Source organism: Mobula birostris, chromosome 7 (genome assembly GCF_030028105.1).
Source record: "Mobula birostris isolate sMobBir1 chromosome 7, sMobBir1.hap1, whole genome shotgun sequence".
Taxonomy (NCBI): Eukaryota; Metazoa; Chordata; class Chondrichthyes; order Myliobatiformes; family Myliobatidae; genus Mobula; species Mobula birostris.
Window position 1 is genome coordinate 120,933,753 of NC_092376.1, and position 72,089 is coordinate 121,005,841.

Sequence of the window (72,089 nt, forward strand, 5' to 3'; positions counted from 1 at the left end):
GAAGCATTAAGAATTCCACAAACGTCACAAAGCAATAACAATTCCACCCAACGTCACAAGGCACTAACAATTCCACCCAACATGACAAAGCATAAACAATTCCACCCAATATCACAATGAATTAAGAATACACACAACGTCACAAAGCGTTAACAACTCTACACAACATCACAAAACATTAACAATTCCACAAACATCACGAAGCATTAACAATTCCACCCAAGGTTACAAAGTGTTAACAATTCCCCCAACGTCACAAAGCATTAACAATTCCACCCAACGTCACAGAGCATTAACAATTCTACCTAACGTCACAAAGCATTAACAATTCCACAAATGTCACAAAGCTTTAACAATTCCACCCAACATCACAAAGCGTTAACAATTCCACCCAAGGTCACAAAACATTAACAATTCCACACAACGTTACAAAGCATTAACAATTTCACACAACGTCACAAAGCATTAACAATTCCACCCAACGTTACAAAGAATTAACAATTCCGCCCAAAGTTACAAAGCGTTAACAATTACAGCCAACGTCACAAAGTGTTAACAATTCCACCCAACGTCACACAGCGTTAACAACTCCACCCTAGATTTAAAAAGCATTAACAATTCCACCTAACGTCACAGAGCGTTAACAATTCCACCCAACGTCAAAAAGCGTTAACAATTCCAGCCAACGTCACACAACGTTAACAATTCCACCCAACATGACAAAGCACTAACAATCTCACCCAACGTCACACGTAGTTAACAATTCCACCCAACATCTAAAAGCATTAACAATTCCACCCAACATCACAAAGCGTTAATAATTCCACCCAACATCACACAGCGTTAACAATCCACCCAATGTCACGAAGCATTAACAATTCCACAAACGTCGCAAAGCGTTAACAATTCCATCCAACATCACAAAGCATTAACAATTCCACCAAACGTCACAAAGCAATAACAATTCCACCCAACATCACAAATCGTTAATAATTCCACCAAACGTCACAAAGCGTAAACAATTCCACACAGCGTCACAAAACATTAAAATTTCCACCCAACCTCACACAGCATTAACAATTCCACCCAACATCTCAAAGCATTAATAATTCCGCCCAACGTAACAAAGCGTTAACAATTCCACCCAATGTCGCAAAGCATTAACAATTCCACCCAACCTCACAAAGCATTAACAAATCCAACAAAGTCATACAGCGTTAACAATTCTACCCAAAGTCACAAAGCACTAACAATTTCACCCAACATGACACAACATTAACAATTCCACCCAACATCTCAAAGCATTAACAATTCCACCCATCGCACAGCGTTAACAATTCCACCCACATCACACAGCGTTAACAATTGCACAAAACATCACAAAGCATTAACAATTCCACCCAACATCACAAAGCATTGACAATTCCACCCAACGTTGCAAAGCATTAACAATTTCACACAACGTCACAAAGCATTATCAATTCCACCCAACGTTACAAAGCATTAACAATTCCGCCCAACGTTACAAAGTGTTAACAATTACAGCCAACGTCACAAAGTGTTAACAATTCCACTCAACGTCACACAGCGTTAACAACTCCACCCTACGTTACTAAACAATAACAATTCGACCTAATGTCACAGAGCGTTAACAATTCCACACAACGTCACCAAGCGTTAACAATTCCAGCCAACGTCACACAGCGTTAACAATTCCTCCCAACGTGACAAAGCACTAACAATCTCACGCAACGTCACACGTGATTAACAATTCCACCCAACATCTAAAAGCATTAACAATTCCACACAAACTCACAAAGTGTTAATAACTCCACCCAACATCACGCAGCGTTAACAATCCACCCAACGTCACAAAACATTAACAATTCAACCCAACGTCACACAGCATTAACAATTCCACCCAACATCACAAAGCATTAACAATTCCACCAAATGTCACAAAGCATTAACAATTCCACCCAACGTCACAAAGCATTAACAATTCCACAAACATCACAAAGCATTAACAATTCAACACAACTTCACAAAGCATTAACAATTCCACCCAACGTTACAAAGCATTAACAATTCCGCGCAACGTTACAAGGCGTTAACAATTCCACCCACGTCAGAAAGCATTAATAATTCCACCCAATGTCACAAAGCATTAACAATCCCACCAAATGAAACACAGCTTTAAAAATTCCACCCAACATACCAAAGCATTAACAATTCCACCCATCACACAGCGTTAACAATTCCACCTACATCACACTTCATTAACAATTCGACCCAAAATCTCAAAGCATTAATAATTCCGCCCAACGTAACAAAGTGTTAACAATTCCACCCAACGTCACAAATCATTAACAATTCCACCCAAAATCACATAGCATTAACAACTCCACAAACGTCACACAGCGTAAACAATTCCACGCAATGTCACAAAGCATTAACAATTCCAAAAACGTCACAAAGCATTAACAAATCCACCCAACATCACAAAGCACTAACAATTCCACCCAACGTTACAAAGCATTAACAATTTCACACAACGTAACACAGCGTTAACAACTCCACCCAACATCACAAAGCACTAACAATTCCACCCAACGTTACACAGCAGTACAATTCCACACAACGTCACAGAGCGTTAACAATTCCACCCGTCACAAAGTGAAATCAATTCCACCCATGACACACAACACTAACAATTCCACCCAACATCACAAAGCATTAACAACTCCACAAACGTAACACAGTGTTAACAATTCCACCAAACGTCACTAAGTATTAACAATTCCACAAACATCACAAAGTATTAACAATTCCATCCAACATCAGAAAGCATTAATAATTCCACCCAACGTCTCAAAACATTAACAATTCCACCCAAAATCCCAAAGCATTAATAATTCCACCCAATATCACAAAGCATTAGCAATCCCACCAAACGACACACAGCTTTAAAAATTCCACCCAACATCAGAAAGCATTAACAATTCCACCCATCACACAGCGTTAACAATTCCACCTACATCACACAGTATTAACAATTGCACCAAGCATCACAAAGCGTTAACAATTCCACCCAACATCACAAAGCATTAACAATTCCACCCAACGTTACAAAGCATTAACAATTCCACACAACGTCACAGAACGTTAACAATTCCACAAAACGTCACAAAGCCTTAACAATTCCACACAACGTCACAAATCATTAACAATTCCGCTGAAAGTCACACAGCGTTAACAATTCCACCCAACGTGACAAACCATTAACAAATCCACCAACGTCACACAGTGTTAACAATTCTACCCAACGTCACAAAGCACTAACAATTTCACCTAACGTCACACAGCATTAACAATTCCACCCAACATCTTGAAGCATTAACAATTCTGCCCAAAGTAACAAAGCGTTAACAATTCCACCCAATGTCGCAAAGCATTAGCAATTCCACCCAATGTCAAACAGCATTAACAATTCCACCTAACGTCACAAAGCATTAATAATTCCCCACAACGTCACAAAGCATTAACTACTCCACAAACGTCACACAGCATAAACAATTCCACCCAACGTCACAAAGCATTAACAATTCCACAAACGTCAGAAAGCATTAACAATTAAAGCCAAATTCACAAAGCATTAACAATTATACCCAACAGCACAAAGCATCAACAATTCCCCACAACGTCACAAAGCGTTAACAATCCCACCCAACATCAAACAGCATTAACAATTCCACGCAACGTCAAACAACATTAACAATTCCACCCAACATCACAAAGCATTAACAATTCCACGCAACCTCACAGAACGTTAACAACTCCACAAACGTCACACAGCATAAACAATTCCACCCAACGTCACAAAGCATTAACAATACCACAAACGTCAGAAAGCATTAACAATTAAAGCCAAATTCACAAAGCATTAACAATTATACCCAACAGCACAAAGCATCAACAATTCCCCACAACGTCACAAAGCGTTAACAATCCCACCCAACATCAAACAGCATTAACAATTCCACCCAACGTCAAACAACATTAACAATTCCACACAACGTCACAAATCATTAACAATTCCGCTGAAAGTCACACAGCGTTAACAATTCCACCCAACGTGACGAACCATTAACAAATCCACCAACGTCACACAGTGTTAACAATGCTACCCAACGTCACAAAGCACTAACAATTTCGCCTAACGTCACACAGCATTAACAATTCCACCCAACATCTTGAAGCATTAACAATTCCGCCCAAAGTAACAAATCGTTAACAATTCCACCCAATGTCGCAAAGCATTAACAATTCCATCCAACGTCACACAGCATTAACAATTCCACCTAACGTCACAAAGCATTAATAATTCCCCACAAGGTCACAAAGCATTAACAACTCCACAAACGTCACACAGCGTAAACAATTCCACCCAACGTCACAAAGCATTAACAATTCCACAAACGTCAGAAAGCATTAACAATTCAACCCAATTTCACAAAGCATTAACAATTCCACCCAACAGCACAAAGCATCAACAATTCCCCACAACGTCACAAAGCGTTAACAATCCCACCCAACTTCAAACAGCATTAACAATTCCACCCAACGTCAAACAGCATTAACAATTCCACCCAACATCACAAAGCATTAACAATTCCACCCAACGTCACACAGCGTTAACAATTCCACCCAACATCACAAAGCACTAACAATCTCACGCAACGTCACACGTGATTAACAATTCCACCCAACATCTAAAAGCATGAACAATTCCACACAACCTCACAAAGCGTTAATAACTCCACCCAACATCACACAGCGTTAACAATCCACCCAATGTCACAAAACATTAACAATTCCACCCAATGTCACACAGCATTAACAATTCCACCCAACATCTCAAAGCATTAACAATTCAACCCAACTTCACAAAGCATTAACAACTCCACCCAACGTTACAAAGCATTAACAATTCCGCCCAACGTTACAAGGCGTTAACAATTCCACCCACGTCAGAAAGCATTAATAATTCCACCTAATGTCACAAAGCATTAACAATCCCACCAAACGACACACAGCTTTAAAAACTCCACCCAACATACCAAAGCATTAACAATTCCACCCATCACACAGCGTTAACAATTTCACCTACATCACACAGCATGAACAATTCCACCCAAAATCTCAAAGCATTAATAATTCCGCCCAACGTAACAACACGTTAACAATTCCACCCAACGTCACAAATCATTAACAATTCCACCCAAAATCACAAAGCATTAACAACTCCACAAACGTCATACAGCGTAAACAATTCCACCCAAAGTCACAAAGCATTAACAATTCCAAAAACGTCACAAAGCTTTAACAAATCCACCCAACATCACAAAGCACTAACAATTCCACCCGTTACAAAGCATTAACAACTCCACAAACGTCACACAGCGTAAACAATTCCACCCAAAGTCACAAAGCATTAACAATTCCAAAAACGTCACAAAGCTTTAACAAATCCACCCAACATCACAAAGCACTAACAATTCCACCCAACGTTACAAAGCATTAACAATTTCACACAACGTAACACAGCGTTAACAACTCCACTCAACATCACAAAGCACTAACAATTCTACCCAACGTTACAAAGCATTAACAAATTCACACAACGCCACACAGCGTTAACAACTCCACCCAACGTTACACAGCATTACAATTCCACACAACGTCACAGAGCGTTAACAATTCCACCCGTCACAAAGCGAAATCAATTCCACCCATGACACACAACATTAACAATTCCACCTACATCACACAGCATTAACAATTGCACCCAACATTACAAAGCATTAACAATTCAACACAACGTCACAGAACGTTAACAATTCCACAAAACGTCAGAAGCGTTAACAATTCCACACAACGTCACAAATCATTAACAATTCCGCTGAAAGTCACACAGCGTTAACAATTCCACCCAACGTGACAAACCATTAAAAAATCCACCAACGTCACAGAGCGTTAACAATTCTACCCAACGTCACAAAGCACTAACAATTTCACCTAACGTCACACAGCATTAACAATTCCACCCAACGTCACAAAGCGTTAACAAATCCACACAGCGTCACAAAGCATTAACAATATCACCCAACGTCACACAGCATTAACAATTCCACCCAACATTTTGAAGCATTAACAATTCCGCCCAAAGAAACAAAGCGTTAACAATTCCACCCAATGTCGCAAAGCATTAACAATTCCACCCAACGTCACACAGCATTAACAATTCCACCTAACGTTGCAAAGCATTAATAATTCCCCACAACGTCACAAAGCATCAACAACTCCACAAACGTCACACAGCGTAAACAATTCCACAAAGGTCAGAAAGCATTAACAATTCAACCCTATTTCACAAAGCATTAACAATTCCACAAATGTCAGAAAGCATTAACAATTCAACCCAATTTCACAAAGCATTAACATTTCCACCCAACAGCACAAAGCATCAACAATTCCACCAAATGTCGAACAGCACTAACAATTCCACCCGACGTCACAAAGCACTAACAACTTCACAATCGTCATAGAGCGCTAACAATTCCACCCAACATCACAAAGCATTAACAATTCCACCCAACGTCACAAAGCATTAACAACTTTACACAATGTCACATAGCATTAACAATTCCACACAACGTGACAAAGCACTAACAATCTCACCCAACGTCACACGTGATTAACAATTCCACCCAACATCACAAAGCGTTAATAATTCCACCCAACATCACACAGCGTTAACAATCCACCCAACGTCACGAAGCATTAAGAATTCCACAAACATCACAAAGCAATAACAATTCCACCCAACATGACAAAGCATAAACAATTCCACCCAATATCACAATGAATTAACAATACACGCAACGTCACAAAGCGTTAACAACTCTACACAACATCACAAAACATTAACAATTCCACAAACATCACGAAGCATTAACAATTCCACCCAAGGTTACAAAGTGTTAACAATTCCCCCAACGTCACAAAGCATTAACAATTCCACACAACGTCACAGAGCATTAACAATTCTACCTAACGTCACAAAGCATTAACAATTCCACAAATGTCACAAAGCTTTAACAATTCCACCCAACATCACAAAGCGTTAACAATTCCACCCAAGGTCACAAAACATTAACAATTCCACACAACGTTACAAAGCATTAACAATTTCACACAACGTCACAAAGCATTAACAATTCTACCCAACGTTACAAAGAATTAACAATTCCGCCCAAAGTTACAAAGCGTTAACAATTACAGCCAACGTCACAAAGTGTTAACAATTCCACCCAACGTCACACAGCGTTAACAACTCCACCCTAGATTTAAAAAGCATTAACAATTCCACCTAACGTCACAGAGCGTTAACAATTCCGCCCAACGTAACAAAGCGTTAACAATTCAACCCAATGTCACAAAGCAATAACAATTCCATCCAACATCACAAAGCACTAACAATTCCACCCAACGTCACAAAGCACTAACAACTCCACAATCGTCACAGAGCGGTAAAAATTCCACCCAACATCACAAAGTGTAAACAATTCCACAAACGTCACAAAGCATTAACAATTCCACCCAACGTCACAAAGCGTTAACAATTACACCCAACGTCACAAAGCGTTAACAATTCCCCACAACGTCACAAAAATTTAGCAATTCTCCAACTTCACAAAGCATTTATAATTCCACCCAACATCAAATGTATTAACATTCCACCCAACGTCACAAAGCATTAACAACTCCACAAACATAACACGGTGTTAACAATTCCACCAAACGTCACAAAGCATTAACAACTCCACAAACATAACACGGTGTTAACAATTCCACCAAACGTCACAAAGCATTAACAATTCCACAAACATCACGAAGTATTATCAATTCCACCCAATATCAGAAAGCATTAATAATTCCACCCGTCACAAAGCATTAACAATTCCACACAAAATCACAAAGCATTAACAAATGCACAAACCTCACACCGCATTAAAAATTCCACCCAATGTCACAAAGCATTAACAATTCCAAAAACGTCACAATGCATTAACAAATCCACTCAACATCACAAATCACCAACAATTCCACCCAACGTTACAAAGCATTAACAATTTCACACAACGTCACACAGCGTTAACAACTCCACCCAACGTTACACAGCAATAACTATTCCACACAACATCACAGAGCGTTAAGAATTCCAGCCGTCACACAGCGAAATCAATTCCACCCATGACTCACAACATTAATAATTCCACCCAACATCACAAAGCGTTAACAAATCCACACAACTTCACAAAGCATTAACAACTCCACAAAGGTAACACAGTGTTAACAATTCCACCAAACGTCACAAAGCATTACCAATTCCATCCAACATCAGAAAGCATTAATAATTCCACCCAACGTCTCAAAACATTAACAATTCCACCCAAAATCCCAAAGTATTAACAACTGCACAAACGTCACACCGCATTAACAATTCCACCCAACGTCACTAAGCATTAACAATTCCACAAAGGTCACAAAGCATTAACAATTCCACCCAACTTCACAAAGCAATAACAAATCCACCTAACGTAACAAAGCATAATAATTCCACCCAACAGCACACAGCATTCACAATTCCACCCAACATCACAAAGCATTAACAATTCTGTCCAACGTTTCAAGGAATTAACAATTCCACCTAACGTCACAAACCATTAACAATTCAACACAACATCACAAAGCATTAATAATTCCACCCAACGTCACAAAGCATTAACAATTCTACCCAACGTCACACAGCATTAACAATTCCACCCAATGTCACAAAGCACTAACAACTCCACAATCGTCACAGAGCGTTAACAATTCCACCCAACATCACAAAGCATTAACAATTCCACAAACGTCACAAAGCATAAACAATTCCACCCAACGTCACAAAGCGTTAACAATTCTACCCAACGTCACAAAGTGTTAACAATTCCACCCAACATCACAAGTATTAACATTCCACCCAACGTCACAAAGCATTAACAACTCCACAAACGTAACACTGTGTTAACAATTCCACCAAATGTCACAAAGCATTAAGAATTCCACAAACATCACAAAGCATTAACAATTCCACCCAAAATCACAAAGCATTAACAACTGCACAAACCTCACACCGCATTAAAAATTCCACCCAATTTCACAAAGCATTAACAATTCCAAAAACGTCACAAAGCATTAACAAATCCACCCAACATCACAAAGCACTAACAATTCCACCGAACGTTACAAAGCATTAACAATTCCACACAACATCACAGAGCATTAACAATTCCACCCATCACACAGCGAAATCAATTCCACCCATGACTCACAACATTAATAATTCCACCCAACATCACAAAGCGTTAACAAATCCACCCAACATCACAAAGCACTAACAATTCCACCGAACGTTACAAAGCATTAACAATTCCACACAACTTCACAAAGCATTAACAACTCCACAAACGTAACACAGTTTTAACAATTCCACCAAACGTCACAAAATATTAACAATTCCACAAACATCACAAAGCATTAACAATTCCATGCAACATCAGAAAGCATTAATAATTCCACCCAACATCTCAAAACATTAACAATTCCACCAAAATCCCAAAGCATTAACAACAGCACAAACGTCACGCCGCATTAACAATTCCACCCAACGTCACTAAGCATTAACAATTCCACAAACGTCACAAAGCATTAACAACTCCACAAACGTCACACAGCGTAAACAATTCCACCCAACGTCACAAAGCATTAACAATTCCACAAACGTCACAGATCGTTAATAATTGCACCCATCACACAGCGAAAAGAATTCCACCCAAAGTCACAAAGCGTTAACAATTCCACTCCAGACACCGTCACAAATCATTCACTATTCCGTCGAAAGTCACACAGCATTAACAATTCCACCCAACGTGACAAAGCATTAATAATTCAACCGAACTTCACAAAGCATTAACAATTCCACCCAACGTCACAAAGCATGAACAATTCCACCCAACAGCACAAAGCATTAACAACTCCACAAACGTAACACAGTGTTAACAATTCCACCCAACGTCACAAAACAATAACAAATTCACACAACGTCACAAAGCATTAACAATTCCACCCGTCAGAAAGCTTTAACAATTCCACCCAACGCCACAAATCGTTAACAATTCCACCCAAAATCACAAAGCATTAATGATTCCGCCCAACGCTACAAATGTTAACAAATCCACACAACGTCACAAAGCATTACCAATTCCACCCAACGTCACAGAGCGTTAACAATTCTACCCAACGTCACCAAGCACTAACAATTCCACAAACGTCACAAAGCTTTAACAATTCCACTCAACATCACAAAGCAATAACAATTCCACCTAACGTAACAAAGCATAATAATTCCACCCAACAGCACACAGCATTCACAATTCCACCCAACATCACAAAGCATTAACAATTCTGTCCAACGTTTCAAAGAATTAACAATTCCACCTAACGTCACAAACCATTAACAATTCAACACAACATCACAAAGCATTAATAATTCCACCCAACGTCACAAAGCATTAACAATTCTACCCAACGTCACACAGAATTAACAATTCCACCCAACGTCACAAAGCATTAACAATTCCACAAACGTCACAAAGCATAAACAATTCCACCCAACGTCACAAAGCATTAACAATTCTACCCAAAGTCACAAAGTGTTAACAATTCCACCCAACATCACAAGTATTAACATTCCACCCAACGTCACAAAGCATTAACAACTCCACAAACGTAACACTGTGTTAACAATTCCACCAAATGTCACAAAGCATTAAGAATTCCACAAACATCACAAAGCATTAAAAATTCCACCCAATATCAGAAAGCATTAATAATTCCACCCAATGTCACAAAGCATTAACAATTCCACCCAAAATCACAAAGCATTAACAACTGCACAAACCTCACACCGCATTAAAAATTCCACCCAATGTCATAAAGCATTAACAATCCCAAAAACGTCACAAAGCATTAACAAATCCACCTAACATCACAAAGCACTAACAATTCCACCGAACGTTACAAAGCATTAACAATTTCACACAACGTCACACAGCGTTAATAACTCCACCCAACGTTACACAGCATTAACAATTCCACAAAACATCACAGAGCATTAACAATTCCACCCATCACACAGCGAAATCAATTCCACCCATGACTCACATTAATAATTCCACCCAACATCACAAAGCGTTAACAAATCCACACAACTTCACAAAGCATTAACAACTCCACAAACGTAACACAGTTTTAACAATTCCACCAAACGTCACAAAATATTAACAATTCCACAAACATCACAAAGCATTAACAATTCCATGCAACATCAGAAAGCATTAATAATTCCACCCAACATCTCAAAACATTAACAATTCCACCAAAATCCCAAAGCATTAACAATAGCACAAACGTCACACCACATTAACAATTCCACCCAACATCATAATGCATTAATAATTCCACGCAACGTCACACAGCATTAACAATTCCACTCAACGTCACAAAGCGTTAACAATTCCACCCAACATTTTGAAGCATTAACAATTCCGCCCAAAGTAACAAAGCGTTAACAATTCCACCCAACGTCACACAGCATTAACAATTCCACCTAACGTCACAAAGCATTAATAATTCCCCACAACGTCACAAAGCATTAACAACTCCACAAACGTCACACAGCGTAAACAATTCCACAAAGGTCAGAAAGCATTAACAATTCAACCCAATTTCACAAAGCATTAACAATTCCACAAACGTCAGAAAGCATTAACAATTCCACCCAACCGCACAAAGCATCAAAAATTCCACCAAATGTTGAACAGCACTAACAAATCCACCCAACGTCACAAAGCATTAACAATTCCACCCAACGCCACAAAGCATTAACAACTTCACCCAACGTCACACGTGATTAACAATTCCACCCAACATCACAAAGCGTTAACAATCCACCCAACGTCACGAAGCATAAACAATTCCACCCAATATCACAATGAATTAACAATATTCACAACGTCACAAAGCGTTAACAACTCTGCACAACATCACAAAACATTAACAATTCCACAAACATCACGAAGCATTAACAATTCCACCCAAGGTTACAAAGTGTTAACAATTCCCCGAACGTCACAAAGCATTAACAATTCCACCCAACGTCACAGAGCATTAACAATTCTACCTAACGTCACAAAGCATTAACAATTCCACAAATGTCACAAAGCTTTAACAATTCCACCCAACATCACAAAGCGTTAACAATTCCACCCAAGGTCACAAAACATTAACAATTCCACACAACGTTACAAAGCATTAACAATTTCACACAACGTCACAAAGCATTAACAATTCCACCCAACGTTACAAAGAATTAACAATTCCACCCAAAGTTACAAAGCGTTAACAATTACAGCCAACGTCACAAAGTGTTAACAATTCCACCCAACGTCACACAGCGTTAACAACTCCACCCTAGATTTAAAAAGCATTAACAATTCCACCTAACGTCACAGAGCGTTAACAATTCCACCCAACGTCAAAAAGCGTTAACAATTCCAGCCAACGTCACACAACGTTAACAATTCCACCCAACGTGACAAAGCACTAACAATCTCACCCAACGTCACACGTAGTTAACAATTCCACCCAACATCTAAAAGCATTAACAATTCCACCCAACATCACAAAGCGTTAATAATTCCACCCAACATCACACAGCGTTAACAATCCACCCAATGTCACGAAGCATTAACAATTCCACAAACGTCGCAAAGCGTTAACAATTCCATCCAACATCACAAAGCATGAACAATTCCACCAAACGTCACAAAACAATAACAATTCCACCCAACATCACAAATCGTTAATAATTCCACCAAACGTCACAAAGCGTAAACAATTCCACACAGCGTCACAAAACATTAAAATTTCCACCCAACCTCACACAGCATTAACAATTCCACCCAACATCTCAAAGCATTAATAATTCCGCCCAACGTAACAAAGCGTTAACAATTCCACCCAATGTCGCAAAGCATTAACAATTCCACCCAACCTCACAAAGCATTAACAAATCCAACAAAGTCATACAGCGTTAACAATTCTACCCAAAGTCACAAAGCACTAACAATTTCACCCAACATCTCAAAGCATTAACAATTCCACCCATCGCACAGCGTTAACAATTCCACCCACATCACACAGCGTTAACAATTGCACAAAACATCACAAAGCATTAACAATTCCACCCAACATCACAAAGCATTGACAATTCCACCCAACGTTGCAAAGCATTAACAATTTCACACAACGTCACAAAGCATTATCAATTCCACCCAACGTTACAAAGCATTAATAATTCCGCCCAACGTTACAAAGTGTTAACAATTACAGCCAACGTCACAAAGTGTTAACAATTCCACTCAACATCACACAGCGTTAACAACTCCACCCTACGTTACTAAACAATAACAATTCGACCTAATGTCACAGAGCGTTAACAATTCCACACAACGTCACCAAGCGTTAACAATTCCAGCCAACGTCACACAGCGTTAACAATTCCTCCCAACGTGACAAAGCACTAACAATCTCACGCAACGTCACACGTGATTAACAATTCCACCCAACATCTAAAAGCATTAACAATTCCACACAAACTCACAAAGTGTTAATAACTCCACCCAACATCACACAGCGTTAACAATCCACCCAACGTCACAAAACATTAACAATTCAACCCAACGTCACACAGCATTAACAATTCCACCCAACATCACAAAGCATTAACAATTCCACAAACATCACAAAGCATTAACAATTCAACACAACTTCACAAAGCATTAACAATTCCACCCAACGTTACAAAGCATTAACAATTCCGCGCAACGTTACAAGGCGTTAACAATTCCACCCACGTCAGAAAGCATTAATAATTCCACCCAATGTCACAAAGCATTAACAATCCCACCAAATGAAACACAGCTTTAAAAATTCCACCCAACATACCAAAGCATTAACAATTCCACCCATCACACAGCGTTAACAATTCCACCTACATCACACTTCATTAACAATTCCACCCAAAATCTCAAAGCATTAATAATTCCGCCCAACGTAACAAGGTGTTAACAATTCCACCCAACGTCACAAATCATTAACAATTCCACCCAAAATCACATAGCATTAACAACTCCACAAACGTCACACAGCGTAAACAATTTCACGCAATGTCACAAAGCATTAACAATTCCAAAAACGTCACAAAGCATTAACAATTCCACCCAACGTTACACAGCAGTACAATTCCACACAACGTCACAGAGCGTTAACAATTCCACCCGTCACAAAGTGAAATCAATTCCACCCATGACACACAACATTAACAATTCCACCCAACATCACAAAGCATTAACAACTCCACAAACGTAACACAGTGTTAACAATTCCACCAAACGTCACTAAGTATTAACAATTCCACAAACATCACAAAGTATTAACAATTCCATCCAACATCAGAAAGCATTAATAATTCCACCCAACGTCACAAAACATTAACAATTCCACCCAAAATCCCAAAGCATTAATAATTCCACTCAATATCACAAAGCATTAGCAATCCCACCAAACGACACACAGCTTTAAAAATTCCACCCAACATCAGAAAGCATTAACAATTCCACCCATCACACAGCGTTAACAATTCCACCTACATCACACAGTATTAACAATTGCACCAAGCATCACAAAGCGTTAACAATTCCACCCAACATCACAAAGCATTAACAATTCCACCCAACGTTACAAAGCATTAACAATTCCACACAACGTCACAGAACGTTAACAATTCCACAAAACGTCACAAAGCGTTAACAATTCCACACAACGTCACAAATCATTAACAATTCCGCTGAAAGTCACACAGCGTTAACAATTCCACCCAACGTGACGAACCATTAACAAATCCACCAACGTCACACAGTGTTAACAATGCTACCCAACGTCACAAAGCACTAACAATTTCACCTAACGTCACACAGCATTAACAATTCCACCCAACATCTTGAAGCATTAACAATTCCGCCCAAAGTAACAAATCGTTAACAATTCCACCCAATGTCGCAAAGCATTAACAATTCCATCCAACGTCACACAGCATTAACAATTCCACCTAACGTCACAAAGCATTAATAATTCCCCACAAGGTCACAAAGCATTAACAACTCCACAAACATCACACAGCGTAAACAATTCCACCCAACGTCACAAAGCATTAACAATTCCACAAACGTCAGAAAGCATTAACAATTCAACCCAATTTCACAAAGCATTAACAATTCCACCCAACAGCACAAAGTATCAACAATTCCCCACAACGTCACAAAGCGTTAACAATCCCACCCAACTTCAAACAGCATTAACAATTCCACCCAACGTCAAACAGCATTAACAATTCCACCCAACATCACAAAGCATTAACAATTCCACCCAACGTCACACAGCGTTAACAATTCCACCCAACGTGACAAAGCACTAACAATCTCACGCAACATCACACGTGATTAACAATTCCACCCAACATCTAAAAGCATTAACAATTCCACACAACCTCACAAAGCATTAATAACTCCACCCATCACACAGCGTTAACAATCCACCCAATGTCACAAAACATTAACAATTCCACCCAATGTCACACAGCATTAACAATTCCACCCAACATCTCAAAGCATTAATAATTCCACCAAATGTCACAAAGCATTAACAATTCCACCAAACGTCACAAAGCATTAACAATTCCACAAACATCACAAAGCATTAACAATTCAACCCAACTTCACAAAGCATTAACAATTCCGCCCAACGTTACAAGGCGTTAACAATTCCACCCACGTCAGAAAGCATTAATAATTCCACCTAATGTCACAAAGCATTAACAATCCCACCAAACGACACACAGCTTTAAAAACTCCACCCAACATACCAAAGCATTAACAATTCCACCCATCACACAGCGTTAACAATTCCACCCAACGTCACACAGCGTTAACAATTCCACCCAACATCACAAAGCACTAACAATCTCACGCAACGTCACACGTGATTAACAATTCCACCCAACATCTAAAAGCATGAACAATTCCACACAACCTCACAAAGCGTTAATAACTCCACCCAACATCACACAGCGTTAACAATCCACCCAATGTCACAAAACATTAACAATTCCACCCAATGTCACACAGCATTAACAATTCCACCCAACATCTCAAAGCATTAATAATTCCACCAAATGTCACAAAGCATTAACAATCCCACCAAACGACACACAGCTTTAAAAACTCCACCCAACATACCAAAGCATTAACAATTCCACCCATCACACAGCGTTAACAATTCCACCTACATCACACAGCATGAACAATTCCACCCAAAATCTCAAAGCATTAATAATTCCGCCCAACGTAACAACACGTTAACAATTCCACCCAACGTCACAAATCATTAACAATTCCACCCAAAATCACAAAGCATTAACAACTCCACAAACGTCATACAGCGTAAACAATTCCACCCAAAGTCACAAAGCATTAACAATTCCAAAAACGTCACAAAGCTTTAACAAATCCACCCAACATCACAAAGCACTAACAATTCCACCCAACGTTACAAAGCATTAACAACTCCACAAACGTCACACAGCGTAAACAATTCCACCCAAAGTCACAAAGCATTAACAATTCCAAAAACGTCACAAAGCTTTAACAAATCCACCCAACATCACAAAGTACTAACAATTCCACCCAACGTTACAAAGCATTAACAATTTCACACAACGTAACACAGCGTTAACAACTCCACCCAACGTTACACAGCATTACAATTTCACACAACGTCACAGAGCGTTAACAATTCCACCCGTCACAAAGCGAAATCAATTCCACCCATGACACACAACATTAACAATTCCACCCAACATCACAAAGCATTAACTATTCCACACAAACTCACAAAGTGTTAATAACTCCACCCAACATCACACAGCGTTAACAATCCACCCAACGTCACAAAACATTAACAATTCAACCCAACGTCACACAGCATTAACAATTCCACCCAACATCACAAAGCATTAACAATTCCACAAACATCACAAAGCATTAACAATTCAACACAACTTCACAAAGCATTAACAATTCCACCCAACGTTACAAAGCATTAACAATTCCGCGCAACGTTACAAGGCGTTAACAATTCCACCCACGTCAGAAAGCATTAATAATTCCACCCAATGTCACAAAGCATTAGCAATTCCACAAACATCACAAAGCATTAACAATTCAACACAACTTCACAAAGCATTAACAATTCCACCCAACGTTACAAAGCATTAACAATTCCGCGCAACGTTACAAGGCGTTAACAATTCCACCCACGTCAGAAAGCATTAATAATTCCACCCAATGTCACAAAGCATTAACAATCCCACCAAATGAAACACAGCTTTAAAAATTCCACCCAACATACCAAAGCATTAACAATTCCACCCATCACACAGCGTTAACAATTCCACCTACATCACACTTCATTAACAATTCCACCCAAAATCTCAAAGCATTAATAATTCCGCCCAACGTAACAAGGTGTTAACAATTCCACCCAACGTCACAAATCATTAACAATTCCACCCAAAATCACATAGCATTAACAACTCCACAAACGTCACATAGCGTAAACAATTCCACGCAATGTCACAAAGCATTAACAATTCCAAAAACGTCACAAAGCATTAACAATTCCACCCAACGTTACACAGCAGTACAATTCCACACAACGTCACAGAGCGTTAACAATTCCACCCGTCACAAAGTGAAATCAATTCCACCCATGACACACAACATTAACAATTCCACCCAACATCACAAAGCATTAACAACTCCACAAACGTAACACAGTGTTAACAATTCCACCAAACGTCACTAAGTATTAACAATTCCACAAACATCACAAAGTATTAACAATTCCATCCAACATCAGAAAGCATTAATAATTCCACCCAACGTCACAAAACATTAACAATTCCACCCAAAATCCCAAAGCATTAATAATTCCACCCAATATCACAAAGCATTAGCAATCCCACCAAACGACACACAGCTTTAAAAATTCCACCCAACATCAGAAAGCATTAACAATTCCACCCATCACACAGCGTTAACAATTCCACCTACATCACACAGTATTAACAATTGCACCAAGCATCACAAAGCGTTAACAATTCCACCCAACATCACAAAGCATTAACAATTCCACCCAACGTTACAAAGCATTAACAATTCCACACAACGTCACAGAACGTTAACAATTCCACAAAACGTCACAAAGCGTTAACAATTCCACACAACGTCACAAATCATTAACAATTCCGCTGAAAGTCACACAGCGTTAACAATTCCACCCAACGTGACGAACCATTAACAAATCCACCAACGTCACACAGTGTTAACAATGCTACCCAACGTCACAAAGCACTAACAATTTCACCTAACGTCACACAGCATTAACAATTCCACCCAACATCTTGAAGCATTAACAATTCCGCCCAAAGTAACAAATCGTTAACAATTCCACCCAATGTCGCAAAGCATTAACAATTCCATCCAACGTCACACAGCATTAACAATTCCACCTAACGTCACAAAGCATTAATAATTCCCCACAAGGTCACAAAGCATTAACAACTCCACAAACATCACACAGCGTAAACAATTCCACCCAACGTCACAAAGCATTAACAGTTCCACAAACGTCAGAAAGCATTAACAATTCAACCCAATTTCACAAAGCATTAACAATTCCACCCAACAGCACAAAGCATCAACAATTCCCCACAACGTCACAAAGCGTTAACAATCCCACCCAACTTCAAACAGCATTAACAATTCCACCCAACATCAAACAGCATTAACAATTCCACCCAACATCACAAAGCATTAACAATTCCACCCAACGTCACACAGCGTTAACAATTCCACCCAACGTGACAAAGCACTAACAATCTCACGCAACGTCACACGTGATTAACAATTCCACCCAACATCTAAAAGCATTAACAATTCCACACAACCTCACAAAGCATTAATAACTCCACCCATCACACAGCGTTAACAATCCACCCAATGTCACAAAACATTAACAATTCCACCCAATGTCACACAGCATTAACAATTCCACCCAACATCTCAAAGCATTAATAATTCCACCAAATGTCACAAAGCATTAACAATTCCACCAAACGTCACAAAGCATTAACAATTCCACAAACATCACAAAGCATTAACAATTCAACCCAACTTCACAAAGCATTAACAATTCCGCCCAACGTTACAAGGCGTTAACAATTCCACCCACGTCAGAAAGCATTAATAATTCCACCTAATGTCACAAAGCATTAACAATCCCACCAAACGACACACAGCTTTAAAAACTCCACCCAACATACCAAAGCATTAACAATTCCACCCATCACACAGCGTTAACAATTCCACCCAACGTCACACAGCGTTAACAATTCCACCCAACATCACAAAGCACTAACAATCTCACGCAACGTCACACGTGATTAACAATTCCACCCAACATCTAAAAGCATGAACAATTCCACACAACCTCACAAAGCGTTAATAACTCCACCCAACATCACACAGCGTTAACAATCCACCCAATGTCACAAAACATTAACAATTCCACCCAATGTCACACAGCATTAACAATTCCACCCAACATCTCAAAGCATTAATAATTCCACCAAATGTCACAAAGCATTAACAATCCCACCAAACGACACACAGCTTTAAAAACTCCACCCAACATACCAAAGCATTAACAATTCCACCCATCACACAGCGTTAACAATTCCACCTACATCACACAGCATGAACAATTCCACCCAAAATCTCAAAGCATTAATAATTCCGCCCAACGTAACAACACGTTAACAATTCCACCCAACGTCACAAATCATTAACAATTCCACCCAAAATCACAAAGCATTAACAACTCCACAAACGTCATACAGCGTAAACAATTCCACCCAAAGTCACAAAGCATTAACAATTCCAAAAACGTCACAAAGCTTTAACAAATCCACCCAACATCACAAAGCACTAACAATTCCACCCAACGTTACAAAGCATTAACAACTCCACAAACGTCACACAGCGTAAACAATTCCACCCAAAGTCACAAAGCATTAACAATTCCAAAAACGTCACAAAGCTTTAACAAATCCACCCAACATCACAAAGTACTAACAATTCCACCCAACGTTACAAAGCATTAACAATTTCACACAACGTAACACAGCGTTAACAACTCCACTCAACATCACAAAGCACTAACAATTCTACCCAACGTTACAAAGCATTAACAAATTCACACAACGCCACACAGCGTTAACAACTCCACCCAACGTTACACAGCATTACAATTCCACACAACGTCACAGAGCGTTAACAATTCCACCCGTCACAAAGCGAAATCAATTCCACCCATGACACACAACATTAACAATTCCACCCAACATCACAAAGCATTAACTATTCCACACAAACTCACAAAGTGTTAATAACTCCACCCAACATCACACAGCGTTAACAATCCACCCAACGTCACAAAACATTAACAATTCAACCCAACGTCACACAGCATTAACAATTCCACCCAACATCACAAAGCATTAACAATTCCACAAACATCACAAAGCATTAACAATTCAACACAACTTCACAAAGCATTAACAATTCCACCCAACGTTACAAAGCATTAACAATTCCGCGCAACGTTACAAGGCGTTAACAATTCCACCCACGTCAGAAAGCATTAATAATTCCACCCAATGTCACAAAGCATTAACAATCCCACCAAATGAAACACAGCTTTAAAAATTCCACCCAACATACCAAAGCATTAACAATTCCACCCATCACACAGCGTTAACAATTCCACCTACATCACACTTCATTAACAATTCCACCCAAAATCTCAAAGCATTAATAATTCCGCCCAACGTAACAAGGTGTTAACAATTCCACCCAACGTCACAAATCATTAACAATTCCACCCAAAATCACATAGCATTAACAACTCCACAAACGTCACACAGCGTAAACAATTTCACGCAATGTCACAAAGCATTAACAATTCCAAAAACGTCACAAAGCCTTAACAATTCCACCCAACGTTACACAGCAGTACAATTCCACACAACGTCACAGAGCGTTAACAATTCCACCCGTCACAAAGTGAAATCAATTCCACCCATGACACACAACATTAACAATTCCACCCAACATCACAAAGCATTAACAACTCCACAAACGTAACACAGTGTTAACAATTCCACCAAACGTCACTAAGTATTAACAATTCCACAAACATCACAAAGTATTAACAATTCCATCCAACATCAGAAAGCATTAATAATTCCACCCAACGTCACAAAACATTAACAATTCCACCCAAAATCCCAAAGCATTAATAATTCCACTCAATATCACAAAGCATTAGCAATCCCACCAAACGACACACAGCTTTAAAAATTCCACCCAACATCAGAAAGCATTAACAATTCCACCCATCACACAGCGTTAACAATTCCACCTACATCACACAGTATTAACAATTGCACCAAGCATCACAAAGCGTTAACAATTCCACCCAACATCACAAAGCATTAACAATTCCACCCAACGTTACAAAGCATTAACAATTCCACACAACGTCACAGAACGTTAACAATTCCACAAAACGTCACAAAGCGTTAACAATTCCACACAACGTCACAAATCATTAACAATTCCGCTGAAAGTCACACAGCGTTAACAATTCCACCCAACGTGACGAACCATTAACAAATCCACCAACGTCACACAGTGTTAACAATGCTACCCAACGTCACAAAGCACTAACAATTTCACCTAACGTCACACAGCATTAACAATTCCACCCAACATCTTGAAGCATTAACAATTCCGCCCAAAGTAACAAATCGTTAACAATTCCACCCAATGTCGCAAAGCATTAACAATTCCATCCAACGTCACACAGCATTAACAATTCCACCTAACGTCACAAAGCATTAATAATTCCCCACAAGGTCACAAAGCATTAACAACTCCACAAACATCACACAGCGTAAACAATTCCACCCAACGTCACAAAGCATTAACAATTCCACAAACGTCAGAAAGCATTAACAATTCAACCCAATTTCACAAAGCATTAACAATTCCACCCAACAGCACAAAGCATCAACAATTCCCCACAACGTCACAAAGCGTTAACAATCCCACCCAACTTCAAACAGCATTAACAATTCCACCCAACGTCAAACAGCATTAGCAATTCCACCCAACATCACAAAGCATTAACAATTCCACCCAACGTCACACAGCGTTAACAATTCCACCCAACGTGACAAAGCACTAACAATCTCACGCAACGTCACACGTGATTAACAATTCCACCCAACATCTAAAAGCATTAACAATTCCACACAACCTCACAAAGCATTAATAACTCCACCCATCACACAGCGTTAACAATCCACCCAATGTCACAAAACATTAACAATTCCACCCAATGTCACACAGCATTAACAATTCCACCCAACATCTCAAAGCATTAATAATTCCACCAAATGTCACAAAGCATTAACAATTCCACCAAACGTCACAAAGCATTAACAATTCCACAAACATCACAAAGCATTAACAATTCAACCCAACTTCACAAAGCATTAACAATTCCGCCCAACGTTACAAGGCGTTAACAATTCCACCCACGTCAGAAAGCATTAATAATTCCACCTAATGTCACAAAGCATTAACAATCCCACCAAACGACACACAGCTTTAAAAACTTCACCCAACATACCAAAGCATTAACAATTCCACCCATCACACAGCGTTAACAATTCCACCCAACGTCACACAGCGTTAACAATTCCACCCAACATCACAAAGCACTAACAATCTCACGCAACGTCACACGTGATTAACAATTCCACCCAACATCTAAAAGCATGAACAATTCCACACAACCTCACAAAGCGTTAATAACTCCACCCAACATCACACAGCGTTAACAATCCACCCAATGTCACAAAACATTAACAATTCCACCCAATGTCACACAGCATTAACAATTCCACCCAACATCTCAAAGCATTAATAATTCCACCAAATGACACAAAGCATTAACAATCCCACCAAACGACACACAGCTTTAAAAACTCCACCCAACATACCAAAGCATTAACAATTCCACCCATCACACAGCGTTAACAATTCCACCTACATCACACAGCATGAACAATTCCACCCAAAATCTCAAAGCATTAATAATTCCGCCCAACGTAACAACACGTTAACAATTCCACCCAACGTCACAAAGCACTAACAATTCCACCCAACGTTACAAAGCATTAACAACTCCACAAACGTCACACAGCGTAAACAATTCCACCCAAAGTCACAAAGCATTAACAATTCCAAAAACGTCACAAAGCTTTAACAAATCCACCCACATCACAAAGTACTAACAATTCCACCCAACGTTACAAAGCATTAACAATTTCACACAACGTAACACAGCGTTAACAACTCCACTCAACATCACAAAGCACTAACAATTCTACCCAACGTTACAAAGCATTAACAAATTCACACAACGCCACACAGCGTTAACAACTCCACCCAACGTTACACAGCATTACAATTCCACACAACGTCACAGAGCGTTAACAATTCCACCCGTCACAAAGCGAAATCAATTCCACCCATGACACACAACATTAACAATTCCACCCAACATCACAAAGCATTAACTATTCTACCCATCACACAACATTAACAATTCCACCTACATCACACAGCATTAACAATTGCACCCAACATTACAAAGCATTAACAATTCAACACAACGTCACAGAACGTTAACAATTCCACAAAACGTCAGAAGCGTTAACAATTCCACACAACGTCACAAATCATTAACAATTCCGCTGAAAGTCACACAGCGTTAACAATTCCACCCAACGTGACAAACCATTAAAAAATCCACCAACGTCACAGAGCGTTTACAATTCTACCCAACGTCACAAAGCACTAACAATTTCACCTAACGTCACACAGCATTAACAATTCCACCCAACGTCACAAAGCGTTAACAAATCCACACAGCGTCACAAAGCATTAACAATATCACCCAACGTCACACAGCATTAACAATTCCACCCAACATTTTGAAGCATTAACAATTCCGCCCACAGTAACAAAGCGTTAACAATTCCACCCAATGTCGCAAAGCATTAACAATTCCACCCAACATCACACAGCATTAACAATTCCACCTAACGTTGCAAAGCATTAATAATTCCCCACAACGTCACAAAGCATCAACAACTCCACAAATGTCACACAGCGTAAACAATTCCACAAAGATCAGAAAGCATTAACAATTCAACCCAATTTCACAAAGCATTAACAATTCCACAAATGTCAGAAAGCATTAACAATTCAACCCAATTTCACAAAGCATTAACATTTCCACCCAACAGCACAAAGCATCAACAATTCCACCAAATGTCGAACAGCACTAACAATTCCACCCAACGTCACAAAGCACTAACAACTTCACAATCGTCATAGAGCACTAACAATTCCACCCAACATCACAAAGCATTAACAATTCCACCCAACGTCACAAAGCATTAACAACTTTACACAATGTCACATAGCATTAACAATTCCACACAACGTGACAAAGCACTAACAATCTCACCCAACGTCACACGTGATTAACAATTCCACCCAACATCACAAAGCGTTAATAATTCCACCCAACATCACACAGCGTTAACAATCCACCCAACGTCACGAAGCATTAAGAATTCCACAAACATCACAAAGCAATAACAATTCCACCCAACATGACAAAGCATAAACAATTCCACCCAATATCACAATGAATTAACAATACACGCAACGTCACAAAGCGTTAACAACTCTACACAACATCACAAAACATTAACAATTCCACAAACATCACGAAGCATTAACAATTCCACCCAAGGTTACAAAGTGTTAACAATTCCCCCAACGTCACAAAGCATTAACAATTCCACACAACGTCACAGAGCATTAACAATTCTACCTAACGTCACAAAGCATTAACAATTCCACAAATGTCACAAAGCTTTAACAATTCCACCCAACATCACAAAGCGTTAACAATTCCACCCAAGGTCACAAAACATTAACAATTCCACACAACGTTACAAAGCATTAACAATTTCACACAACGTCACAAAGCATTAACAATTCTACCCAACGTTACAAAGAATTAACAATTCCGCCCAAAGTTACAAAGCGTTAACAATTACAGCCAACGTCACAAAGTGTTAACAATTCCACCCAACGTCACACAGCGTTAACAACTCCACCCGAGATTTAAAAAGCATTAACAATTCCACCTAACGTCACAGGGCGTTAACAATTCCGCCCAACGTAACAAAGCGTTAACAATTCAACCCAATGTCACAAAGCAATAACAATTCCATCCAACATCACAAAGCACTAACAATTCCACCCAACTTCACAAAGCACTAACAACTCCACAATCGTCACAGAGCGGTAAAAATTCCACCCAACATCACAAAGTGTAAACAATTCCACAAACGTCACAAAGCATTAACAATTCCACCCAACGTCACAAAGCGTTAACAATTACACCCAACGTCACAAAGCGTTAACAATTCCCCACAACGTCACAAACATTTAGCAATTCTCCAACTTCACAAAGCATTTATAATTCCACCCAACATCAAATGTATTAACATTCCACCCAACGTCACAAAGCATTAACAACTCCACAAACATAACACGGTGTTAACAATTCCACCAAACGTCACAAAGCATTAACAATTCCACAAACATCACGAAGTATTATCAATTCCACCCAATATCAGAAAGCATTAATAATTCCACCCAACGTCACAAAGCATTAACAATTCCACACAAAATCACAAAGCATTAACAAATGCACAAACCTCACACCGCATTAAAAATTCCACCCAATGTCACAAAGCATTAACAATTCCAAAAACGTCACAATGCATTAACAAATCCACTCAACATCACAAATCACCAACAATTCCACCCAACGTTACAAAGCATTAACAATTTCACACAACGTCACACAGCGTTAACAACTCCACCCAACGTTACACAGCAATAACTATTCCACACAACATCACAGAGCGTTAAGAATTCCAGCCGTCACACAGCGAAATCAATTCCACCCATGACTCACAACATTAATAATTCCACCCAACATCACAAAGCGTTAACAAATCCACACAACTTCACAAAGCATTAACAACTCCACAAAGGTAACACAGTGTTAACAATTCCACCAAACGTCACAAAGTATTAACAATTCCACAAACATCACAAAGCATTACCAATTCCACCCAACGTCTCAAAACATTAACAATTCCACCCAAAATCCCAAAGTATTAACAACTGCACAAACGTCACACCGCATTAACAATTCCACCCAACGTCACTAAGCATTAACAATTCCACAAAGGTCACAAAGCATTAACAATTCCACCCAACGTCACAAAGCAATAACAAATCCACCTAACGTAACAAAGCATAATAATTCCACCCAACAGCACACAGCATTCACAATTCCACCCAACATCACAAAGCATTAACAATTCTGTCCAACGTTTCAAGGAATTAACAATTCCACCTAACGTCACAAACCATTAACAATTCAACACATCACAAAGCATTAATAATTCCACCCAACGTCACAAAGCATTAACAATTCTACCCAACGTCACACAGCATTAACAATTCCACCCAATGTCACAAAGCACTAACAACTCCACAATCGTCACAGAGCGTTAACAATTCCACCCAACATCACAAAGCATTAACAATTCCACAAACGTCACAAAGCATAAACAATCCCACCCAACGTCACAAAGCGTTAACAATTCTACCCAACGTCACAAAGTCTTAACAATTCCACCCAACATCACAAGTATTAACATTCCACCCAACGTCACAAAGCATTAACAACTCCACAAACGTAACACTGTGTTAACAATTCCACCAAATGTCACAAAGCATTAAGAATTCCACAAACATCACAAAGCATTAACAATTCCACCCAAAATCACAAAGCATTAACAACTGCACAAACCTCACACCGCATTAAAAATTCCACCCAATTTCACAAAGCATTAACAATTCCAAAAACGTCACAAAGCATTAACAAATCCACCCAACATCACAAAGCACTAACAATTCCACCGAACGTTACAAAGCATTAACAATTCCACACAACATCACAGAGCATTAACAATTCCACCCATCACACAGCGAAATCAATTCCACCCATGACTCACAACATTAATAATTCCACCCAACATCACAAAGCGTTAACAAATCCACACAACTTCACAAAGCATTAACAACTCCACAAACGTAACACAGTTTTAACAATTCCACCAAACGTCACAAAATATTAACAATTCCACAAACATCACAAAGCATTAACAATTCCATGCAACATCAGAAAGCATTAATAATTCCACCCAACATCTCAAAACATTAACAATTCCACCAAAATCCCAAAGCATTAACAACAGCACAAACGTCACGCCGCATTAACAATTCCACCCAACGTCACTAAGCATTAACAATTCCACAAACGTCACAAAGCATTAACAACTCCACAAACGTCACACAGCGTAAACAATTCCACCCAACGTCACAAAGCATTAACAATTCCACAAACGTCACAGATCGTTAATAATTGCACCCATCACACAGCGAAAAGAATTCCACCCAACGTCACAAAGCGTTAACAATTCCACTCCAGACACCGTCACAAATCATTCACTATTCCGTCGAAAGTCACACAGCATTAACAATTCCACCCAACGTGACAAAGCATTAATAATTCAACCGAACTTCACAAAGCATTAACAATTCCACCCAACGTCACAAAGCATGAACAATTCCACCCAACAGCACAAAGCATTAACAACTCCACAAACGTAACACAGTGTTAACAATTCCACCCAACGTCACAAAATAATAACAATTTCACACAACGTCACAAAGCATTAACAATTCCACCCGTCAGAAAGCTTTAACAATTCCACCCAACGCCACAAATCGTTAACAATTCCACCCAAAATCACAAAGCATTAATGATTCCGCCCAACGCTACAAATGTTAACAAATCCACACAACGTCACAAAGCATTACCAATTCCACCCAACGTCACAGAGCGTTAACAATTCTACCCAACGTCACCAAGCACTAACAATTCCACAAACGTCACAAAGCTTTAACAATTCCACTCAACATCACAAAGCAATAACAATTCCACCTAACGGAAAAAAGCATAATAATTCCACCCAACAGCACACAGCATTAACAATTCTGTCCAACGTTTCAAAGAATTAACAATTCCACCTAACGTCACACAGAATTAACAATTCCACCCAACATCACAAGTATTAACATTCCACCCAACGTCACAAAGCATTAACAACTCCACAAACGTAACACTGTGTTAACAATTCCACCAAATGTCACAAAGCATTAAGAATTCCACAAACATCACAAAGCATTAACAATTCCACCCAATATCAGAAAGCATTAATAATTCCACCCAATGTCACAAAGCATTAACAATTCCACCCAAAATCACAAAGCATTAACAACTGCACAAACCTCACACCGCATTAAAAATTCCACCCAATGTCATAAAGTATTAACAATTCCAAAAACGTCACAAAGCATTAACAAATCCACCTAACATCACAAAGCACTAACAATTCCACCGAACGTTACAAAGCATTAACAATTTCACACAACGTCACACAGCGTTAATAACTCCACCCAACGTTACACAGCATTAACAATTCCACAAAACATCACAGAGCATTAACAATTCCACCCATCACACAGCGAAATCAATTCCACCCATGACTCACAACATTAATAATTCCACCCAACATCACAAAGCGTTAACAAATCCACAAAACTTCACAAAGCATTAACAACTCCACAAACGTAACACAGTTTTAACAATTCCACCAAACGTCACAAAATATTAACAATTCCACAAACATCACAAAGCATTAACAATTCCATGCAACATCAGAAAGCATTAATAATTCCACCCAACATCTCAAAACATTAACAATTCCACCAAAATCCCAAAGCATTAACAACAGCACAAACGTCACACCGCATTAACAATTCCACCCAACATCATAATGCATTAATAATTCCACGCAACGTCACACAGCATTAACAATTCCACTCAACGTCACAAAGCGTTAACAATTCCACCCAACATTTTGAAGCATTAACAATTCCGCCCAAAGTAACAAAGCGTTAACAATTCCACCCAACGTCACACAGCATTAATAATTCCCCACAACGTCACAAAGCATTAACAACTCCACAAACGTCACACAGCGTAAACAATTCCACAAAGGTCAGAAAGCATTAACAATTCAACCCAATTTCACAAAGCATTAACAATTCCACAAACGTCAGAAAGCATTAACAATTCCACCCAACAGCACAAAGCATCAAAAATTCCACCAAATGTTGAACAGCACTAACAAATCCACCCAACGTCACAAAGCATTAACAATTCCACCCAACGCCACAAAGCATTAACAACTTTACACAATGTCACATAGCATTAACAATTCCACCCAACGTGACAAAGCACTAACAATCTCACCCAACGTCACACGTGATTAACAATTCCACCCAACATCACAAAGCGTTAACAATCCACCCAACGTCACGAAGCATAAACAATTCCACCCAATATCACAATGAATTAACAATATTCACAACGTCACAAAGCGTTAACAACTCTGCACAACATCACAAAACATTAACAATTCCACAAACATCACGAAGCATTAACAATTCCACCCAAGGTTACAAAGTGTTAACAATTCCCCCAACGTCACAAAGCATTAACAATTCCACACAACGTCACAGAGCATTAACAATTCTACCTAACGTCACAAAGCATTAACAATTCCACAAATGTCACAAAGCTTTAACAATTCCACCCAACATCACAAAGCGTTAACAATTCCACCCAAGGTCACAAAACATTAACAATTCCACACAACGTTACAAAGCATTAACAATTTCACACAACGTCACAAAGCATTAACAATTCCACCCAACGTTACAAAGAATTAACAATTCCGCCCAAAGTTACAAAGCGTTAACAATTACAGCCAACGTCACAAAGTGTTAACAATTCCACCCAACGTCACACAGCGTTAACAACTCCACCCTAGATTTAAAAAGCATTAACAATTCCACCTAACGTCACAGAGCGTTAACAATTCCACCCAACGTCAAAAAGCGTTAACAATTCCAGCCAACGTCACACAACGTTAACAATTCCACCCAACGTGACAAAGCACTAACAATCTCACCCAACGTCACACGTAGTTAACAATTCCACCCAACATCTAAAAGCATTAACAATTCCACCCAACATCACAAAGCGTTAATAATTCCACCCAACATCACACAGCGTTAACAATCCACCCAATGTCACGAAGCATTAACAATTCCACAAACGTCGCAAAGCGTTAACAATTCCATCCAACATCACAAAGCATTAACAATTCCACCAAACGTCACAAAGCAATAACAATTCCACCCAACATCACAAATCGTTAATAATTCCACCAAACGTCACAAAGCGTAAACAATTCCACACAGCGTCACAAAACATTAAAATTTCCACCCAACCTCACACAGCATTAACAATTCCACCCAACATCTCAAAGCATTAATAATTCCGCCCAACGTAACAAAGCGTTAATAATTCCACCCAATGTCGCAAAGCATTAACAATTCCACCCAACCTCACAAAGCATTAACAAATCCAACAAAGTCATACAGCGTTAACAATTCTACCCAAAGTCACAAAGCACTAACAATTTCACCCAACATCACACAACATTAACAATTCCACCCAACATCTCAAAGCATTAACAATTCCACCCATTGCACAGCGTTAACAATTCCACCCACATCACACAGCGTTAACAATTGCACAAAACATCACAAAGCATTAACAATTCCACCCAACATCACAAAGCATTGACAATTCCACCCAACGTTGCAAAGCATTAACAATTTCACACAACGTCACAAAGCATTATCAATTCCACCCAACGTTACAAAGCATTAATAATTCCGCCCAACGTTACAAAGTGTTAACAATTACAGCCAACGTCACAAAGTGTTAACAATTCCACTCAACATCACACAGCGTTAACAACTCCACCCTACGTTACTAAACAATAACAATTCGACCTAATGTCACAGAGCGTTAACAATTCCACACAACGTCACCAAGCGTTAACAATTCCAGCCAACGTCACACAGCGTTAACAATTCCTCCCAACGTGACAAAGCACTAACAATCTCACGCAACGTCACACGTGATTAACAATTCCACCCAACATCTAAAAGCATTAACAATTCCACACAAACTCACAAAGTGTTAATAACTCCACCCAACATCACACAGCGTTAACAATCCACCCAACGTCACAAAACATTAACAATTCAACCCAACGTCACACAGCATTAACAATTCCACCCAACATCACAAAGCATTAACAATTCCACAAACATCACAAAGCATTAACAATTCAACACAACTTCACAAAGCATTAACAATTCCACCCAACGTTACAAAGCATTAACAATTCCGCGCAACGTTACAAGGCGTTAACAATTCCACCCACGTCAGAAAGCATTAATAATTCCACCCAATGTCACAAAGCATTAACAATCCCACCAAATGAAACACAGCTTTAAAAATTCCACCCAACATACCAAAGCATTAACAATTCCACCCATCACACAGCGTTAACAATTCCACCTACATCACACTTCATTAACAATTCCACCCAAAATCTCAAAGCATTAATAATTCCGCCCAACGTAACAAGGTGTTAACAATTCCACCCAACGTCACAAAGCATTAACAAGTTTACACAATGTCACATAGCATTAACAATTCCACACAACGTGACAAAGCACTAACAATCTCACCCAACGTCACACGTGATTAACAATTCCACCCAACATCACAAGGCGTTAATAATTCCACCCAACATCACACAGCGTTAACAATCCACCCAACGTCACGAAGCATTAAGAATTCCACAAACATCACAAAGCAATAACAATTCCACCCAACATGACAAAGCATAAACAATTCCACCCAATATCACAATGAATTAACAATACACACAACGTCACAAAGCGTTAACAACTCTACACAACATCACAAAACATTAACAATTCCACAAACATCACGAAGCATTAACAATTCCACCCAAGGTTACAAAGTGTTAACAATTCCCCCAACGTCACAAAGCATTAACAATTCCACAAACATCACGAAGCATTAACAATTCCACCCAAGGTTACAAAGTGTTAACAATTCCCCCAACGTCACAAAGCATTAACAATTCCACAAATGTCACAAAGCTTTAACAATTCCACCCAACATCACAAAGCGTTAACAATTCCACCCAAGGTCACAAAACATTAACAATTCCACACAACGTTACAAAGCATTAACAATTTCACACAACGTCACAAAGCATTAACAATTCTACCCAACGTTACAAAGAATTAACAATACCGCCCAAAGTTACAAAGCGTTAACAATTACAGCCAACGTCACAAAGTGTTAACAATTCCACCCAACGTCACACAGCGTTAACAACTCCACCCGAGATTTAAAAAGCATTAACAATTCCACCTAACGTCACAGAGCGTTAACAATTCCGCCCAACGTAACAAAGCGTTAACAATTCAATCCAATGTCACAAAGCAATAACAATTCCATCCAACATCACAAAGCACCTACAATTCCACCCAACGTCACAAAGCACTAACAACTCCACAATCGTCACAGAGCGGTAAAAATTCCACCCAACATCACAAAGTGTAAACAATTCCACAAACGTCACAAAGCATTAACAATTCCACCCAACGTCACAAAGCGTTAACAATTACACCCAACGTCACAAAGCGTTAACAATTCCCCACAACGTCACAAACATTTAGCAATTCTCCAACTTCACAAAGCATTTATAATTCCACCCAACATCAAATGTATTAACATTCCACCCAACGTCACAAAGCATTAACAACTCCACAAACATAACACTGTGTTAACAATTCCACCAAACGTCACAAAGCATTAACAATTCCACAAACATCACAAAGTATTATCAATTCCACCCAATATCAGAAAGCATTAATAATTCCACCCAACGTCACAAAGCATTAACAATTCCACACAAAATCACAAAGCATTAACAACTGCACAAACCTCACACCGCATTAAAAATTCCACCCAATGTCACAAAGCATTAACAATTCCAAAAACGTCACAATGCATTAACAAATCCACTCAACATCACAAATCACCAACAATTCCACCCAACGTTACAAAGCATTAACAATTTCACACAACGTCACACAGCGTTAACAATTCCACCCATCACACAGCGAAATCAATTCCACCCATGACTCACAACATTAATAATTCCACCCAACATCACAAAGCGTTAACAAATCCACACAACTTCACAAAGCATGAACAACTCCACAAACGTCACACAGCATAAACAATTCCACCCAACGTCACAAAGCATTAACAATTCCACAAACGTCACAGATCGTTAATAATTGCACCCATCACACAGCGAAAAGAATTCCACCCAACGTCACAAAGCGTTAACAATTCCACTCCAGACACCGTCACAAATCATTCACTATTCCGTCGAAAGTCACACAGCATTAACAATTCCACCCAACGTGACAAAGCATTAATAATTCAACCGAACTTCACAAAGCATTAACAATTCCACCCAACGTCACAAAGCATGAACAATTCCACCCAACAGCACAAAGCATTAACAACTCCACAAACGTAACACAGTGTTAACAATTCCACCCAACGTCACAAAACAATAACAATTTCACACAACGTCACAAAGCATTAACAATTCCACCCGTCAGAAAGCTTTAACAATTCCACCCAACGCCACAAATCGTTAACAATTCCACCCAAAATCACAAAGCATTAATGATTCCGCCCAACGCTACAAATGTTAACAAATCCACACAACGTCACAAAGCATTACCAATTCCACCCAACGTCACAGAGCGTTAACAATTCTACCCAACGTCACCAAGCACTAACAATTCCACAAACGTCACAAAGCTTTAACAATTCCACTCAACATCACAAAGCATTAACAATTCCACCCAACTTCACAAAGCAATAACAATTCCACCTAACGTAACAAAGCATAATAATTCCACCCAACAGCACACAGCATTCACAATTCCACCCAACATCACAAAGCATTAACAATTCTGTCCAACGTTTCAAAGAATTAACAATTCCACCTAACGTCACAAACCATTAACAATTCAACACAACATCACAAAGCATTAATAATTCCACACAACGTCATAAAGCATTAACAATTCTACCCAACGTCACACAGAATTAACAATTCCACCCAACGTCACAAAGCACTAACAACTCCACAATCGTCACAGAGCGTTAACAATTCCACCCAACATCACAAAGCATTAACAATTCCACAAACGTCACAAAGCATAAACAATTCCACCCAACATCACAAAGCGTTAACAATTCTACCCAAAGTCACAAAGTGTTAACAATTCCACCCAACATCACAAGTATTAACATTCCACCCAACGTCACAAAGCATTAACAACTCCACAAACGTAACACTGTGTTAACAATTCCACCAAATGTCACAAAGCATTAACAATTCCACAATCATCACAAAGCATTAACAATTCCACCCAATATCAGAAAGCATTAATAATTCCACCCAATGTCACAAAGCATTAACAATTCCACCCAAAATCACAAAGCATTAACAAATGCACAAACCTCACACCGCATTAAAAATTCCACCCAATGTCACAAAGCATTAACAATTCCAAAAACGTCACAATGCATTAACAAATCCACTCAACATCACAAATCACCAACAATTCCACCCAACGTTACAAAGCATTAACAATTTCACACAACGTCACACAGCGTTAACAACTCCACCCAACGTTACACAGCAATAACTATTCCACACAACATCACAGAGCGTTAAGAATTCCAGCCGTCACACAGCGAAATCAATTCCACCCATGACTCACAACATTAATAATTCCACCCAACATCACAAAGCGTTAACAAATCCACACAACTTCACAAAGCATTAACAACTCCACAAAGGTAACACAGTGTTAACAATTCCACCAAACGTCACAAAGTATTAACAATTCCACAAACATCACAAAGCATTACCAATTCCACCCAACGTCTCAAAACATTAACAATTCCACCCAAAATCCCAAAGTATTAACAACTGCACAAACGTCACACCGCATTAACAATTCCACCCAACGTCACTAAGCATTAACAATTCCACAAAGGTCACAAAGCATTAACAATTCCACCCAACGTCACAAAGCAATAACAAATCCACCTAACGTAACAAAGCATAATAATTCCACCCAACAGCACACAGCATTCACAATTCCACCCAACATCACAAAGCATTAACAATTCTGTCCAACGTTTCAAGGAATTAACAATTCCACCTAACGTCACAAACCATTAACAATTCAACACATCACAAAGCATTAATAATTCCACCCAACGTCACAAAGCATTAACAATTCTACCCAACGTCACACAGCATTAACAATTCCACCCAATGTCACAAAGCACTAACAACTCCACAATCGTCACAGAGCGTTAACAATTCCACCCAACATCACAAAGCATTAACAATTCCACAAACGTCACAAAGCATAAACAATCCCACCCAACGTCACAAAGCGTTAACAATTCTACCCAACGTCACAAAGTGTTAACAATTCCACCCAACATCACAAGTATTAACATTCCACCCAACGTCACAAAGCATTAACAACTCCACAAACGTAACACTGTGTTAACAATTCCACCAAATGTCACAAAGCATTAAGAATTCCACAAACATCACAAAGCATTAACAATTCCACCCAAAATCACAAAGCATTAACAACTGCACAAACCTCACACCGCATTAAAAATTCCACCCAATTTCACAAAGCATTAACAATTCCAAAAACGTCACAAAGCATTAACAAATCCACCCAACATCACAAAGCACTAACAATTCCACCGAACGTTACAAAGCATTAACAATTCCACACAACATCACAGAGCATTAACAATTCCACCCATCACACAGCGAAATCAATTCCACCCATGACTCACAACATTAATAATTCCACCCAACATCACAAAGCGTTAACAAATCCACACAACTTCACAAAGCATTAACAACTCCACAAACGTAACACAGTTTTAACAATTCCACCAAACGTCACAAAATATTAACAATTCCACAAACATCACAAAGCATTAACAATTCCATGCAACATCAGAAAGCATTAATAATTCCACCCAACATCTCAAAACATTAACAATTCCACCAAAATCCCAAAGCATTAACAACAGCACAAACGTCACGCCGCATTAACAATTCCACCCAACGTCACTAAGCATTAACAATTCCACAAACGTCACAAAGCATTAACAACTCCACAAACGTCACACAGCGTAAACAATTCCACCCAACGTCACAAAGCATTAACAATTCCACAAACGTCACAGATCGTTAATAATTGCACCCATCACACAGCGAAAAGAATTCCACCCAACGTCACAAAGCGTTAACAATTCCACTCCAGACACCGTCACAAATCATTCACTATTCCGTCGAAAGTCACACAGCATTAACAACTCCACCCAACGTGACAAAGCATTAATAATTCAACCGAACTTCACAAAGCATTAACAATTCCACCCAACGTCACAAAGCATGAACAATTCCACCCAACAGCACAAAGCATTAACAACTCCACAAACGTAACACAGTGTTAACAATTCCACCCAACGTCACAAAATAATAACAATTTCACACAACGTCACAAAGCATTAACAATTCCACCCGTCAGAAAGCTTTAACAATTCCACCCAACGCCACAAATCGTTAACAAGTCCACCCAAAATCACAAAGCATTAATGATTCCGCCCAACGCTACAAATGTTAACAAATCCACACAACGTCACAAAGCATTACCAATTCCACCCAACGTCACAGAGCGTTAACAATTCTACCCAACGTCACCAAGCACTAACAATTCCACAAACGTCACAAAGCTTTAACAATTCCACTCAACATCACAAAGCAATAACAATTCCACCTAACGGAAAAAAGCATAATAATTCCACCCAACAGCACACAGCATTAACAATTCTGTCCAACGTTTCAAAGAATTAACAATTCCACCTAACGTCACACAGAATTAACAATTCCACCCAACATCACAAGTATTAACATTCCACCCAACGTCACAAAGCATTAACAACTCCACAAACGTAACACTGTGTTAACAATTCCACCAAATGTCACAAAGCATTAAGAATTCCACAAACATCACAAAGCATTAACAATTCCACCCAATATCAGAAAGCATTAATAATTCCACCCAATGTCACAAAGCATTAACAATTCCACCCAAAATCACAAAGCATTAACAACTGCACAAACCTCACACCGCATTAAAAATTCCACCCAATGTCATAAAGTATTAACAATTCCAAAAACGTCACAAAGCATTAACAAATCCACCTAACATCACAAAGCACTAACAATTCCACCGAACGTTACAAAGCATTAACAATTTCACACAACGTCACACAGCGTTAATAACTCCACCCAACGTTACACAGCATTAACAATTCCACAAAACATCACAGAGCATTAACAATTCCACCCATCACACAGCGAAATCAATTCCACCCATGACTCACAACATTAATAATTCCACCCAACATCACAAAGCGTTAACAAATCCACACAACTTCACAAAGCATTAACAACTCCACAAACGTAACACAGTTTTAACAATTCCACCAAACGTCACAAAATATTAACAATTCCACAAACATCACAAAGCATTAACAATTCCATGCAACATCAGAAAGCATTAATAATTCCACCCAACATCTCAAAACATTAACAATTCCACCAAAATCCCAAAGCATTAACAACAGCACAAACGTCACACCGCATTAACAATTCCACCCAACATCATAATGCATTAATAATTCCACGCAACGTCACACAGCGTTAACAACTCCACCCAACGTTACAAAGCATTAACAATTCCACACAACGTCACAGAGCGTAAATAATTGCACCCGTCACACAGCGGTAAGAATTCCACCCAACGTCACAAAGCGTTAACAATTCAACTCCACACAACGTCACAAATCATTCACTATTCCGTCGAAAGTCACATAGCATTAACAACTCCACCCAACGTTACACAGCATTACAATTCCACACGTCACAGAGCGCTAACAATTCCACCCGTCACAAAGCGAAATCAATTCCACCCATGACACAAAACATTAACAATTCCACCCAACATCACAAAGCATTAACAATTCCACCCAACGTTACAAAGCATTAACAATTCCACACAACGTCACAGAACGTTAACAATTCCACAAAACGTCACACAGCGTTAACAATTCCACACAACGTGACAAACCATTAACAAATCCACTAATGTCACACAGCGTTAACAATTCTACCCAACGTCACAAAGCACTAACAATTTCATCTAACGTCACACAGCATTAACAATTCCACCCAACGACACAAAGCATTAACAATTCCACACAGCGTCACAAAGCATTAACAATATCACCCAACGTCACACAGCATTAACAATTCCACCCAACATCTTGAAGTATTAACAATTCCGCCCAAAGTAACAAAGCGTTAACAATTCCACCCAATGTCGCAAAGCATTAACAATTCCACCCAATGTCACACAGGATTAACAATTCCACCTAACGTCACAAAGCATTAATAATTCCCCTCAACGTCACAAAGCATTAACAACTCCACAAACATCACACAGCGTAAACAATTCCACCCAACGTCACAAAGCATTAACAATTCCACAAATGACAGAAAGCATTAACAATTCAATCCAATTTCACAAAGTATTAACAAATCCACCCAACAGCACAAAGCATCAACAATTCCCCACAACGTCACAAAGCGTTAACAATCCCACCCAACGTCAATCAGCATTAACAATTCCACCCAACGTCAAACAGCATTAACAATTCCACTCAACATCACAAAGCATTAACAATTCCACCCAACGTCACACAGCATTAACAATTCAACCCAACATCTCAAAGCATTAACAAGTCCACCCAACGTAACAAAGCGTTAACAATTCAACCCAATGTCGCAAAGCATTAACAATTCCATCCAACATCACAAAGCACTAACAACTCCACAATCGTCACAGAGCGTTAACAATTCCACCCAACATCACAAAGCATTAACAATTCCACAAACGTCACAAAGCATTAACAATTCCACCCAACGTCACAAAGCATTAACAACTTTACCCAATGTCACACAGCATTAACAATTCCACCCAACGTCACAAAGCGTTAACAATACCAACCAACGTCACAAAGCGTTAACAATTCCACCCAACGTCACAAACATTTAGCAATTCTCCAACTTCACAAAGCATTAACAATTCCAACCAACATCACAAGTATTAACATTCCACCAAATGTCACAAAGCATTAACAATTCCACAAAAATCACAAAGCATTAACAATTCCACCCAATATTAGAAAGCATTAATAATTCCACCCAATGTCAGAAAGCATTAACAATTCCACCCAAAATCACAAAGCATTAACAACTGCACAAACTTCACACCGCATTAAAAATTCCACCCAATGTCACAAAGCATTAACAATTCCAAAAACGTCACAAAGCATTAACAAATCCACCCAACATCACAAAGCACTAACAATTCCACCCAACTTTACAAAGCATTAACAATTTCACACAACGTCACAAAGCGTTAACAACTCCACCCTACGTTACAAAGCATTAACAATTCAACCTAACGTCACAGAGCGTTAACAATTCCACCCAATGTCACAAAGCATTAACAATTCCACACAACGTCACACAGCGTTAACAATTCCACACAACCTGACAAAGTACTAACAATCTCACCCAACGTTACAAGTGATTAACAATTCCACCCAACATCACAAAGCGTTAATAATTCCACCCAACATCACACAGCATTAACAATACACCCAACGTCACGAAGCATTAACGATTCCACAAATGTCACAAAGCAATAACAATTCCACCCAACGTCACAAAGCACTAACAATTGCACCCAACATGACAAAGCATTAACAATACACACAACGTCACAAAGCATTAACAACTCCACCCAACATCACAAAGCATTAACAATTCCACAAATGTCACGAAGCATTAACAATTCCACCCAAGGTTACAAAGCATTAACAATTCTGCCCAACGTTACAAGGCATTAACAATTCCACCCACGTCAGAAAGCATTAATAATTCCACCTAATGTCACAAAGCATTAACAATCTCACCAAACGACACACAGCTTTAAAAATTCCACCCAACATAACAAAGCATTAACAATTCCACCCATCACACAGCGTTAACAATTCCACCTACATCACACAGCATTAACAATTCCACCCAAAATCTCAAAGCATTAATAATTCCGCCCAACGTAACAAAGCGTTAACAATTCCACCCAACGTCACAAATCATTAACAATTCCACCAAAAATCACAAAGCATTATCAACTCCACAAACGTCACACAGCGTAAACAATTACACCCAATGTCACAAAGCATTAACAATTTCACACAACGTCACACAGCGTTAACAACTCCACCCAACGTTACACTGCATTACAATTCCACCCAAAATCCCAAAGCATTAATAATTCCACCCAATGTCTCAAAGCATTAGCAATCCCACCAAACGACACACAGCTTTAAAAATTCCACCCAACATCACAAAGCATTAACAATTCCACTCATCACACAGCGTTAACAATTCCACCCAACGTTACAAAGCATTAGCAATTCCAGACAACGTCACAGAACGTTAACAATTCCACAAAACGTCACAAAGCGTTAACAAATCCACACAATGTCACTAATCATTAACAATTCCGCTGAAAGTCACACAGCATTAACAATTCCACCCAACGTCACAAAGCGTTAACAATTCCACACAGCGTCACAAAGCATTAACAATATCACCCAACGTCACACAGCATTAACAATTCCACCCAACATCTTGAAGCATTAACTATTCCGCCCAAAGTAACAAAGCGTTAACAATTCCACCCAATGTCGCAAAGCATTAACAATTCCACCCAATGTCACACGTGATTAACAATTCCACCCAACATCACACAGCATTAACAATCCACCCAACGTCACGAAGCATTAACAATTCCACAAATGTCACAAAGCAATAACAATTCCACCCAACGTCACAAAGCACTAACAATTCCACCCAACATGACAAAGCATTAACAATTCCACCCAACATCACAAAGCATTAACAATACACACAACGTCACCAAGCATTAAAAACTCTACCCAACATCACAAAGCATTAACAATTCCACAAATGTCACGAAGCATTAACAATTCCACCCAAGGTTACAAAGTGTTAACAATTCCTCCAACGTCATAAAGCATTAACAATTCCACCCAACCTCACAGAGCGTTAACAATTCTACCCAACGTCACAAAGCATTAACAATTCCAGAAACGTCACAAAGCTTTAACAATTCCACCCAACAATCACAAAGCGTTAACAATTCCACTCAACGTCACAAAGTGTTAACAATTCCACCCAACGTCACACAGCGTTAACAACTCCACCCGAGTTTACAAAGCATTAACAATTCCACCTAACGTCACAGAGCGTTAACAATTCCACCCAACGTCACACAACGTTAACAATTCCACCCAATGTGACAAAGCACTAACAATCTCACCCAACGTCACACGTAGTTAACAATTCCACCCAACATCTAAAAGCATTAACAATTCCACCCAACATCACAAAGCGTTAATAATTCCACCCAACATCACACAGCGTTAACAATCCACCCAATGTCACGAAGCATTAACAATTCCACAAACGTCGCAAAGCGTTAACAATTCCATCCAACATCACAAAGCATTAACAATTCCACCAAACGTCACAAAGCAATAACAATTCCATCCAACATCACGAAGCGTTAATAATTCAACCCAACGTCACAAAGCGTTAACAATTCCACACAGCGTCACAAAACATTAAAATTTCCACCCGTCACACAGCATTAACAATTCCACCAAACATCTCAAAGCATTAATAATTCCGCCCAACGTAACAAAGCGTTAACAATTCCACCCAATGTTGCAAAGCATTAACAATTCCATCCAACATCACAAAGCATTAACAATTCCACCAAACGTCACAAAGCATTAACAATTCCACCCAACATCACACAGCATTAACAGTTGCACCCAAAGTCACAAAGCATTAACAATTCCACCCAACCTCTCAAAGCATTAACAAATCCACCAAAGTCATACAGCGTTAACAATTCTACCCAAAGTCACAAAGCACTAACAATTTCACCCAACATCACACAACATTAACAATTACGCCCAACATCTCAAAGCATTAACAATTCCACCCATCGCACAGCGTTAACAATTCCACCCACATCACACAGCGTTAACAATTGCACGAAAAATCACAAAGCGTTAACAATTCCACCCAACATCACAAAGCATTGACAATTCCACCCAACGTTGCAAAGCATTAACAATTTCATACAACGTCACAAAGCATTATCAATTCCACCCAACATTACAAACCATTAACAATTCCGCCAAACGATACAGTGTTAACAATTACAGCCAACGTCACAAAGTGTTAACAATTCCACTCAACATCACACAGCATTAACAACTCCACCCTACGTTACAAAGCAATAACAATTCGACCTAATGTCACAGAGAGTTAACAATTCCACAGAATGACACAAAGCGTTAACAATTCCAGCCAACGTCGCACAGCGTTAACAATTCCACCCAACATGAGAAAGCACTAACAATTTCACGCAACGTCACACGTGATTAACAATTCCACCCAACATCTAAAAGCATTAACAATTCCACGCAAAATCACAAAGCGTTAATAACTCCACCCAACATCACACAGCGTTAACAATCCACCCAACGTCACAAAACATTAACAATTCCACCCAACGTCACACAGCATTAACAATTCCACCCAACATCACAAAGCATTTACAATTCCACCAAATGTCACAAAGCATTAACAATTCCACCCAACGTCACAAAGCATTAACAATTCCACAAACATCACAAAGCATTAACAATTCAACCCAACTTCACAAAGCATTAACAATGCCACCCAATGTATCAAAACATTAACAATTGCACCCAAAATCCCAAAGCATTAATAATTCCACCCAATGTCACAAAGCATTAGCAATCCCACCAAACGACACACAGCTTTAAAAATTCCACCCAACATCACAAAGCATTAACAATTCCACCCATCACACAGCGTTAACAATTCCACCCAACGTTACAAAGCAGTAACAATTCCACCCATCACACAGCGTTAACAATTCCACCTACATCACACAGCATTAACAATTGCACCAAGCATCACAAAGCGTTAACAATTCCATCCAACATCACAAAGCATTAACAATTCCACCCAACGTTACAAAGCATTAACAATTCCACAAACGTCACAGAGCGTTAACAATTCCACCCAACGTCACCAAGCACTAACAATTCCACAAACGTCACAAAGCTTTAACAATTCCACCCAACATCACAAAGCATTAACAATTCCACCCAACTTCACAAAGCAATAACAATTCCACCTAACGTAACAAAGCATAATAATTCCACCCAACAGCACACAGCATTCACAATATCACCCAACATCACAAAGCATTAACAATTCCACCCAACCTCTCAAAGCATTAACAAATCCACCAAAGTCATACAGCGTTAACAATTCTACCCAAAGTCACAAAGCACTAACAATTTCACCCAACATCACACAACATTAACAATTCCGCCCAACATCTCAAAGCATTAACAATACACACAACGTCACCAAGCATTAAAAACTCTACCCAACATCACAAAGCATTAACAATTCCACAAATGTCACGAAGCATTAACAATTCCACCCAAGGTTACAAAGTGTTAACAATTCCTCCAACGTCATAAAGCATTAACAATTCCACCCAACCTCACAGAGCGTTAACAATTCTACCCAACGTCACAAAGCATTAACAATTCCAGAAACGTCACAAAGCTTTAACAATTCCACCCAACAATCACAAAGCGTTAACAATTCCACTCAACGTCACAAAGTGTTAACAATTCCACCCAACGTCACACAGCGTTAACAACTCCACCCTAGTTTACAAAGCATTAACAATTCCACCTAACGTCACAGAGCGTTAACAATTCCACCCAACGTCACACAACGTTAACAATTCCACCCAATGTGACAAAGCACTAACAATCTCACCCAACGTCACACGTAGTTAACAATTCCACCCAACATCTAAAAGCATTAACAATTCCACCCAACATCACAAAGCGTTAATAATTCCACCCATCACACAGCGTTAACAATCCACCCAATGTCACGAAGCATTAACAATTCCACAAACGTCGCAAAGCGTTAACAATTCCATCCAACATCACAAAGCATTAACAATTCCACCAAACGTCACAAAGCAATAACAATTCCATCCAACATCACGAAGCGTTAATAATTCAACCCAACGTCACAAAGCGTTAACAATTCCACACAGCGTCACAAAACATTAAAATTTCCACCCGTCACACAGCATTAACAATTCCACCAAACATCTCAAAGCATTAATAATTCCGCCCAACGTAACAAAGCGTTAACAATTCCACCCAATGTCGCAAAGCATTAACAATTCCATCCAACATCACAAAGCATTAACAATTCCACCAAACGTCACAAAGCATTAACAATTCCACCCAACATCACACAGCATTAACAGTTGCACCCAAAGTCACAAAGCATTAACAATTCCACCCAACCTCTCAAAGCATTAACAAATCCACCAAAGTCATACAGCGTTAACAATTCTACCCAAAGTCACAAAGCACTAACAATTTCACCCAACATCACACAACATTAACAATTCCGCCCAACATCTCAAAGCATTAACAATTCCACCCATCGCACAGCGTTAACAATTCCACCCACATCACACAGCGTTAACAATTGCACGAAAAATCACAAAGCGTTAACAATTCCACCCAACATCACAAAGCATTGACAATTCCACCCAACGTTGCAAAGCATTAACAATTTCATACAACGTCACAAAGCATTATCAATTCCACCCAACATTTCAAACCATTAACAATTCCGCCAAACGTTACAGTGTTAACAATTACAGCCAACGTCACAAAGTGTTAACAATTCCACTCAACATCACACAGCATTAACAACTCCACCCTACGTTACAAAGCAATAACAATTCGACCTAATGTCACCAAGCACTAACAATTCCACAAACGTCACAAAGCTTTAACAATTCCACCCAACATCACAAAGCAATAACAATTCCACCTAACGTAACAAAGCATAATAATTCCACCCAACAGCACACATCATTCACAATACCACCCACATCACAAAGCATTAACAATTTTGCCCAACGTTTCAAAGAATTAACAATTCCACCTAACGTCACAAACCATTAACAATTCAACACAACATCACAAAGCATTAATAATTCTACCCAACGTCACACAGCATTAACAATTCCACCCAACGCCACAAAGCACTAACAACTCCACAATCGTCGCAAAGTATTAACAATTCCACCCAACGTCACAAAACGTTAACAATTCCACCCAACGTCACAAAGCATTAACAACTTTACCCAATGTCACACAGCATTAACAATTCCACCCAACGTCACAAAGCGTTAACAATTCCACCCAACGTCACAAAGCGTTAACAATTCCACCCAACGTCACAAACATTTAGCAATTCTCCAACTTCACAAAGCATTAACAATTCCAACCAACATCACAAGTATTAACATTCCACCCAACGTCACAAAGCATTAACAACTCCACAAACATAACACTGTATTAACAATTCCACCAAATGTCACAAAGCATTAACAATTCCACAAACATCACAAAGCATTAACAAATCCACCCAGCATCACAAAGCACTAACAATTCCACCCAACGTTACAAAGCATTAACAATTTCACACAACGTCACAAAGCGTTAAAACTCCACCCTACGTTATAAAGCATTAACAATTCCACCTAACGTCACAGAGCGTTAACAATTCCACCCAACGTCACAAAGCATTAACAATTCCACCCAACGTCACACAGCGTTAACAATTCCACCCAACCTGACAAAGTACTAACAATCTCACCCAACGTCACACGTGATTAACAATTCCACCCAACATCACAAAGCGTTAATAATTCCACCCAACATGACACAGCGTTAAAAATACACCCAATGTCACGAAGCATTAACAATTCCACAAACGTCACAAAGCAATAACAATTCCACCCAACGTCACAAAGCACTAACAATTGCACCCAACATGACAAAGCATTAACAATACACACAACGTCACAAAGCATTAACACCCAACATCACAAAGCATTAACAATTCCACAAATGTCACGAAGCATTAACAATTCCACACAAGGTTACAAAGCATTAACAATTCTGCCCAATGTTACAAGGCGTTAACAATTCCACCCACGTCAGAAAGCAATAATAATTCCACCTAATGTCACAAAGCATTAACAATCTCACCAAACGACACACAGCTTTAAAAATTCCACCCAACATAACAAAGCATTAACAATTCCACCCATCACACAGCGTTAACAATTTCACCTACATCACACAGCATTAACAATTCCACCCAAAATCTCAAAGCATTAATAATTCCGCCCAACGTAACAAAGCGTTAACAATTCCACCCAACGTCAGAAAACATTAACAATTCCACCCAAAATCACAAAGCATTAACAACTCCACAAACGTCACACAGCGTAAACAATTACACCCAATGTCACAAAGCATTAACAATTCCAGAAACGTCACAAAGCATTAACAAATCCACCCAACATCACAAAGCATTAACAATTTCACACAACATAACACAGCGTTAACAACTCCACCCAACATTACAAAACACTAACAATTCCACCCAACGTTACAAAGCATTAACAATTTCACACAACGTCACACAGCGTTAACAACTCCACCCAACGTTACACTGCATTACAGTTCCACATGACGTCACAGAGCGTTAACAATTCCACCCTTCACAAAGCGAAATCAATTCCACCCATGACACACAACATTAACAATTCCACCCAACATCACAAAGCATTAACAACTCCACAAACGTAACACAGTGTTAACAATTCCACCAAACGTCACTAAGTATTAACAATTCCACTAACATCACAAAGCATTAACAATTCCATCCAACATCAGAAAGCATTAATAATTCCACCCAATGTCACAAAGCATTAGCAATCCCACCAAATGACACACAGCTTTAAAAATTCCACCCAACATCACAAAGCATTAACAATTCCACCCATCACACAGCGTTAACAATTCCACCCAATGTTACAAAGCATTAACAATTCCACACAACGTCACAGAACGTTAACAATTCCACAAAACGTCACAAAGCATTAACAAATCCACACAACGTCACTAATCAGTAACAATTCCGCTGAAAGTCACACAGCGTTAACAATTCCACCCAACGTGACAAAGCATTAACAAATCCACCAACATCACACAGCGTTAAAAATTCTACCCAACATCACAAAGGACTAACAATTTCACCTAACGTCAGAAAGCATTAACAATTCAACCCAATTTCACAAAGCATTAACAATTCCACCCAACAGCACAAAGCATCAACAATTCCCCACAACTTCATATAGCGTTAACAATCCCACCCAACGTCAAACAGTATTAACAATTCCACCCAACGTCAAACAGCCTTAACAATTCCACCCAACATCACAAAGCATTAACAATTCCACCCAACGTCACACAGCATTAACAATTCCACCCAACATCACAAAGCATTAACAATTCCACCAAATGTCACAAAGCATTAACAATTCCACCCAAAGTCACAAAGCATTAACAATTCCACAAACATCACAAAGCATTAACAATTCAACCCAACTTCATAAAGCATTAACAATTCCACCCAATGTTTCAAAGCATTAACAATTCCGCCCAACGTTACAATGCGTTAACAATTCCACACATGTCAGAAAGCATTAATAATTCAACCCAATGTCACAAAGCATTAACTATCCCACCAAACGACACACAGCTTTAAAAATTCCACCCAACATACCAAAGCATTAACAATTCCACCCATCACACAGCGTTAAGAATTCCACCTACATCACACAGCATTAACAATTCCACCCAAAATCTCAAAGCATTAATAATTCCGTCCAACGTAACAAAGCGTTATCATTTCCAAGCAACGTCACAAATCATTAACAATTCCACCCAAAATCACAAAGCATTAACAACTCCACAAATGTCACACAGCGTAAACAATTCTACCCAATGTCACAAAGCATTAACAATTTGAAAAACGTCACAAAGCATTAACAAATCCACCAACATCACACAGCGTTAAAAATTCTACCCAACATCACAAAGGACTAACAATTTCAACTAACGTCAGAAAGCATTAACAACTCCACCCAACATCACAAAGCACTAATAGTTCTACCCAACGTTACACAGCATTACAATTCCACACAACGTCACAGAGCGTTAACAATTCCACCCGTCACAAAGTGAAATCAATTCCACCCATGACACACAACATTAACAATTCCACCCAACATCACAAAGCATTAACAACTCCACAAACGTAACACAGTGTTAACAATTCCACCAAACGTCACTGTATTAACAATTCCACAAACATCACAAAGCATTAACAATTCCATCCAACATCAGAAAGCATTAATAATTCCACCCAACGTCTCAAAACATTAACAATTGCACCCAAAATCCCAAAGCATTAATAATTCCACCCAATGTCACAAAGCATTAGCAATCCCACCAAACGACACACAGCTTTAAAAATTCCACCCAACATCACAAAGCAGTAACAATTAAACCCATCACACAGCGTTAACAATTCCACCTACATCACACAGCATTAACAATTGCACCAAGCATCACAAAGCGTTAACAATTCCATCCAACATCACAAAGCATTAACAATTCCACCCAACGTTACAAAGCATTAACAATTCCACACAACGTCACAGAACGTTAACAATTCCACAAAACGTCACAAAGCACTAACAATTCCACAAACGTCACAGAGCGTTAACAATTCCACCCAACGTCACCAAGCACTAACAATTCCATAGACGTCACAAAGCTTTAACAATTCCACCCAACATCACAAAGCATTAACAATTCCATCCAACATCAGAAAGCATTAATAATTCCACCCAACGTCTCAAAACATTAACAATTGCACCCAAAATCCCAAAGCATTAATAATTCCACCCAATGTCACAAAGCATTAGCAATCCCACCAAACGACACACAGCTTTAAAAATTCCACCCAACATCACAAAGCAGTAACAATTAAACCCATCACACAGCGTTAACAATTCCACCTACATCACACAGCATTAACAATTGCACCAAGCATCACAAAGCGTTAACAATTCCATCCAACATCACAAAGCATTAACAATTCCACCCAACGTTACAAAGCATTAACAATTCCACAAACGTCACAGAGCGTTAACAATTCCACCCAACGTCACCAAGCACTAACAATTCCACAAACGTCACAAAGCTTTAACAATTCCACCCAACATCACAAAGCATTAACAATTCCACCCAACTTCACAAAGCAATAACAATTCCACCTAACGTAACAAAGCATAATAATTCCACCCAACAGCACACAGCATTCACAATATCACCCAACATCACAAAGCATTAACAATTCCACCCAACCTCTCAAAGCATTAACAAATCCACCAAAGTCATACAGCGTTAACAATTCTACCCAAAGTCACAAAGCACTAACAATTTCACCCAACATCACACAACATTAACAATTCCGCCCAACATCTCAAAGCATTAACAATACACACAACGTCACCAAGCATTAAAAACTCTACCCAACATCACAAAGCATTAACAATTCCACAAATGTCACGAAGCATTAACAATTCCACCCAAGGTTACAAAGTGTTAACAATTCCTCCAACGTCATAAAGCATTAACAATTCCACCCAACCTCACAGAGCGTTAACAATTCTACCCAACGTCACAAAGCATTAACAATTCCAGAAACGTCACAAAGCTTTAACAATTCCACCCAACAATCACAAAGCGTTAACAATTCCACTCAACGTCACAAAGTGTTAACAATTCCACCCAACGTCACACAGCGTTAACAACTCCACCCTAGTTTACAAAGCATTAACAATTCCACCTAACGTCACAGAGCGTTAACAATTCCACCCAACGTCACACAACGTTAACAATTCCACCCAATGTGACAAAGCACTAACAATCTCACCCAACGTCACACGTAGTTAACAATTCCACCCAACATCTAAAAGCATTAACAATTCCACCCAACATCACAAAGCGTTAATAATTCCACCCATCACACAGCGTTAACAATCCACCCAATGTCACGAAGCATTAACAATTCCACAAACGTCGCAAAGCGTTAACAATTCCATCCAACATCACAAAGCATTAACAATTCCACCAAACGTCACAAAGCAATAACAATTCCATCCAACATCACGAAGCGTTAATAATTCAACCCAACGTCACAAAGCGTTAACAATTCCACACAGCGTCACAAAACATTAAAATTTCCACCCGTCACACAGCATTAACAATTCCACCAAACATCTCAAAGCATTAATAATTCCGCCCAACGTAACAAAGCGTTAACAATTCCACCCAATGTCGCAAAGCATTAACAATTCCATCCAACATCACAAAGCATTAACAATTCCACCAAACGTCACAAAGCATTAACAATTCCACCCAACATCACACAGCATTAACAGTTGCACCCAAAGTCACAAAGCATTAACAATTCCACCCAACCTCTCAAAGCATTAACAAATCCACCAAAGTCATACAGCGTTAACAATTCTACCCAAAGTCACAAAGCACTAACAATTTCACCCAACATCACACAACATTAACAATTCCGCCCAACATCTCAAAGCATTAACAATTCCACCCATCGCACAGCGTTAACAATTCCACCCACATCACACAGCGTTAACAATTGCACGAAAAATCACAAAGCGTTAACAATTCCACCCAACATCACAAAGCATTGACAATTCCACCCAACGTTGCAAAGCATTAACAATTTCATACAACGTCACAAAGCATTATCAATTCCACCCAACATTTCAAACCATTAACAATTCCGCCAAACGTTACAGTGTTAACAATTACAGCCAACGTCACAAAGTGTTAACAATTCCACTCAACATCACACAGCATTAACAACTCCACCCTACGTTACAAAGCAATAACAATTCGACCTAATGTCACCAAGCACTAACAATTCCACAAACGTCACAAAGCTTTAACAATTCCACCCAACATCACAAAGCATTAACAATTCCACCCAACTTCACAAAGCAATAACAATTCCACCTAACGTAACAAAGCATAATAATTCCACCCAACAGCACACATCATTCACAATACCACCCACATCACAAAGCATTAACAATTTTGCCCAACGTTTCAAAGAATTAACAATTCCACCTAACGTCACAAACCATTAACAATTCAACACAACATCACAAAGCATTAATAATTCTACCCAACGTCACACAGCATTAACAATTCCACCCAACGCCACAAAGCACTAACAACTCCACAATCGTCGCAAAGTATTAACAATTCCACCCAACGTCACAAAACGTTAACAATTCCACCCAACGTCACAAAGCATTAACAACTTTACCCAATGTCACACAGCATTAACAATTCCACCCAACGTCACAAAGCGTTAACAATTCCACCCAACGTCACAAAGCGTTAACAATTCCACCCAACGTCACAAACATTTAGCAATTCTCCAACTTCACAAAGCATTAACAATTCCAACCAACATCACAAGTATTAACATTCCACCCAACGTCACAAAGCATTAACAACTCCACAAACATAACACTGTATTAACAATTCCACCAAATGTCACAAAGCATTAACAATTCCACAAACATCACAAAGCATTAACAAATCCACCCAGCATCACAAAGCACTAACAATTCCACCCAACGTTACAAAGCATTAACAATTTCACACAACGTCACAAAGCGTTAAAACTCCACCCTACGTTATAAAGCATTAACAATTCCACCTAACGTCACAGAGCGTTAACAATTCCACCCAACGTCACAAAGCATTAACAATTCCACCCAACGTCACACAGCGTTAACAATTCCACCCAACCTGACAAAGTACTAACAATCTCACCCAACGTCACACGTGATTAACAATTCCACCCAACATCACAAAGCGTTAATAATTCCACCCAACATGACACAGCGTTAAAAATACACCCAATGTCACGAAGCATTAACAATTCCACAAACGTCACAAAGCAATAACAATTCCACCCAACGTCACAAAGCACTAACAATTGCACCCAACATGACAAAGCATTAACAATACACACAACGTCACAAAGCATTAACACCCAACATCACAAAGCATTAACAATTCCACAAATGTCACGAAGCATTAACAATTCCACACAAGGTTACAAAGCATTAACAATTCTGCCCAATGTTACAAGGCGTTAACAATTCCACCCACGTCAGAAAGCAATAATAATTCCACCTAATGTCACAAAGCATTAACAATCTCACCAAACGACACACAGCTTTAAAAATTCCACCCAACATAACAAAGCATTAACAATTCCACCCATCACACAGCGTTAACAATTTCACCTACATCACACAGCATTAACAATTCCACCCAAAATCTCAAAGCATTAATAATTCCGCCCAACGTAACAAAGCGTTAACAATTCCACCCAACGTCAGAAAACATTAACAATTCCACCCAAAATCACAAAGCATTAACAACTCCACAAACGTCACACAGCGTAAACAATTACACCCAATGTCACAAAGCATTAACAATTCCAGAAACGTCACAAAGCATTAACAAATCCACCCAACATCACAAAGCATTAACAATTTCACACAACATAACACAGCGTTAACAACTCCACCCAACATTACAAAACACTAACAATTCCACCCAACGTTACAAAGCATTAACAATTTCACACAACGTCACACAGCGTTAACAACTCCACCCAACGTTACACTGCATTACAGTTCCAAATGACGTCACAGAGCGTTAACAATTCCACCCTTCACAAAGCGAAATCAATTCCACCCATGACACACAACATTAACAATTCCACCCAACATCACAAAGCATTAACAACTCCACAAACGTAACACAGTGTTAACAATTCCACCAAACGTCACTAAGTATTAACAATTCCACTAACATCACAAAGCATTAACAATTCCATCCAACATCAGAAAGCATTAATAATTCCACCCAATGTCACAAAGCATTAGCAATCCCACCAAATGACACACAGCTTTAAAAATTCCACCCAACATCACAAAGCATTAACAATTCCACCCATCACACAGCGTTAACAATTCCACCCAATGTTACAAAGCATTAACAATTCCACACAACGTCACAGAACGTTAACAATTCCACAAAACGTCACAAAGCATTAACAAATCCACACAACGTCACTAATCAGTAACAATTCCGCTGAAAGTCACACAGCGTTAACAATTCCACCCAACGTGACAAAGCATTAACAAATCCACCAACATCACACAGCGTTAAAAATTCTACCCAACATCACAAAGGACTAACAATTTCACCTAACGTCAGAAAGCATTAACAATTCAACCCAATTTCACAAAGCATTAACAATTCCACCCAACAGCACAAAGCATCAACAATTCCCCACAACTTCATATAGCGTTAACAATCCCACCCAACGTCAAACAGTATTAACAATTCCACCCAACGTCAAACAGCCTTAACAATTCCACCCAACATCACAAAGCATTAACAATTCCACCCAACGTCACACAGCATTAACAATTCCACCCAACATCACAAAGCATTAACAATTCCACCAAATGTCACAAAGCATTAACAATTCCACCCAAAGTCACAAAGCATTAACAATTCCACAAACATCACAAAGCATTAACAATTCAACCCAACTTCATAAAGCATTAACAATTCCACCCAATGTTTCAAAGCATTAACAATTCCGCCCAACGTTACAATGCGTTAACAATTCCACACATGTCAGAAAGCATTAATAATTCAACCCAATGTCACAAAGCATTAACTATCCCACCAAACGACACACAGCTTTAAAAATTCCACCCAACATACCAAAGCATTAACAATTCCACCCATCACACAGCGTTAAGAATTCCACCTACATCACACAGCATTAACAATTCCACCCAAAATCTCAAAGCATTAATAATTCCGTCCAACGTAACAAAGCGTTATCATTTCCAAGCAACGTCACAAATCATTAACAATTCCACCCAAAATCACAAAGCATTAACAACTCCACAAATGTCACACAGCGTAAACAATTCTACCCAATGTCACAAAGCATTAACAATTTGAAAAACGTCACAAAGCATTAACAAATCCACCAACATCACACAGCGTTAAAAATTCTACCCAACATCACAAAGGACTAACAATTTCAACTAACGTCAGAAAGCATTAACAACTCCACCCAACATCACAAAGCACTAATAGTTCTACCCAACGTTACACAGCATTACAATTCCACACAACGTCACAGAGCGTTAACAATTCCACCCGTCACAAAGTGAAATCAATTCCACCCATGACACACAACATTAACAATTCCACCCAACATCACAAAGCATTAACAACTCCACAAACGTAACACAGTGTTAACAATTCCACCAAACGTCACTGTATTAACAATTCCACAAACATCACAAAGCATTAACAATTCCATCCAACATCAGAAAGCATTAATAATTCCACCCAACGTCTCAAAACATTAACAATTGCACCCAAAATCCCAAAGCATTAATAATTCCACCCAATGTCACAAAGCATTAGCAATCCCACCAAACGACACACAGCTTTAAAAATTCCACCCAACATCACAAAGCAGTAACAATTAAACCCATCACACAGCGTTAACAATTCCACCTACATCACACAGCATTAACAATTGCACCAAGCATCACAAAGCGTTAACAATTCCATCCAACATCACAAAGCATTAACAATTCCACCCAACGTTACAAAGCATTAACAATTCCACACAACGTCACAGAACGTTAACAATTCCACAAAACGTCACAAAGCACTAACAATTCCACAAACGTCACAGAGCGTTAACAATTCCACCCAACGTCACCAAGCACTAACAATTCCATAGACGTCACAAAGCTTTAACAATTCCACCCAACATCACAAAGCATTAACAATTCCATCCAACATCAGAAAGCATTAATAATTCCACCCAACGTCTCAAAACATTAACAATTGCACCCAAAATCCCAAAGCATTAATAATTCCACCCAATGTCACAAAGCATTAGCAATCCCACCAAACGACACACAGCTTTAAAAATTCCACCCAACATCACAAAGCAGTAACAATTAAACCCATCACACAGCGTTAACAATTCCACCTACATCACACAGCATTAACAATTGCACCAAGCATCACAAAGCGTTAACAATTCCATCCAACATCACAAAGCATTAACAATTCCACCCAACGTTACAAAGCATTAACAATTCCACACAACGTCACAGAACGTTAACAATTCCACAAAACGTCACAAAGCACTAACAATTCCACAAACGTCACAGAGCGTTAACAATTCCACCCAACGTCACCAAGCACTAACAATTCCACATACGTCACAAAGCTGTAACAATTCCACCCAACATCACAAAGCATTAACAATTCCACCCAACTTCACAAAGCAATAACAATTCCACCTAACGTAACAAAGCATAATAATTCCACACAACAGCACACAGCATTCACAATTCCACCCAACATCACAAAGCATTAACAATTTTGCCCAACGTTTCAAAGAATTAACAATTCCACCTAACGTCACAAACCATTAACAATTCAACACAACATCACAAAGCATTAATAATTCCACCCAACGTCACAAAGCATTAACAATTCTACCCAACGTCACACAGCATTAACAATTCCACCCAACGTCACAAAGCACTAACAACTCCACAATCGTCACAAAGTATTAACAATTCCACCCAACGTCACAAAACATTAACAATTCCACCCAACGTCACAAAGCGTTAACAATTCCACCCGTCACACAGCGAAATCAATTCCACCCATGACTCACAACATTAATAATTCCACCCAACATCACAAAGCTTTAACAAATCCACACAACTTCACAAACCATTAACACCTCCACAAACGTAACACAGTGTTAACAATTCCACCAAATGTCACAAAAGTATTAACAATTCCACAAACATCACAAAGCATTAACAATTCCATCCAACATCATAAAGCATTAATAATTCCACCTAATGTCTCAAAATATTAACAATTCCACCCAAAATCCCAAAGCATTAACAACTGCACAAACGTCACACCGCATTAACAATTCCACCCAACAGCACAAAGTATTAACAACTCCACTAACGTAACACAGTGTTAACAATTTCACCCAACGTCAAAAAACAATAACAATTTCACACAACGTCACAAAGCATTAACAATTCCACCCAACGTCAGAAAGCTTTAACAATTCCACCCAACGCCACAAATCGTTAACAATTGTACCCAAAATCACAAAGCATTAATGATTCCACACAACGCCACAAATGTTAACAAATCCACACAACGTCACAAAGCATTACCAATTCCACCCAACCTCACAGAGCGTTAACAATTCCACCCAACGTCACCAAGCACTAACAATTCCATAAACATCACAAAGCTTTAACAATTCCACCCAACATCACAAAGCATTAACAATTCCACCCAACTTCACAAAGCAATAACAATTCCACCTAATGTAACAAAGCATAATAATTCCACCCAACAGCACACAGCATTCACAATTCCACCCAACATCACAAAGCATTAACAATTCTACCCAACGTCACACAGCATTAAGAATTCCACAAAAACGTCACAAAGCATTAACAAACTCCACAAATGTAACACAGTGTTAACAATTCCACCAAACGTCACAAAGCATTAACAATTCCACCCAAAATCACAAAGCATTGATAATTCCACCCAATGTTACAAAGCATTAACAATTTCACACAATGTCACAAAGCATTAACAATTCCACCCAACGTTACAAATCATTACCAATTCCACCCAACGTCACAGAGCGTTAACAATTCCACCCAACGTCACCAAGCACTAACAATTCCATAAACGTCACAAAGCTTTAACAATTCCACCCAACATCACAAAGCATTAACAATTCCACCCAACTTCACAAAGCAATAACAATTCCACCTAATGTAACAAAGCATAATAATTCCACCCAACAGCACACAGCATTCACAATTCCAGCCAACATCACAAAGCATTAACAATTCTGCCCAGCGGTTCAAAGAATTAACAATTCCACGTAACGTCACAAACAATTAACAATTCAACACAACATCACAAAGCATTATCAATTCCACCCAACATCACAAAGCATTAACAATTCTACCCAACGTCACACAGCATTAAGAATTCCACCCAACGTCACAAAGCATTAACAAACTCCACAAATGTAACACAGAGTTAACAATTCCACCAAACGTCACAAAGCATGAACAATTCCACCCAAAATCACAAAGCATTGATAATTCCACCCAATGTTACAAAGCATTAACAATTTCACACAACGTCACAAAGCATTAACAATTCCACCCAACGTTACAAATCATTAACAATTCCGCCCAATGTTACAAAGCGATAACAATTAAAGCCAACGTAACAAAGCGTTAACAATTCCACCCAACGCACACTGCGTTAACAACTCCACCCTACGTTACAAAGCATTAACAATTCCACCCAACGTCACAGAGCGTTAACAATTCCACCCAACGTCACAAAGCAATAACAACTCCACAAGCGTCACAGAGCGTTAACAATTCCACCCAACATCACAAAGCATTAACAATTCCACAAACGTCACAGAGCATTAACAATTCCACCCAACGTCACAAAACGTTAACAATTCCACCCAACGTCACAAAGCGTTATACAATTCCACCCGTCACACAGCGAAATCAATTCCACCCATGACTCACAACATTAATAATTCCACCCAACATCACAAAGCTTTAACAAATCCACACAACTTCACAAACCATTAACACCTCCACAAACGTAACACAGTGTTAACAATTCCACCAAATGTCACAAAAGTATTAACAATTCCACAAACATCACAAAGCATTAACAATTCCATCCAACATCATAAAGCATTAATAATTCCACCTAATGTCTCAAAATATTAACAATTCCACCCAAAATCCCAAAGCATTAACAACTGCACAAACGTCACACCGCATTAACAATTCCACCCAACAGCACAAAGTATTAACAACTCCACTAACGTAACACAGTGTTAACAATTTCACCCAACGTCAAAAAACAATAACAATTTCACACAACGTCACAAAGCATTAACAATTCCACCCAACGTCAGAAAGCTTTAACAATTCCACCCAACGCCACAAATCGTTAACAATTGTACCCAAAATCACAAAGCATTAATGATTCCACACAACGCCACAAATGTTAACAAATCCACACAACGTCACAAAGCATTACCAATTCCACCCAACCTCACAGAGCGTTAACAATTCCACCCAACGTCACCAAGCACTAACAATTCCATAAACATCACAAAGCTTTAACAATTCCACCCAACATCACAAAGCATTAACAATTCCACCCAACTTCACAAAGCAATAACAATTCTACCCAATGTCACACAGCATTAAGAATTCCACCCAACGTCACAAAGCATTAACAAACTCCACAAATGTAACACAGTGTTAGCAATTCCACCAAACGTCACAAAGCATTAACAATTCCACCCAAAATCACAAAGCATTGATAATTCCACCCAATGTTACAAAGCATTAACAATTTCACACAACGTCACAAAGCATTAACAATTCCACCCAACGTTACAAATCATTACCAATTCCACCCAACGTCACAGAGCGTTAACAATTCCACCCAACGTCCCCAAGCACTAACAATTCCATAAACGTCACAAAGCTTTAACAATTCCACCCAACATCACAAAGCATTAACAATTCCACCCAACTTCACAAAGCAATAACAATTCCACCTAATGTAACAAAGCATAATAATTCCACCCAACAGCACACAGCATTCACAATTCCACCCAACATCACAAAGCATTAACAATTCTGCCCAACGGTTCAAAGAATTAACAATTCCACGTAACGTCACAAACAATTAGCAATTCAACACAACATCACAAAGCATTAACAATTCCACCCAACATCACAAAGCATTAACAATTCTACCCAACGTCACACAGCATTAAGAATTCCACCCAACGTCACAAAGCATTAACAAACTCCACAAATGTAACACAGAGTTAACAATTCCACCAAACGTCACAAAGCATGAACAATTCCACCCAAAATCACAAAGCATTGATAATTCCACCCAATGTTACAAAGCATTAACTATTTCACACAACGTCACAAAGCATTAACAATTCCACCCAACGTTACAAATCATTAACAATTCCGCCCAATTTTACAAAGCGATAACAATTAAAGCCAACGTAACAAAGCGTTAACAATTCCACCCAACGCACACTGCGTTAACAACTCCACCCTACGTTACAAAGCATTAACAATTCCACCCAACGTCACAGAGCGTTAACAATTCCACCCAACGTCACAAAGCAATAACAACTCCACAAGCGTCACAGAGCGTTAACAATTCCACCCAACGTTACAAAGCATTAACAATTCCACACAACGTCACAGAGCGTTAATAAATGCACCCATCACACAGCGATAAGAATTCCACCCAACGTCACAAAGCGTTAACAATTCCATTCCACATAACGTCACAAATCATTCACTATTCCGTCGAAAGTCACACAGCATTAACAATTCCACCCAACGTCACTAAGCATTAACAATTCCACAAACGTCACAAAGTATGAACAATTCCACCCAACAGCACAAAGCATTAACAACTCCACAAACATAACACAGTGTTAACAATTCCACCCAACGTCACAAAACAATAACAATTTCACACAACGTCACAAAGCATTAACAATTCCACCCAACGTCAGAAAGCTTTAACAATTCCACCCAACGCCACAAATCGTGAACAATTCCACCCAAAATCACAAAGCATTAATGATTCTGCCCAACGCTACAAATGTTAACAAATCCACACAACGTCACAAAGCATTACCAATTCCACCCAACGTCACAGAGCATTAACAATTGCACCCAACGTCACTAAGCACTAACAATTCCACAAACGTCACAAAGCTTTAACAATTCCACCCAACATCACAAGGCATTAACAATTCCACCCAACTTCACAAAGCAATAACAATTCCACCTAACGTAACAAAGCATAATAATTCCACCCAACAGCACACAGCATTCACAATTCCACCCAACATCACAAAGCATTAACAATTCTGCCCAACGTTTCAAAGAATTAACAATTCCACCTAACGTCACAAACCATTAACAATTCAACACAACATCACAAAGCATTAATAATTCCACCCAACGTCACAAAGCATAAACAATTCTACCCAACGTCACACAGCATTAACAATTCCACCCAACGTCACAAAGCACTAACAACTCCACAATCGTCACAGAGCGTTAACAATTCCACCCAACATCACAAAGCATTAACAATTCCACAAACGTCACAAAGCATTAACAATTCCACCCAACGTCACAAAGCATTAACAATTCCACCCAACGTCACAAAGCGTTAACAATTCCACCCAACGTCACAAACATTTATCAATTTTCCAACTTCACAAAGCATTAACAATTCCACCCAACATCACAAAGCATTAACAACTCCACAAACGTAAAACTGTGTTAACAATTCCACCAAATGTCACAAAGCATTAACAATTCCACAAACATCACAAAGCATTAACAATTCCACCCAATATTAGAAAGCATTAATAATTCCACCCAATGTCACAAAGCATGAACAATTCCACCCAAAATCACAAAGCATTAACAATTGCACAAACCTCACACCGCATTAAAAATTCCACCCAATGTCACAAAGCATTAACAATTCCAAAAACGTCACAAAGCATTAACAAATCCACCCAACATCACAAAGCATTAACAATTCCACCCAACGTCACACAGCGTTAACAACTCCACCCAACGTTACAAAGCATTAACAATTCCACACAACGTCACAGAGCGTTAATAACTGCACCCGTCAAACAGCGATAAGAATTCCACCCGTCACAAAGCGTTCACAATTCCACTCCACACAACGTCACAAATCATTCACTATTCCGTCGAAAGTCACACAGCGTTAACAATTCCACCCAACGTGACAAAGCATTAATAATTCAACTAAACTTCACAAAGCATTAACAATTCCACCCAACGTCACAAAGTATGAACAATTCCACCCAACAGCACAAAGCATTAACAACTCCACAAACTTAACACTGTGTTAACAATTCCACCCAACGTCACAAAACAATAACAATTTCACACAACGTCACAAAGCATTAACAATTCCACCCAACGTTACAAAGCATTAACAATTCCACCCAACGTCACAGATCGTTAACAATTCCACCCAAAATCACAAAGCATTAATGATTCTGCCCAACGCTACAAATGTACACAAATCCACACAACGACACAAAGCATTATCAACTCCACCCAACGTCATAGAGCGTTAACAATTCCACCTAACGTCACCAAGCACTAACAATTATACCCAACATCACAAAGCTTTAACAATTCCACCCAACTGCACACAGCATTCACAATTACACCCAACATCACAAAGCATTAACAATTCTGCCCAACGTTTCAAAGAATTAACAATTCCACCTAACGTCACAAACCATTAACAATTCAACACAACATCACAAAGCATTAATAATTCCACCCAACGTCACAAAGCATTAACAATTCTACCCAACGTCACACAGCGTTAACAATTCCACCAAACGTCACAAAGCATTACACAATTCCACAAACATCAGAAAGCATTAACAATTCCACCCAACATCAGAAAGCATTAATAATTACACCCGAATTCACAAAGCATTAACAATTCCACCCAAAATTAGAAAGCATTAACAATTTCACACAACGTCACAAAGCATTAACAATTCCACCCAACGTTACAAATCATTAACAATTCCGCCCAATGTTACAAAGCGTTAACAATTACAGCCAATGTCACAAAGCGTTAACAATTCCACCCAACGTCACACTGCGTTAACAACTCCACCCTACGTTACAAAGCATTAACAATTCCACCCAACATCACAGAGCATTAACAATTCCACCCGTCACACAGCGATAACAATTCCACCCACGTCACACAACATTAACAATTCCACCCAACATCACAAAGCGTTAACAATTCCACACAACATCACAAATCATTAACAATTCCGCCGAAAGTCACTCAGCGTTAACAATTCCACCAAACGTGACAAAGCATTAACAAATCCACCAACGTCACACAGCGAAATAATTCTACCCAACATCTCAGAGCACATGCAATCTCACCCAACGTCACACGTGATTAACAATTCCACCCAACATCACAAAGCGTTAATAATTCCACCCAACGTCACAAAGCGTTAACAATTCCACCCAGTGTCACAAAACATTAACAATTCCACCCAACGTCACACAGCATTAACAATTCCACCCAACATCTCAAAGCATTAATAATTCCGTCCAATGTAACAAGGCATTAACAATTCCACACAATGTCGTAAAGCATTAACCATTCCACAAACGTCACAAAGCATTAACAATTCAACCCAACTTCACAAAGCATACACAATTCCACCCAACGTCACAAAGCATTAACAATTGCACCCAACATCACAAAGCATTAACAACTCCAGAAATGTCACACAGCATTAACAATTCCACCCAACGTTACAAAGCATTAACAATTCCGCCCAACGTTACAAGGCTGTAACAATTCCACCCACGTCACAAAACGTTAATACTTCCACCCAACATCACAAAGCATTAACAATCCCACCCAACGTCAAACAGCATTAACAATTCCATCCAACATCACAAAGCATTAACAATTCCACCAAACGTCACAAATAATTAACAATTCCACCCAACGTCACACAGCATTAAGAATTCCACCCAACGTTACAAGGCGTTAACAATTCCACCCACGTCTCAAAGCATTAATAATTCCACCCAATGTTACAAAGCGTTAACAATCAAACCAAACGATGCACAGCTTTAAAAATTCCACCCAATGTCACAAATCATTAACAATTCCATCCATCACACAGCGTTAACAATTCCACACAGATCACACAGCGTTAGCAATTACACAGAGCATCACAAAGTGTTAACAATTCCACCCAACGTCACAAAGCGTTAACAATTCCCCCAACGTCATAAAGCACTAACAATTACACCCAGCGTCACACAGCATTAACAATTCCACAAACGTCACACAGCGTTAACAATTCCACCCAACATCACAAGCATTAACAATTCCACCCAACGTAACAAAGCATTAACAACCCAACCCAATGTTACACAGCATTAACAATTCCACCCAACATCACAAAGCATTAACAATTCCACCCAAAATCCCAAAGCTTTAACAACTGCACAAACGTCACACCGCATTAACAATTCCACCCAACGTCACTAAGCATTAACAATTCCACAAACGTCACAAAGCATTAACAATTCCACCCAACATCACAAAGTATGAACAATTCCAACCAACAGCACAAAGCATTAACAACTCCACAAAGGTAACACAGTGTTAACAATTCCACCCAACGTTACAAAACAATAACAATTTCACACAATGTCACAAAGCATTAACAATTCCACCCAACGTCAGAAAGCTTTAACAATTCCACCCAACGCCACAAATCGTGAACAATTCCACCTAAAATCACAAAGCATTAATGATTCTGCCCAACGCTACAAATGTTAACAAATCCACACGATGTCACAAAGCATTACCAACTCCACCCAACATCACAGAGCGTTAACAATTCCACCCAACATCACAAAGCATTAACAATTCCACAAACGTCACAAAGCATTAACAATTCCACCCAAAGTCACAAAGCATTAACAACTTTACCCAATATCACACAGCATTAACAATTCCACCCAACGTCACAAAGCGTTAACAATTCCACCCAACGTCACAAAGCGTTAACAATTCCACCCAACGTCACAAACATTTAGCAATTCTCCAACTTCACAAAGCATTAACAATTCCAACCAACATCACAAGTATTAACATTCCACCCAACGTCACAAAGCATTAACAACTCCACAAACATAACACTGCATTAACAATTCCACCAAATGTCACAAAGCATTAACAATTCCACAAACATCACAAAGCATTAACAATTCCACCCAATATCAGGAAGCATTAATAATTCCACCCAATGTCACAAAGCATTAACAATTCCACCCAAAATCAGAAAGCATTAACAACTGCACAAACCTCACACCGCATTAAAAATTCCACCCAATGGCACAAAGCATTAACAATTCCAAAAACGTGACAAAGCATTAACAAATCCACCCAACATCACAAAGCATTAACAATTCCACCTAACGTCACAGAGCGTTAACAATTCCACCCAACGTCACAAAGCATTAACAATTCCACAAACCTCACAAAGCATTAACAATTCCACCCAAAATCCCAAAGCTTTAACAACTGCACAAACGTCACACCGCATTAACAATTCCACCCAACGTCACTAAGCATTAACAATTCCACAAACGTCACAAAGCATTAACAATTCCACCCAACATCACAAAGTATGAACAATTCCACCCAACAGGACAAAGCATTAACAACTCCACAAAGGTAACACAGTGTTAACAATTCCACCCAACGTTACAAAACAATAACAATTTCACACAACATCACAAAGCATTAACAATTCCACCCAACGTCAGAAAGCTTTAACAATTCCACCCAACGCCACAAATCGTGAACAATTCCACCTAAAATCACAAAGCATTAATGATTCTGCCCAACGCTACAAATGTTAACAATTCCACACGATGTCACAAAGCATTACCAATTCCACCCAACATCACAGAGCGTTAACAATTCCACCCAACATCACAAAGCATTAACAATTCCACAAACGTCACAAAGCATTAACAATTCCACCCAACGTCACAAAGCATTAACAACTTTACCCAATATCACACAGCATTAACAATTCCACCCAACGTCACAAAGCGTTAACAATTCCACCCAACGTCACAAAGCGTTAACAATTCCACCCAACGTCACAAACATTTAGCAATTCTCCAACTTCACAAAGCATTAACAATTCCAACCAACATCACAAGTATTAACATTCCACCCAACGTCACAAAGCATTAACAACTCCACAAACATAACACTGTATTAACAATTCCACCAAATGTCAGAAAGCATTAACAATTCCACAAACATCACAAAGCATTAACAATTCCACCCAATATCAGGAAGCATTAATAATTCCACCCAATGTCACAAAGCATTAACAATTCCACCCAAAATCAGAAAGCATTAACAACTGCACAAACCTCACACCGCATTAAAAATTCCACCCAATGGCACAAAGCATTAACAATTCCAAAAACGTGACAAAGCATTAACAAATCCACCCAACATCACAAAGCATTAACAATTCCGCCTAACGTCACACAGCGTAAACAATTACACCCAATGTCACAAAGCATTAACAATTCCAGAAACGTCACAAAGCATTAACAAATCCACCCATCACAAAGCATTAACAATTTCACACAACATAACACAGCGTTAACAACTCCACCCAACATTACAAAGCACTAATAATTCCACCCAACGTTACAAAGCATTAACAATACCACACAACGTCACACAGCGTTAACAACTCCACCCAACGTTACACTGCATTACCATTCCACACAACGTCACAGAGCGTTAACAATTCCACCCGTCACAAAGCGAAATCAATTCCACCCAATGTCACAGAGCGTTAACAATTCCACCCAACCTGACAAAGTACTAACAATCTCACCCAACGTCACACGTGATTAACAATTCCACCCAACATTACAAAGCGTTAATAATTCCACCCAACATCACACAGAGTTAACAATACACCCAACGTCACGAAGCATTAACAATTCCACAAACGTCACAAAGCAATAACAATTCCACCCAACGTCACAAAGCACTAACAATTGCACCCAACATGACAAAGCATTAACAATACACACAACGTCACAAAGCATTAACAACTCCACCCAACATCACAAAGCATTAACAATTCCACAAATGTCACGAAGCATTAACAATTCCACACAAGGTTACAAAGCATTAACAATTCTGCCCAACGTTACAAGGCATTAACAATTCCACCCACGTCAGAAAGCATTAATAATTCCACCTAATGTCACAAAGCATTAACAATCTCACCAAACGACACACAGCTTTAAAAATTCCACCCAACATAACAAAGCATTAACAATTCCACCGATCACACAGCGTTAACAATTCCACCTACATCACACAGCATTAACAATTCCACCCAAAATCTCAAAGCATTAATAATTCCGCCCAACGTAACAAAGCGTTAACAATTCCACCCAACGTCACAAATCATTAACAATTCCACCCAAAATCACAAAGCATTAACAACTCCACAAACGTCACACAGCGTAAACAATTACACCCAATGTCACAAAGCATTAACAATTCCAGAAACGTCACAAAGCATTAACAAATCCACCCAACATCACAAAGCATTAACAATTTCACACAACATAACACAGCGTTAACAACTCCACCCAACATTACAAAGCACTAATAATTCCACCCAACGTTACAAAGCATTAACAATACCACACAACGTCACACAGCGTTAACAACTCCACCCAACGTTACACTGCATTACCATTCCACACAACGTCACAGAGCGTTAACAATTCCACCCGTCACAAAGCGAAATCAATTCCACCCATGACACACAACATTAACAATTCCACCCAACATCACAAAGCATTAACAACTCCACAAACGTAACACAGTGTTAACAATTCCACCAAATGTCACTAAGTATTAACAATTCCACAAACATCACAAAGCATTAACAATTCCATCCAACATCAGAAAGCATTAATAATTCCACCCAACGTCTAAAACATTAACAATTCCACCCAAAATCCCAAAGCATTAATAATTCCACCCAATGTCACAAAGCATTAGCAATCCCACCAAACGACACACAGCTTTAAAAATTCCACCCAACATCACAAAGCATTAACAATTCCACCCATCACACAGTGTTAACGATTCCACCCAATGTTACAAAGCATTAACAATTCCACACAACGTCACAGAACGTTAACAATTCCACAAAACGTCACAAAGCGTTAACAAATCCACACAACGTCACTAATCAGTAACAATTCCGCTGAAAGTCACACAGCGTTAACAATTCCACCCAACGTGACAAAGCATTAACAAATCCACCAACGTCACACAGCGTTAACAATTCTACCCAACATCACAAAGGACTAACAATTTCACCTAACGTCACACAGCATTAACAATTCCACCCAACGTCACAAAGCGTTAACAAATCCACACAACGTCACTAATCAGTAACAATTCCGCTGAAAGTCACACAGCGTTAACAATTCCACCCAACGTGACAAAGCATTAACAAATCCACCAACGTCACACAGCGTTAACAATTCTACCCAACATCACAAAGGACTAACAATTTCACCTAACGTCACACAGCATTAACAATTCCACCCAACGTCACAAAGCGTTAACAATTCCACACACCGTCACAAAGCATTAACAATATCACCCAACGTCACACAGCATTAACAAATCCACCCAACATCTTGAAGCATTAACAATTCCGCCCAAAGTAACAAAGCATTAACAATTCCACCCAACGTCACACAGCATTAACAATTCCACCTAACGTCACAAAGCATTAATAATTCCCCACAACGTCACAAAGAATTAACAACTCCACAAACGTCACACAGCGTAAACAATTCCACTCAACATCACAAAGCATTAACAATTCCACAAACGTCAGAAAGCATTAACAATTCAACCCAATTTCACAAAGCATTAACAATTCCACCCAACAGCACAAAGCATCAACAATTCCCCACAACGTCACATAGCGTTAACAATCCCACCCAACGTCAAACAGTATTAACAATTCCACCCAACGTCAAACAGCCTTAACAATTCCACCCAACATCACAAAGCATTAACAATTCCACCCAACGTCACACAGCATTAACAATTCAACCCAACATCTCAAAGCATAACAATTTCACCCAAAATCTCAAAGCATTAATAATTCCGCCCAACGAAATCAAGCGTTAACAATTCAACCCAATGTCGCAAAGCATTAACAATTCCATCCAACATCGCAAAGCATTAACAATTCCACCAAATGTCAAACAGCACTAACAATTCCACCCAACGTCACAAAGCACTAACAACTCCACAATTGTCACAGAGCGTTAACAATTCCACCCAACATCACAAAGCATTAACAATTCCACAAACGTCAGAAAGCATTAACAATTCCACCCAACGTCACAAAGCATTAACAACTGTGCCCAATGTCACACAGCATTAACAATTCCACCCAACGTGACAAAGCACTCACAATCTAACCCAACGTCACACGTGATTAACAATTCCACCCAACATCACACAGCCTTAACAATCCACCCAACGTCACGAAGCATTAACAATTCCACAAATGTCACAAAGCAATAACAATTCCACCCAACGTCACAAAGCACTAACAATTCCACCCAACATGACAAAGCATTAACAATTCCACCCAACATCACAAAGCATTAACAATACACACAACGTCACAAAGCATTAAAAACTCTACCCAACATCACAAAGCATTAACAATTCCACAAACGTCACGAAGCATTAACAATTCCACCCAAGGTTACAACGTGTTAACAATTCCCCCAACGTCAGAAAGCATTAACAATTCCACCCAACCTCACAGAGCGTTAACAATTCTACCCAACGTCACAAAGCATTAACAATTCCACAAACGTCACAAAGCACTAACAATCTCACCCAACGTCACACGTAGTTAACAATTCCACCCAACATCACAAAGCATTAATAATTCCACCCAACATCACACAGCATTAACAATCCACCCAATGTCACGAAGCATTAACAATTCCACAAACGTCGCAAAGCGTTAACAATTCCATCCAACATCACAAAGCGTTAATAATTCCACCCAACGTCACAAAGCGTTAACAATTCCACACAGCGTCACAAAACATTAAAATTTCCACCCGTCACACAGCATTAACAATTCAACCCAACATCTCAAAGCATTAACAATTCCACCCAATGTCACAAAGCATTAACAATTCCACCCAAAATCACAAAGCATTAACAACTGCACAAACCTCACACCGCATTAAAAATTCCACCCAATGTCACAAAGCATTAACAATTCCAAAAACGTCACAAAGCATTAACAAATCCACCCAACATCACAAAGCATTAACAATTCCACCCAATGTTACAAAGCATTATTAATTTCACACAACTTCACACAGCGTTAATAACTCCACCCAACGTTACACAGCATTAACAATTCCACACAACATCACAGAGCGTTAACAATTCCACCCGTCACACAGCGAAATCAATTCCACCCATGACTCACAACATTAATAATTCCACCCAACATCACAAAGCGTTAACAAATCCACACAACTTCACAAAGCATTAACAACTCCACAAACGTAACACAGTTTTAACAATTCCACCAAACGTCACAAAGTATTAACAATTCCACAAACATCACAAAGCATTAACAATTCCACCCAAAATCACAAAGCATTAACAACTGCACAAACCTCACACCGCATTAAAAATTCCACCCAATGTCACAAAGCATTAACAATTCCAAAAACGTCACAAAGCATTAACAAATCCACCCAACATCACAAAGCATTAACAATTCCACCCAATGTTACAAAGCATTATTAATTTCACACAACTTCACACAGCGTTAATAACTCCACCCAACGTTACACAGCATTAACAATTCCACACAACATCACAGAGCGTTAACAATTCCACCCGTCACACAGCGAAATCAATTCCACCCATGACTCACAACATTAATAATTCCACCCAACATCACAAAGCGTTAACAAATCCACACAACTTCACAAAGCATTAACAACTCCACAAACGTAACACAGTTTTAACAATTCCACCAAACGTCACAAAGTATTAACAATTCCACAAACATCACAAAGCATTAACAATTCCACCCAAAATCCCAAAGCATTAACAACTGCACAAACGTCACACCGCATTAACAATTCCACCCAACGTCACTAAGCATTAACAATTCCACAAATGTCACAAAGCATTAACAATTCCACCCAACATCATAATGCATTAACAATTCCACCCAACGTCACACAGCGTTAACAACTCCACCCAACGTTACAAAGCATTAACAATTTCACACAACGTCACAGAGCGTTAATAATTGCACCCGTCAACCAGCGATAAGAATTCCACCCGTCACAAAGCGTTAACAGTTCCACTCCACAGAACGTCACAAATCATTCAATATTCCGTCGAAAGTCACACAGCATTAACAATTCCACCCAACGTGACAAAGCATTAATAATTCAACTAAACTTCACAAAGCATTAACAATTCCACCCAACGTCACAAAGTATGAACAATTCCACCCAACAGCACAAAGCATTAACAACTCCACAAACGTAACACAGTGTTAACAATTCCACCCAACGTCACAAAACAATAACAATTTCACACAACGTCACAAAGCATTAACAATTCCACCCAACGTTACAAAGCATTAACAATTCCACCCAACGGCACAGATCGTTAACAATTCCACCCAAAATCACAAAGCATTAATGATTCTGCCCAACGCTACAAATGTAAACAAATCCACACAACGACACAAAGCATTACCAACTCCACCCAACGTCACAGAGCGTTAACAATTCCACCTAACGTCACCAAGCACTAACAATTATACCCAACGTCACAAAGCTTTAACAATACCACCCAACTGCACACAGCATTCACAATTACACCCAACATCACAAAGCATTAACAATTCTGCCCAACGTTTCAAAGAATTAACAATT